General features: G+C 39.1%; 1 protein-coding gene across 2 annotated transcripts; it reads right to left on the bottom strand.

Moving 5' to 3' along the window:
* Nucleotides 1-3,599: 3,599 nt before the first annotated feature.
* Nucleotides 3,600-38,082, bottom strand: chst15 (carbohydrate sulfotransferase 15). Of its 2 annotated transcripts, none has more exons than XM_075457723.1 (8): nt 37,659-38,082; nt 16,372-16,967; nt 14,230-14,569; nt 10,956-11,099; nt 7,828-7,984; nt 6,729-6,885; nt 5,198-5,345; nt 3,600-4,145 (listed from the first exon to the last, which is right to left on the bottom strand). In XM_075457723.1, the coding sequence occupies exons 2-8, from the start codon at nt 16,810-16,812 to the stop codon at nt 3,946-3,948; spliced, it is 1,587 nt and encodes a 528-aa protein (XP_075313838.1). In that variant the 5' UTR covers nt 16,813-16,967; nt 37,659-38,082; the 3' UTR covers nt 3,600-3,945. The 2 variants fall into 2 exon arrangements, with proteins under 2 accessions (XP_075313838.1, XP_075313839.1); XM_075457724.1 differs by having other exon boundaries at nt 16,372-16,964.
* Between the last annotated feature and the right edge of the window lie 14,519 nt (nt 38,083-52,601).

Here is a 52,601-nt window from a genome sequence, read left to right as displayed (position 1 = left end):
CAGAGGAGAAATAGATCTAGAGAGAAAACTTTCTCCCAGCCACCTCCAACATCCTGTTGTAAATCCCACAAATGTGACCTTAAATGGCCTGCCTACATGTTACAGGTTCATGGACTCCATTGTCATGCTGCTGGCATATAGATGGCTTCTCTTTTAAATCAGTGGGATGTATAGGATGATGGAGCTGACTCCTCCGAAAAGGGTAACGTGGCCCATTTCAACTACTTTTCAATAAATTCCATTTAAATCTAAAACTTTATGTAAACTTCCTTTCCAATTATTTTAACCTGCCTGTGGCATTCTAATCATGGACCACTGATACTAGGATCATAAACCTGTAGAAAGCAAATTAACAACATTAAGAGAATCTATGTGAAGTGGGTCTAAATACTGTATCTTTCCATGCAGTGCAGTGCATTAATTTGGGTTGTTCAGATGTAAATTTCTCTGTTCATTCAAATTCTTTTATTTAGTCAACCCTTAAAGTCTGCTAGTACATTTTTTTTTTTTGTCATTTTAGTCAATTTCTGGCTTTTTGAGCAAAAATGCAAAAACAATATGAGCCGACACTTAAAGCAACAGTTTGTGATTCCGAAAAAAACGATGTGCTTCTGACTCATTTTGAAGTACACTGACTTTTGTCATGCACATTGCTGGGCCTGCAACTGCCCTGGAGCCTCTGTGGGCTGAGACACCACAGTTTACGACTCTGGTTTTCAGCCTCACACTACACCGTTGTGCTTTTTGGTTGCTTGTCATTTTTGTAGGCTTTTTGATGGCGTCATTTTGGCTTCTGACAACAAATTCATGTGTGTGGTTATATCTGTGCAAGGCTCACCCAGAGATTTGCTTTTATGAGAGTGGCGTTACATCTCTCAACTGTAGGGAGAGCCAAAGAGCAAGAAATCAACCTAATTTTATCTGGTGTTCGTTTAACATTCCATAGAACTCCCCACCTGGCTGCAAAAGGAGTGCTTTGTAAATTCAATTGCTTTTTAAGAGTCATTTTTAAAGTTTGATTAAGTTTGTCTTTAATTAATTAGTTTGGGAAAGCTATTCGTAAACAAGTCTATATATATGTGTGGGAACATACAGGCTGCTATATGTATATATATATATATAGTAGAACAGCAACCTGTATGTTCCCACATCTGCTGTTTAGGTGACTGGATAATTTGTACTTTGCACAGGATAAAACCGGTATAGAAAAATTATAAATGAGGGTGAATACGATTATTTAAAAAAATATTTTTCTGGTTTAAATATACCTTCCTTGATGTACAACACAAAGGAAGGAAGGGAGGAATTAGGGAGGAAGTAGAAGCTATACTATCATTATCATGTAGAGGGTTACATCCCATCCTGATTATCATCAAATTACAATAAATGAGTAACAGTATATAGGCCAAATCACATTTGAGAAAGCAAGTGTACTTAGATTGTAATTAGTGTTACAAATTAGTTGATTAAATTTTGATTACATCTTTAGCATGCAGAGAAACTTTTTAATGACGATGTGTTTTTTTGAGAATAAATGATTCTAAATGTGTAAACTATTCTACTGTCTATCAGGTTTCCAGCAATGATAATTGTGACATAACAAACCTGACATTCTTTTTTTTTGTTTCTGATGATTAAAAGATGATTTATAATTGATGTAATTCTCATGCCTCTTTACTTGGCTGAGTGTTCCACAAAAGAAACGTCATCTATATTGCTTTTGATAAAAAACACATGCACAACAGTAAAGGCATTTTGCAGGATAAACACAGTGACTCCAGTTTGTGTTATGACTACTTTTTAAAGCTCCTCGTGGATAGGCTGCTTTGAACAAAATGTGCCTTAAATGAATGAAAACGTAAAAAGAAAAACAATTGTGGTGGTCAGAATACGTTTGTAGTGGAAGCTTACTTTTGTTCATTAATTTTTTTGCTGTCATGCTCGTAATTATTATCACAGTTAGTTGCTGAGCTGCTCTTCTACACTGCTGCTTCAACATTTAATTAGCTCAATTATATATATGCTGATGGTTATCTGCTATTAATTCTTCTGTAAACTACTGCTGCTAAAGTTGCAGTATTTCATATCGTAGACTTTTTTATAGTCTATGTTTTCATAACAACATCTGTAGACTAACTTTTCCTGAGTCTAAAATTTGTTATCTTTCCTCTTTCTGGTCTCTTTTGGGTTGAATTTTGTGTATCCCTGTGAGAGATTTGGAGGTCAGAGCTAATATGCCAAATATCATCTCTTTGTTGCCATTATAAATCAGATCCACAAGACATGGTTGACTGAAAGGACAGCCAGCGTCTGAAAAAAAACAGCAATTCCTAAGTTCTTTTTTTAGTCATTTAAAGGCCAAAAATGCAGCACAGTAGCAATAAAGGAAGTGAAATAAAGACATCTTGGATTAAATAGACATTTCGAATAGTCTCTTGGGTTTTCTCTGAGGCCGTAGTTTACCAATTTTCCATCATTCAGTGTATTCTGATCCAGCACATACTGGGATGAAAGAAATTTTGATAATGTTTGCGAATTCCAAGGAAACTGAATTTGCTTGGAGGCTTTGAAGCGGAACCTCCTCAGCCAGACACATTAACCATCCAGCTCTAAAAAAAGCTATGCAAATTATTTGCAGTCACTTATTTTCCAGTCAGATTGTTTTGATTTAAGTGAGAAGGAAAGGCTGCTGGCACCTTGTGGTTGTACAACAACAAGGCTGCACCACTTCTTAAGCAAGAACAACCGGATCTTGTGTAATAAACCTGTATCACTGAGGCTTATCCAGCTGTAACTAGGGTAGTTTGTCTTGGTTGTTAAATCCTTCCTGGGAAGAAAGACAAACAGACATCTGATTTATTTTCTAAAACTCTCAGAAAATAAGCCATCTCAAACGTTGCTGATGTTGCTCATACCAACGCATTGTTCTCGTTGTGCTGTTGCCATTACAAATACAAACTTTTAAAGTTCAATTTCCAGCTATGTAACATTGGGTACCGTCTGCCCTCTGGTGTAAAAAATAAATATGGATATGTATTTGCACGACATGCATACACGTCAGTATGTCAACATGTTGTTTTCATAATTCAAATGATTCATCTGTGGTTTTAAAAATGTTTTTTATATATTGACGGTTCCTTTAATTCCTAAATAGCTATGAATTTTAATGAGCAAATTATTACCATAACATCATGTTTGTAGTACGGTATCTATCTGATGCCTTTCAGCAAGCAGACTTACCCAACATAAAACGAATGTCTTTTTAATAGCATTTGTTTTCATTGAAAAAATTGTAACAGCCTACTCCAGCACACCACTGTCTGAAGTTACTTAGCTGAAAAACAACTTATATTCCATTTTATGTCTTGTTTTTAGCCCTCGAGCTCTTAGCTCTTTGGCCGATTCTATCCTTGCAGTTACATGCATTTCACAGTAGAGGGAGCTGTTGTCTCACTAATTGATGATGTTCTACGAGCAAACTTTAAAAGCACAGAATTTTTCATCTGTTTGATGTATTTCAGCTACAAAGGCAAACACTTTAATATATCCTCTTTTTAGTCCTGAGTGTTGGGATGCCTTTTATAAATCAAACCAAATACTGAAAAAGACAACATCAGACTGTTTTAATATCTTGAATTTCACTACTGAATTTTGTACATCTGGTCACAAGAAAACAACAATCAATACGTTAATACTAGTATCACTTGTATTCCTCACGCTCCTTTTCTCTCACACACTCACACAAAACCACCACATTTGATTGTGCTATTTTCTATCTTCGACTCATTTCTGCTTTTATAACTTAAAAATAATTTAGATAAAAACAAGATTGATTTTTCATGGGCACTTGAGAAAGATGAAAACCAAACAAAGAGGGTTGCTGATCTGTCAGTGGTTCCTTTTTTCTTTTCTTTTTTAAATTGAAGTAAACAAAAGTCATTCTTTTCAGTTTTTTAAATTATTCTCCCAGAGGAAGGAGTCATTCCGCAGCACTTTTGCCAGTTTCTCATTGAATGGCATGTAGAAGTCCCGCAGGATCTCTTTTGTGATGGACAGCATGGGTCCCAAGTTTTTGTCAGCTGGTCTTCTGGTGTTTGATGCTGGACTTCTTGTGATTTCTGATTCTATTTCTTTTGTCAATGGTCCTGTAAAGCACACAGACACAACAAAACACTTTTGACACATCAGTATTCTATGCCCTTTCTAAGATTCTAAACAAATTCAAATGAATGGCTCAAAATTAGAAGAAGAAGAAGAAGATTCTCTCGGAGACAAAATTGCAGTTTAGATCATGCTGGCAGTTCTTTAATAAGCTAAGCTTATTCTTTAATAATCCATTCACACCAGGGCTTCCAGACCACAGCTGTTTTTAACCGACATCCAGGACAGTCTACTGTATTCCCCAAGGAAAGGTTTGCATTTTTGATATTGAATCGTTGGAAGGTATTAAGTAAGTTCTCAATCTGATCTTGTGGAGATCTATATGTATTTCTAAGCTTTTTCTAAACGTTTCAAAATCAACATACTTTGCTGAAGAAATGCCCTGTTCGTGCATATGTGATTGAACTGCACTCAAGTAATGCTGCTGCAACACCACCCAAATTAATAAAGGTCATGGCTTATTGTGTTATTATGGGGTCAGGTGATAATGGGTTTACATGGTTTAAGGAAAAAACGCATCCTCACAGAGTTTCCTCATGTTTTATATTACTACTCAAGCTCTTGTCATTGTCTGTCTGAAATGTTCAATTTTAGTTGCTGTCTCTTATAGCTCCCCATTCCAAAACACCCGGCCTGCTCTGATTGGTCTGCTGACTAGTCGATACTGCATGCAATACAGTCGCTAATTCTTTTTTTGTGGTAAGACAAATTTATCACTCTGCAGGCGTTATCTGAAGATGTTACATGGTGATGTAGATGTAAGTGAAGGAAGAAACAATAGACCAAAATGAAGATCAGATTTTTTTTTTTTTTGTGGAGAAGAATAAGACCTTTGGGTGTTGACTTTGGACTTTGTAAGTCTGTAGTGTATTTATCTTTTATGTGACAAAAAAAAACAAACAGACTAAAAGAAAAGGCATCCTGCTGCTGATTATTGTAGCCATTTCAACAATACAAATACTCGACTGTATTAAAAGAGGTGTTTTTATACAGTATTTTACTGACCAATGTCCCCAGATGGAATCTTTTCACTTACCTAAGCTAAGAAAATCAAATACTTTGTGCATTGTGTATTTCCTGTTCGAAGCATGGTCTTCCAACCTTAGAACCAGAATCTGTTCCTTGCTGAAGACAGTCAGCCAGTCCATTAAGTATACAATGTACAGGCCGACTTGCAATCTCACCTGTGGGCACAAAACAAAGAAATCGATGTGAGATAACCAAGTACTGTCACAGAAATGTCCTTCTTTGCAGAGGGATGGTAGTGTGTGCATGGTCTTCTTAAAGAAGAACAAAAGCATTTTCAACAGCTTTCTTTCATCTTCCCATTGAATGCATCTGGGCATTGCTAGACTCTATGTGGGTGCATATGTGCTGGTATTATGTGCTGTTTTATTATGCTGAGTAGTTGAGGGATGTGAGAAAGATGGAGTTACCTCTAGATTAAGAAAACTGCACGACTACCCGCAAAAGAGCCAGATCAATCTATACATCATGTCACTTATTGTGATCTACTGGTTACAATTTTACAGACAAAAATAAAAAATATATATGGTGGATCTAAAATGAGCTGTTTTTCTCTCCTTTCTTTGGATTTTGAATTGTTGTTGGAATGTTTGTGAGACTACTGTTGATCAAACAAATTATTTTAAGATGTAGGGTTTTTATGAGATGGAAACTGAGCGCATTCGTAGTTAACGTCATTATTATCTGAATTATTTGTTGTAACACATTGCAGAACAGCTGGGATACACTAAATATGTCATGTCCTTTAGCCTTTTTTAACAAAAACTCAAAGGACATTACATTACAATATAATAAAACCCAAACCAGCAACCCAGATTTCTCTCTTACTTCTTTCTGTTCATTGCTAAATAAATTTTGGATTACAGTTAATGTCAGTTGTCTTCTCATGTTTGCATTGATTTCTTTTTATCCCTTGTTTCTAAGCTGAGCTCTAAGTTGTAATGGAAGTACAGGAACTTGAGACCTAAATAAGGACAGCTCTAATGCTTTTCTACATGGGCGAATAACTCTGATATCAGTAGATGGACATTTAGGCCAGCTGCAGAGACTGCGTATGCTCCCACAGGGCCATAACGCTTGTCAGAAGCAGTTGGAGAGCAGGACCTCTGAATACAGGGCAGTCTATGCACAAAGCCAAAAGAGGATTGGCCACTCTCCTTCTTTCCTTCTCATGCTGTCTGCCTCAGGGTACTGTGGGAAAAGCTGGCCAGGGGCCTAACACCAGGGCTCTGCACTGACTGACACTATAAAGCTTGGTCTGCTAGTAAGACGGAAGTTCACAGCGCCACTAAACCAGGTTTTGTTGTGAAAAGAGAGGCTGGAAATGTTCAACTGCTCAGTGGATCAACAACACTGCCAATCTCTTTCAATAAAGTCTGTCCTGCAAGCTTTAACATGTGCTAATGAACCATGGATTTCACTCCATCTGCCTTTTTTCACTCCCTTTCTATTTCTGCCTTCCCACCAGCTAATAAACTGGTCGCTAAATGCCAGTTTCAAACAGGGCTGCAACACAAAAGCAGGAGGGAGGGAACACTCACTGGCATGGCGTTGTTGACAGTAGTGTTGTACACACAGGATCGCATTGTGTACTCTGTAAGGCACCCCTCAAATAGTTGCAGCGACTCGGATACCTTCTCATGGAAATCCTCTGCAGATTTATTAGCAATGCCAAAGTAAAGGTAGTCAGAGTAGAGCCTGCAAGACAAAGGAGGTAAATAAATGTGAATGTCAATTAAGTGCATAGCTCATTATTGTTTCAGGTTATTAAAGATCTAAGATAAAAACCTGTGGTTTTAAATTTACAATAACTTGTATTTTGTCTACATACATCAAAGAGCAAATGCTTCCTGCTGCAACATAGGCACAGATCACAGTAGTTGACAGTAAACAAGGTGTGACTGCCATGTTGGCAGCAGAAAATGCCTCCAGAAGTACAAAGTGTTTCAGAAAAAGCAGCTCATTATGCATCCACTCGAGCAAAAAAAGCACGAGTAAAGGAAGATATATATTGTTGATATTTTTATCACTAAAGTAAACCAAAAATAGTGATTATTTATGTACTGACAATAAACAGATCATAGCAAAGCTTTATGCACTTCACTGCTGTACATAACGTTGCCTCCAATTATGTCAGCAGTGAAGTGAAAAAGAAATGGTGGAGACACAGAGCCATGTAAAAGCTCTAGTGCAATTTAGTTTGTAGTGTTACAAGCTAACTGTACTGTGGAAAGGCCAAGTCTGTAAACAAGTTTCACATGGTTAATATAAATGAGCATGCAAATTATTTCCCTTAGAACTGTTTTAGGGAAACAATTTTAGAGAGCATGAGCCGATGTTCTTTGAAGTAAAAAATAAATATTATAAGCAAAAAATAAATCCACGGTTAAAAAGAATACCTCACAGGCATTGAACAGAAAGCTCACTGCATGTCTAAGAAAGGCGTCATAATGAAACTTATATGAGAGCTTTTTTGAGTAAAAGTCAATACACCTTTCTTGACGGCAGGGCCCTTGTACCAGAAAAGTATCTGTCTGTGTCATCAGGGTATACATCTATGAAAGGGTTTCAGAACCGTATCATTACTGGCACTTTAGAGCACACATGCATTGATGGCAGCAAAACAGAGATTTCCCCCACCTTTCCACTGGGTCCCTGAGCATAATAATGAAGCGGGCGTCAGGCTGCAGGGCGTGGATGAAGTCCTGGATGAGGAAAGGAGGCTCTCCCTCGGTTTTGTTGTCATAGAAATACACCCAGGCGTTGTTATCCCACATTGTGGAAGCACTGGCTTCTCCTATAAATACACTCACAGTTGAAATTAAAACAAATCAAAGTGAGACAAAACAAAACACATGTACAGACACATTGGAACTGCTTTCATTATAATAAATTATTTTCATGGATCGTGTTTTCGTTTTTTTAATAGATTTTTAAAGGTACAGAGAGGTTTATTATCTTCCTTCCTGGAAAACACAAGCAGCACCATTATTCAAAGGTTTAGATGCAGGGCTGCAGAAATCATGACGATTATAAATCTGACATAGAATTTGTGATGTATTACATTTGACCTGCTGTGGAAAACTCTTTAAAAGGAGCAAAATAACGATCGTGATGATGTGATTTTACATTTTTGAAAAGGCAGAAGAGAAAATGTAAATTTTTCATGACTTTTTCCAATCTCACTCTGGTCTGGTGATAAGAATACAGAAATTTGCTGCATTTTAATATTTTCCAACATGCTTCTTATTCAGCTGCAGATTGAATTTGTGGATCTCATTTAGGTTGGTGTTTAAGAAATAGTCATGGTTTAAGAGTGATTAAACCCAATCAACAGTAAGTTTTATTAGCTTCATGTTGCAAATTCATTAACTAACTATCATGAAAAAATGTCATATTCATGTGTTGTTGAGTCAAAAATTATGTTTGTATCAAATAAATATTCTTCTATGACATATACAGTGCATATAAATGAGCTCCCCCAAAGTAATATATTTACTCAAACTTCCTGTTCGTGTTCAAAGGAGCCAAAATAAACAGATTCCCTAAATTCTGTTTCTCTGGAAAACAAAACTTGGCAACTGATACAGAGAAGTTTGTTTCAACTTACTCATACAGTTGCTTCTAAACTGAGGCTGCAACAAACAGACAGAGCAAATCCCTGGCGCTCATGTAACAGGTCGATTTAATAAGAGTTCCCAAGGTGCCGAGGTTCCAAGAGCACAAACAAAAAAGTAACAGTATTTGCATTTCTAGCTGTGAAGAAAAACTGCATAGCGACTTCAGTCCAAACACGGACAGCGCTGCTGCTGATAACACGTCAGAGAGTGTTTCTCAAACAGTTTGAGCCTGAACGTTTATCGTTTATCGAGAAATGATATTCAGGATTCATTAGGGCTGTCTGTGCCTTCATTATCCTCTTATCTGTGAAGTGAAGCTGTGTTGTATTAGGATGAAGCAAAACAAGAGCCTTATCTCCCTCTCTTCCTCAGAGAAATGATGATAGCCAGGACCTATTTTCTGTGATGACAACAGTGGAAGTGAAACAGGATCGCCGCTAATGCTGTTATGCCTGAAATGATACACACTGTGATCAAGTCTATTTAAAGGTCTCCATGTCCATTAAAGGGGCTTTTTTTTGCTCCTTGGGGAGAGGTTGTAACAGAGCAAACAAATGGAGGAGCCAGACCGGCGTGCCTCTGGTGCTCCACAGTGGTTTGCACTTGGCAAGCAGTTGAAGAGAATCAGAGGCCCAAGATCCTGGCCATAGGCCTGCACCTTGCCGCGCTCTCTCGGGACATGGTGTGAATATTGAGTGGGGTTTTGGCATACTCCACCCGGTTACAAGGATTACTTATTTAGAAAGAGAAACAAAACAGGGCAGCATGCTAAGCTGTGCTCAATACACAGACTCAGTCCACTGTGAAAAGACTATTGTTGAGAATTGAAATAGTTTTTTCTTTGCAGCTGAGCAGTTGGTTTTTTTTTTTGTTGATAGAATTTGGAAGATGGAAAAGGACAGAAACAGATACAAGCAGAGATGCAGGAAACAGGATATGCTGATAGAGGAAGGAGGTTTGTAAAACTTCTCCACCCTGCTGTGGATATTATTGCTATCCTGTGAAAAAAAAACAATGATTTCTTTATACAGCACTTTGAAGTGGCAGAAGGAAGTTTAGTATTATCAGGCTCTCTTTTCGGTTGAGTCACCAGCTATCTTAAAAATTACGCTCCCTTGCTGAAATGAAAGTGGCTGCTGCAGAACAGCCATATGCTTATAGGCTACCTATCGCTTTAAAAGTTGCTTTGTAATTTTGGAGACAGGCTTTAAAAGTGGAGTTTCAGGCAAGTATCCGGTCACCCCAAGCTGAAACACTGTTGGTCGCAGCATTTTATCACAGCTCTGATACATGACCTGAGTAACAAACAGCAAAAGCTGCTCTGACACGATGTGATGCTCTGACAAAACAGGAAGGCAGTGATTATGCTGATCAGGAAATGTTCGTGCGGCTAAAACTGCCCACACATCTGATTAGCAAAAATGTCAGACAGTGTTTAACACACAATCGCTTCTATTTCGTTCTCTTAGGTCCCCACTAACAGATTGGTGGTGTTTCATCAGAATAGACATGAGATGATAAGCAACATCCTGTCATAGCTTATCACTCTTCTGCAAGTTTGCAGAGTTCAATCAGAAACTTTACTCCTCTTGCACAGAGCAAAAAGCAAAATGTCGGTACCTGGGCAAGAGTTCATCAAATGTTGTTTGGGTTGATTTAGGACACTAAAACGTGTTTTATGTTTGTTTCATATTGTCCTCTTGTTGATCAATATATGTATTTGAGGGAAAAAAATACAAGTCAAAGGTTATAACAGTCTTCATAGGATACTTCCAAAGAAGGCCTGACATTTAGTTACATTTTTTTCAGTTGTGCGGTAACATACATCTATAGGTTTGCTCAATGCACGAGTGAGTGCATGAGTGTATTTTGATCTAAATGTTCAACCTTTTATGCCCTGAGAGTTGGTAATGATAACACAACAAAACTGTTTCTCTTAAAATTGCTCTAACTGGTTCCCTCTCAGAGGCTTTAAAGTCTGAAATTCTTCTGTACTGACATTTACTTTTACCATTGCAAATGTGAAATACATATATATATGTTTGTTTTTTTCTTTTTGAATATACCTAAAATCAATTAAACAAATTCATATTTACACTTAAACATTATATAGAGTATTTTCTGTGACTAACTGCTTGTGTCACTTACCTATGATGATATTTGGGAGATTGGGGGATCCACTGACATTCGCTGTGAGGTTGCCCTGGATTTGGTAAGCTGCCTGATCAAACAGGTCCAGGTAGTCTTCCACTGGATATCGATCATGGAAGCCTTCACTGAGACGAATTATGCCTAACAGACAGAGAATAGAGGGAAGGTGGGTTCACATTAAAGTTGTATATTGAAGTATGTTTAAGTTTTCTAATATCTCTTTAAAACTGGAACCCTGCTAGGGTGGACATTGTTTGCGGAGGAGATCTTGAGCCAAACATGTGTGCGTATTCATTAAGCTTATTTTCAAATCATGCCTCCCCAATGTTTTTCTGGGTTCACACTACAGGAAATCTATCGAGCTTCCCTGTTGTCCTTCATCACTGTCCTGAGCACAGGGTGACCTAACGACATCCAAGTTCAGATTCAACTAAAAAAAACTGTCTTTTCTCATTTTTTAAATTTTTCCAGTTAAGGGAAATTCCAATGCCAAGTTAAAGTTTTAAAAGCAGGACTTGCAAATGTGTTTTCCATCTGAGCTGTGGTGATACACAGAATAATTATAATTTACTTGTAAACCGTGCAGGTTTGGTGAAGGACTTTGACGTGTCCATGCAGCATAGGGATAATGAGGTAACTCAGGCATCTGTTACTTTCTGTGATTCTTTGATGGTGTCCCAGTAAAAACCCTTCTCAAGTTAGCAGGAAAACACGATGAGAAAACTCCAGTAACGTCTCCGTATAGCCACCCTGCATCATTATTCATCTACAGTCACACTTGTTTGAGCTGTGATGGCTGTGGTGAGTGTTCCTTCAGGGCTTTTTTTCTTTTTTCCCCCCTGTCCTTTGCTTCCTGATAAAAATTAAGCATCAAGCAGTTTTCAAATAGTGCAAGTTTGTTGATGGTAGCTGTAAACAGCAGACACATATGCTTAAGATTCAGCTTGCTCCTCTAAGAAAGTTATGTATCACGGGTCGCATCAAATCACCTTTGCAATGCATCAGCTGAGTGGAGCCTTGAGGGGAGTGAAATAGATAAATATAAACAAGGCCATTTGAATTCACAGTGTTCTCAACTGATGTCTTGAGAGGAAAGTGCTGATTACCAGCACATTACCCAAGGTATAGGTCTGGAAGGCATGAAAAGGAAGTGACAGCAAACATGAAAGCAGGGGGAATGAAGAGTGACAATAACTGAGAGGAACCTATGTCCTTGGGATACAACTGCACCCTCACGAGCTGCAGAAAATATAACAATGATTCAGGCAACTGAAGGCAAACAACTCATCAATGATTATCAACTCGTACAAAACACACATTAAAATAAGTATTGCACGCGCACTGATCAATCCACAAATTAGTATTTTTTCAGGGTCTCTGGAGTATTAGAGGCGTAGGCAGCAACTGGATGGACTTCAAAGGGATTGCTTGGCTGCAGCTGTAAAGTGTCTTTTGATAGCTGGGATGAGAATTTTAGTATTTCTTTTTTTCAAAGTCATCACTGTAGGTAGCACCCCTGACATGAAATATACCAAAAACCTGAGCAAACTTATTAAAATCATTAGTCATTTTTAGGCGAATAACTCCAGGTAAACACTATTCCTGAGAAAACAAATAACTCTGATCCACAGTGAGAAATGACCTTGGCAATTGAGTCCTCATACCCAAATGATGTGATGGTGCAGCTGCCATTCTTATGTGAGATTACTCACACAATGTATATAAGCATGTCAGTATGAAGCAATTCTCTAATCTTTGTTTGATTTTGCAATCAGAATTTACTCTAAACAGAGCCGTTGGTTGAGAGGCTGAACAGTGGCCTACGCCCTCCCTGTTGCTCTTTGCCTTTCCCCTAAAACACATTTTTTCACTAATGCAGACACACCAACAGCCCACACACTCTGACTCACACTACTGAAGCCTGCCTCTTGAGCTGTTGAAGGTTCTCTATTATTCATGAGTCCTAATGAGTGTTTTAGTTATAAATGGAAACAGAAAACCCATGTATTGGTGAAGATGTTTTTTTCTTATTTGGGGACAAAATAAAGCAAACAAGAAAAAAAATAACCTATTTTGAACAATTCCACTTGCCCTTATAACCAGACAAATTTCATAGAACTTTTTGTTTTTATTTGTCAAAGATTTATATTTATATTTCCATATGAAGCCAAAGGAACCATGTTGGGTGAGTGTTGTTTGATACAAAGGGTTTTGTTGTTGTTCATTCTGTGCAAATTCAGTCTCACTACCAGAACTTGCATGGCTGTGGGATGGTGTGGTGGCTCCTTTGACATCACAGATGCCTATGCAGAAAAACCACAATGGCAGCCACACTTAAACGATGGAACTGCCATACAACCAGATGTCTGCTGTGAAGCGGCACTTATTCTTCAACACCCAGTGTTTGTCACTTTGTTTGAGTGAATTACTTGTCTACCACCTGTTCAAACTCCTTGAATGCCAGGCCAGAATTGTGGCAGCCTTTTTTTCCCCCATTTATTTATGTATATGAATTCCACAAAGAAACACAGTGATGATTTACTCATAATGTTTAAGTCTCCAATGGCTAAATGCTGAGGAAGTAACATTCTGATGATTTGCAGAGTAAATTCATAATGTGCTTGCACAATAACCTCTTTAAGTTATGTAGTATGAAATACATGTGTCTGTGGTTTTGACCACAGACATAAATCTATGTCACAGATGTTGGTAAAGTTGGTGTAGATTCTTGTGCATTCAGGAAGGGGAGGTGGGGATTTAGGGCGATTAGCATTGTTGCAAAATCTTGCAAGTAAATACATCATTATGGCTGTAAACTTGGTGCTACGAGCTTTCAGGTAGAATATAAACTGTGTAAGTTTATGTTTATGCACAGCACCAGATGGGTCTTGAACATTATTTTTTTTCCGTTAATTGTATTGGAATCAAACTGGGAGATTGAACGGTGTGTGTCAGAATAATAAAAATGCAATTTTTGATATATTAGCCCTGAAATGTTAAGAATCTGAGGAAAGTAATTATCATATCTTTTACCAATAAAATGTCAGTAAAAATATTGCTGATACATCTAATTATGCTCATGAAAAAGCACCCCTGCACTGAAGTGAGACCTCTTAACAAATTTGTCACTGAGCATTGTTCTGAAGCCCAAGTGATATAGTTCTGCCAGCCACAAACTGTAGAGAGTCACACTTACAATGCTGTCAGTATTTCATTAATGTTAACCAGCATGAGGTCAATAACACAGGAAGCTGAAGTGTACTTCACTCACCAAACCTCTTGCGGGTCCACCAGTGAGGCTCTTTGAAAGTGGTGAACTTGACATCTGGGTGCAACCTCAGTCTATCATACAGGTCTGTTGTGCCACACTTTGGTTGGCCAATAATATAGAAATAAGGAAGGCATCGCATGCGGTAGAGTCTTTTGTTGCGATGAAACAAATGTTCATAGAAGGTGCTCCTCAAATGCTGAAAAACTGTCCGGAAGCGTCGTGAATAGCGTCCATACAAATTTGCCCTGTATGGATCTGAGGTGATATTCCCAGTGTATTCCTCATACCAGCAGGGGTTCTTGATACCAGGCAGGAATTTTCGAGGAACAACAGAAAACATCTGTAAAGGCAAAGAAAACAGGCTGCATCAAGTTCTTCTGTTAGCTTGCTTTCAAAAACATTTCAGATAAAGCCTTCTGTAAACTCAAGATTATCACTGCTAAGACTGAGCATACAAAGACATTGCAGTCACTTCAAATACACAGAATTGTAAGAGGTTTGTTGTGACAAGTTAAGAGCCTTTTTGTATACTGGATTCCATGCAGGAGAAGACAAACACCATGACATGTTTGTGCAGGTGAAAACAGTCTGAAAGGCCAGTTTTGAATAATTTGGCTATTGAGGCATATACAAAGAGTCATGTGAAAAAGATCACGCCCACTTCAAATTCTAAAGCTTTTAATATCAGGACATTAAATATAAATAATCTTATCCTTACCAGGTCTTAAAATTGGGTAAAGACAACCTCAGATGAACAAAAAACATGACAAATTACACCGTGTCAATATTTATCTAACACAGAAATAAGCCTCAATGCTTGTCCACTCTTGCAGCTCCCATGAGAATAAAGAGGGTAAGTAGCGACCAGGTGCTGCTAATCGAATGCACTTGATTAACTGATCATCAGGGAAGTGAAGGCATCTCCATAAAAAACTGAAGTTTTGGCAGTTTGCTGGACATGCAAGACAGTTGCCAATCTTTCCAGGAGTAAACTCCCAGCATGTTCACCCCAAGGTCAGACTTCGCAATGCTCAGAGAAATTGCAGAAAACCTGAGAGCTGCATTTCAAGACTCTACAGGCCTCAGCATGTTAAATGTTAACATTCATGACAGTACAATTAGAAAAAGGAAAGGAAGCAAAACAAGGAGGAAGTTACACGGACATCATATAAATAGAGGTAGAGGATAGGTCAAATTTACAGAGCTGCAGCTCTGCCACATCTTCACTTTTCTTCATCTTCTTTTTTCAGGATATTTATTTATTTTATTTTTTTTGTTCTGTTAAAACTGAAAATTTGTGGCATTAAAAAAAACTCAAACCTGGATCCTTGTCCTTATGTTAATGTGGATTCCATGTCTTTAATTCAGCCAGGGAGAATCTTCAAACTCTAACACTTGAACCTTTATCTGTCCCCATATTTTACGTGAACATCTATGCATTCTGCCCTGAGGGATTTTTTGATCAAACACTGCAGCAGACTGTTTTATTATGACTTGCTCACTCGCCAGTTAGACACAGCAACATTAGGGCCAGTTAATAAAAGATCCAATCGGCTTTACTGCATTGATTGTACCATAACCACACTTTCTTATTCGTGAATAAGATCAATAATAATAATGTTCTATAAGAAATTTACTTTGTTGCAAATAGGCTCGACATAAGCTATTGTAATTAGGACTAATAATTAATTGCACTGGGATTTGACATGAAATGGACACTGAGGGAGCCACAGGGACAGTGTGTTGGAAAACTCTATGGCTCTCTTGGATCTATGGATCACTTCTGAAAAAATAAAAAGACCCCCACAGTCATCTGGTGTAACACGACATGTTTTATGAGATTTTTAAGTGGAGTTTTATCTTTTTAGAAATGAAATTAGACATGGCACTCAGTCTAAATGTATTGGACCCTTACTGAATGAATGAATGAGTACTGATTTGAATCACGTTATCTCCAAGTTTAAATGAGAGATAAAGATCATGTTGGGACATATTTGGTGATTAATATAGGGAGATAACATTAATAATAGCATTATAGTATAAAACATGGAGATATTCTTTACACAAGCTATCCTTAAGATCCATTTGGCTATATATTGAATTAGGACACACAGATGTAGCATATGCTTTGATTTTACTCACATGTTGATCACTCTTAACCAAAGCTTTAAGCTCTGGAAGCTGTCGACTGCTGCGAAACTCCACCTTTGATGTGATGGACTTGACCACTATTTTGATGTGTGCGTAGTCCTTCACTGAAGAGAGGTTAAAGGCAAAAGGTCCCGGGCTGACCAGGCTACTGAAGTGGTAAGGGGACGGGGTGAGGAGGAGGCCCTTTTTGTCCCCTGTCAAAATATATGAAGCCATGATGAGGAACATGACTGCCACGCCAAACAGAAAGCCATAGAGTCGGATCCTGCGGAAACAGCCCAGGCTTGTCCAGCGTTTCGGCAGCTCCCGTTTCACCTCAAGAACTGCAAACAAGTTCATTGGCGTATCGTCCACCTGCAGGACCAGTGGCCTTTTGCGGTAGTCGTCCACAGTGGAGCCCAGCAGGCTGTACTTGTAGTCCATCTGTGTCATGATGTCCACAGCATGCGAGCCCAAGGTGTCACAGCTCAGACACAGGAAGGTAATATGGGCCAAGAGTCATTCAGACTAGGCATTTTGGGATGAGAAAATGCCCAATAGTTGATATCCATGATGGGTTGTGGAGATCAGCACACCTCATCCACCTGCTTACCAAAAGAAAAAGGGAAGTTAGCTAGGAGATACTGATTATCAATAAAACATTGTCCCACTCTTTTCATGTGTAGCTGCACTGTAGGGAGTTTAAATACAACAACAAGTATTCTTTCTTTACCACCTACACCTTCCACTCACAGCTCTGTGTTTCTGTGCAGGGGGAGCAATATACCGATATGACAGAACGAGTAAGAAATTGACCAACTCATTATCATCACTTTATACTCCAGAGGGGGATCATTTTTTTCATGACAAAGTGCTGGGCAAAAATCATGCAAGGCAGGTCTCGCACCAGTTCACTCTGCACATCGGAATCACAATATGGAAGGAGCGATAAGGACGAGGACTGCATTCAGCCTGAGAAGTATAAGGAGGGATTATATTATCAGAAAATAGTATTCCACTCTATGAACTCACAAGGATGAATAGTCACCCACAGATAAAAAGGAGGGCCAGTGTCTAAAAGATGAAAGAATTGGGGATGTTTAACGATAGTGCTCCTGCAGTGGAACACGTCAGTTTTATCCTTGAGGCTTTCTTTGTCAGAAGCAGAGCCAACATGATTGGATGTGAATATAATACAGTACAGTGACAAAAAGCCTACAAAGCTTTGGTCTAAAACAGTCTTCAAAGGATGGATGTTCGAGTATATGGCTGTTTTACACCTTCACACTTAAAACTGCATGAATACAGACATGACACTGGTGTATGACACACCTGCAATCTGCTCCTGCTTGCATATATCATGAGATACCGGTACGGTGGATGTGAGTCATCGCTCCTCCTCACATTTGCCGATGTTGTCTGCTGCCCCCCGCCACCACCTATCGCCCACACCTTCAGCACGACTGATAGAGCTGATAAGAAGACAGCTGGAGTGTTCCTGCCTCCCTGCTCAAGCAGTGTCATTTACCCCCAGCTGGGCCTTCGGCTTCACCCCAGAGCAACAGTCATTGTGGGAGACAGGTGTAGACATAACAGATTCCACTCTGAATAGATTGAGACTCAGACTTCCAGCCCTATTCCAGCTTTAGTTCAAGAAAAAAAAAGGAAAGGAAAATAAAGTGCTCACTGTAGTTTTGACCTGTTTATACTGTTAACTATAAAATGGAATTGTTCAAGCAGAATTATCCTTAGTACAAAAGAAGAATTAATCAGAGCCTGTTCAAACAGACCAGAGAAACAGAGAAATCATTTTGAACAAATTAAACATTCAACAAAAATATACTGGGGGGTTTGCTTTATCCAAATATAATGACTCCATCCCAGATCCATCATAAAGACGGTTACTACAATTTCATATATGCTCAGGTAAAGCAAAGGAAGGATGCCATTTCAAGGATTATACTGTCTACTATTGTGAGCATTTGCACTCCTCTGTATTTTGTCGTGCCTTTAGCAGTTATCGACTGCTGGCCTCCTTCAAAAATGCCTAAGTCATTGTCGTTGATTGTTGTGCTCAAGGGTGTGTAAGAGGGAGGGAAGATGGGGGCATAAGGGTAAAATATGGAAAGAGAGGGAGGGAGAGACAAATGAAAATAGATTGGAGAGATGGAGGGAGTATGGAAAGAGGAAAAGAAGGAACTGTGTCATTGATGAAAGAATGTCATTCTCAAGGGAAGTCACATCTAAATCAATCAGTCTGCTAACTGCAGCAGCATGCGACTGGCAGCTTGACAGATCTGCTCTATTCATAAAGCAAATACATTGCTCCTGTCCATCAAACCTGATGAAATAGCTTAACTCCAAGAAAAATGTCCACAGGGAAGTGGGCAAAGGGAACACAAGGTGCGTAAGCCACCTTTTCCAGCTGACAAACCATCAAATCAATTAAGGTGAAAATGCAAATTTTAACAATTAAAGTTTTCTTATTGGGTGAACCTATAACATTATTACCAAAAAGGCTACTTTACAGTAATACTATTTGAAAATTCAAAAATCCAACAGCAATTATCAGTGGATGGTAATTTCCTATCTGAAGAAATGGTCAACATAAATAGCATGGCAACCAAAAGCCTTAGACCCCCACAGTCTGATCAAGAAGTTAGAATGCTGCATGGACAAATACAGTATTAGGCAGAGCAATTTTCACTGCCCATGTTTTAATCAACATTTTCATCTGCTTTACAGCTTGCTCCTTTAAAAGAGGTCGTTGGGAAAATGCAAATTTGGAAAAAGAAAAATAGACTTAATCGCCTTAATTTCACAAAGGAAAAAGTGTTTTTTCATTTAAACAGCCTTTGTGAATTAGTTCAGGACTTACTCTCATAAGCAATCTTCTGTTTTCATTTCTAAAGAAGAATCATAAAACACACATGCTGACATGAAGAAATAAAAACCCAGTTAAGAAGAATTCCTCTCTTGATTGTGGCTGCTCACAAGAACAGTTTTTTTCATTGTCTTCCTCCTTGGAAGTTTTGTTTCCATTGGAATTACCATCACTCTCTTTTATTACAACCATACTCAGTGTTCCCTCTACAGCTATCAAACCACAAGCTCAGTTTTTCAGTTCAAATGCAAACTTTGTATAAATCAACCTTTGAAAAGTTTTCATAAAACTTTTTTCACAATCTTATGAAAAACACTCGACTGTCAGTACTGGAGATTTTGTATCCAATTCTTATTTTTCCCCAATCATTGTTTTTACATTTGTCATAAAGGGAACAAATATAAAGACATACTATCAAAAATATTAAATTCCAGTATAACTCTGCTTTATTCTTCCCTTACACCAAATAAAGCTTACAGTTTTCTAGGCTCTGACACAAGGCTCCTATACTGAGCTTGATAGTGGAAGATTTCCAGCCCCGTCTCATCAGAAATTGTAATTATGATGTACAGGATGTGGGGAAGTGCAAAGCTATGTGGCTGCCTACCCCGACAAACTGAGTAGTTTCAGAGGAACACTCCACAGTTCATTACAGAATCAACTTGCACTCAACACAAAATTTTATGTAATGTACACATTATGTGTGTAAAACAAAACAGGTGTATACAACATAAACTGAGGCCACTAAAACTGTACAAGGCAACTATTACATGGCCAATTACAACAAAAATGTGCTTGCAGTCTATCATATATACCATACAGTTATCCACCTCAGAATGAAATAGGTAAGTGAAATTTAAAGGGTAGTGTTAAGACTAAGAAATTTGATTTGACCTTAGTCTCGAGTCTTTCACACTTGCTACTTATTCCAGTCTAAATAACTTTGTTTAAAATGTTTTTACGTGCCATAATATCTCAAGTCGGATCAACTACTATGATGTACTTTTTCTCACTTGTATGCACCGAGTCTGTTATTTATGTATGTTTTCAATTTATTAATTATTTTCATATTCTGTATTATAGCACTTTGGGTCTGGGTAAAACTCAGTGTCATCTCACTTTAAAGATCAATCACATTAACTATATAGATAATAAACTTCAAACAGGATCGGCAGGACTGGCCTGACTGCTGCGTTGATGGCTCCATCCCTGTGCAGTGAAAACAGGATTGGACAAGGCTTTAATAACTCATCAGAGGAAGACCTCTCCATACTGCCTACCCTGCCATGCAGGAACATATGAGGGCAATCAGGTAGATTTGTTTAAAGTCTCTCATATACACCCCTCCAAGCTGCTCGTCCCCGCTCTGGAAAATCAACTAATCTCACAAACCAGCAGTTAACTGCCGTTCTTCTTTGTACCTTTTTTTTCTCTGATAAATAATTATTTTCTTCGTGTTTATTACTGTCAATTCAAGATGTTTGTTTGTGTGAAGAGCTGCTGTGCAGATGGAAAGAATACCTTTTTATGTATTTTCCGAAAGCACCAATCTAAATCTATTGTTAAGTACTATTAAGCCATCTTGTTGTAGCAAATCAAAACTGCTTTTATGACAGCTCATGCTGTGAAGAAGAAATGTGTTTTCTTTGGCATTGATTGTGTGTAATAAAATGACCAAGAAACTAAATAATAATTCAGTGGATTCACTTAATCAACACTTCCATGTTGGATTTGATCAAACTATCCCTTTGGACAGGTCATGTTCCACAGGCTTTTAAGGTTGCTGTAATAAAACCCTTACATAAAAAACTACTCTTCATCCAGGACTGTTTATCGATCTATACGCAATCGCCCTTTTATGTCTAAGGTTCTTGAAAAAAACTGATGCAGCTCAACTTTGTGATTATTTCCACATAAGTAATCTGTTTGAAAATTTTCAGTCAGGATTCAGAGCATATCAGATTGCAGAAAAAGCACTGCTCCATCTTATCATGAAGATCTCATGATACAGTATTTTACCAACAGAGCCCTTCACTCTCAAACTGAATGTTTACTTGTTGTTCCTACAGTTGAGTTTCCAAAAGTAGAATAGGAGGCAGGGCCTTCAGTTATGAGGCCACTCTCTTGTGGATCCTGCTGCCAGTTTGGTGACCCTGAAACATCCCATAGTTATGCTGGTCGAGACTGCTGGCTCGCTCTGTTTTCTTTTACTCCCCATGTACATATAACATTATTTTTTCAATAAAGTGTCCCTGGCTTGGTGCTATGGTGCTTGTTGACCCTTCTCTCCTGTCGTTTCAACCCGCAACCGGTGGAAGCAGATGTTCCACCTTTCCCGAGTCTGGGTCTGCTTGAGGTTTCTAACCGTTTAAAGGGAGTTTTCTTTCCCACAGTTGCCTCATGCATACACAGGACTGCGGATTGAATCAAAGAAAAGTTTTCATGTGATCTACTGATTGCCTTGGCGAAGCAACTTTTTTCTTCTTTTTTTCTTCTTTTGAATTGGCATTGTATAAATTTGACTTATTTGAGTTTTAATTAAGTTGATTTTATTTGATTATGATTGGATAATTGGTTTGAATCCAATTCAAGCCAATCATCTTTGAGATGACATTTGTTTTTAATTGAGTTGAATTGAATTGAATTCAGTTGAGTTGAGTTGATTTGAAGTGAACTGAATTGAAACACATACACGATTCTCTATGTTTCAAATATTGGGCATGAGTAGTGGCCTCGTGTTTTTGTTCTCAGACAGCAGAAATGACATGAACACTCCACAGCCCTTTAATCATTTATTCCTCAAACCAAAGCAGGTAATTACCTTCATACCCAGCTGGAGAAGCAGTCTTACCTCCTCAGCTCTCCATGGTGAAAATCAATTACACAGCCTGCTTGATGAGCCCAGCTGATTCAAAGCTAAGTACAAGCTCTTCCTCAGGTTGCATAGAAATCACAGCTCAATATCACAAAAAAAAAATGTTGAAATGTACTTATTATCCTCAAAAATCCCTCCTGCGTTGTTTTCATCTTCAACCACAGGGGAAGATAAAAGGGTCCTCTACTGTATTGGGCATAAAACTAACCAATTTACAAGGGAAGTAATAATAATTTATGATATCAGATATAATAATTAAAATAATAATAGATTATTTAAATATAATAATCTATATTTTAGCTTATGTTCTTTTTAAAAATGGTGCAGGACGCTTTTGAAAAAGCTCTGCAAGGCAGTTTGCTTTAGAATACAGTATGTGTGTATACATGAGAGGACCGACAGAATGTCTTAAATGTTGGACCATCTTTCATTATTCAATGCTGTTTACTTTGCTTAGCATCTAAAACTGCCCTTATCGGCCTGAGCAACAGGCAGATTAGAACTTGCAACGAGACTGGAATGTTGAGGTTTTGCACAGAACCAGTGGATAAGCTTGAGCAAGCAAGATTCATATAATCTTGAGAGGTCAAACCTCAAAGGCAAGTTAATCACTGGACGCCAAATTCATTGTTGCATTTTAAATCAAAGATGTAAATTATGGAGGAAAGTAGAGTAATGTATGCAGTAAAAAACAGAGATTAGTGGAGATCTTCAAACCTTTGTTCAAGGTGCATATACATACAAAACATAAGAAAAACCTGATGGAGAGGACAGAAAAGGAGAGGACAGAGAGACATTGACAACAGGACAATATTCTGTCCAAGAAGTTCTTGTGTGCAGCTGCCTTGAAGTACTCTGAGCCAGTTTGCACGAACCAATTTAAACCACCCACTGTCATTCTGGGGACCATCTTGTAAACAAAACACGCCATTTCCAATTAAGGACCACTTACTCTAAAGCAAACAGGCAAAAATGAAAAACAGAACTGACAGCTAATGACTCAATTCAGACTGTGAGCAGAATGTCCACACTGCCTGACTCATGCAGTTTCCCATTAAAGCTTTTTCCACAAAAATTGCTGATGAGCTGACTGAAAACACAAAGTTTACTGAGGATGTGCTTTTAATTCTGAGAAACTATTTGGTCATCCTCACTGTACAGCCACTATCTTCTTAAAATCTTCAAGAGACGGGAAGTGGATTTTGGTTAGTGTCCACCAACAACACAGGAAGCAAAGTCAGGGCAAGAATGTGGCAGAAGCGGTCAGAATGAGGAACAAAGGGGGTGTCATTGCTGTGTCAGCAGGAAGAAAAAAAAAAGGTTTTCCAACAGACCGCTCACAATAATTAAAGTTGAGCATGAGGCCACTGCAAGGGAGAAAACCATGAAACTCAGTCTGATATGTGACACCAGAGCAGCCTCATGATTGGTCAAAGGGAGCTGATGATAAATAGCTGAGAATGAAACTGAGAATCCCTATTTTATTTAGCTAAGTGCATCTAAAAAGTAGAAAAACTGCATAAGTTATGGACCAACACCTGTTAGATATCTTAATTTACACAAAATGTTTATTCTTAATTTTTAGAGCTGATCATATTCAACTGTTCTAATCAGATGGGGGTAAATCAACGAGGATTGTTTGGCCCCTTTTGCAATCATTGTCTTTACAACAAATTCAGCTTAACTTTTTAAAAGGGTACTCTAACTGGAATACCACAGATGAGGAACTAATAAAAAAGTATAGCCAGAACAATGATCGAAATGTCATGCTGTACACGAATGCTATGTGGAAGCAACAGAAACTACAGTTCATCTAAGGGCCATACAACGATGGCTCCAAAAGTGAGTCAATGTCCACAGGACTCCATTCCAAAATGCCTTAAATTACAACAGTAACTAATCTGTTTGCAGCCTTCTAAACAGTTGTTTTCCTTTTATAGCAAAAGTAGATTCTAATATACTAAAAACAATGAAAATGACTCATGAACAGTCCCAGTCTGCCCTACATGACAAAAGCCACGGTAGTTGAAATCTTTTCTTGTGAAGCAGTTGGCAGCTGCAGGACTTTGATTTGGTTTGTTTTGTATTAGCAGTGATTAATACAGGCTCACTATAGTTTGAAGAAATTGAACAGTGACTGATGCTAAATAGGCTGCTGAGCAATCTTCCACTGCTTTAAAGGTAGGGTAGGAGATCCTGGATTTTGAGTCCAGCGAAGCTGCATTTTCAAAATACACCGGTAAAAAGTCCCAACCCTTTTCTTCACTTTCCCCCCGAAGGCACGCCTCTAGAGTACATGAACGCGCACGAGCACGAAGGTGCACAAGCGCTGTTCTGACAGCAAGCATTGATCGTTGCCGTATTTAGTATTTAGTATTTAGTTTATGCTAACTATACGTTTAATAATGCTAGGTGCTAGCCAAGCTGGCTCTAGTTTAGCTTCCTGCCAAGCTTCTGGACGCGTAATTCGTTCACGGAGCAGGGTACGCGCACGGGGGGGAGCAGATTGCAGTTTGATAGACGGCATCAGAATCCAATCATTGTGAACGGTCCATTCAGTATGATTGGATAGTGTTTTTCCTAGATTGTACGTTCTAGAGGCCACTAAAACTTTTCATATTTGTGTCAAAACTTTTAATTAGTTGGTTGCAATGGGGGTGTGAAGAGTATTTCAAGCAATATGTAAAAAAATGTTCCAGAAAAAGATCCCCTACCCCGCCTTTAAGTAAGTGAGAGTAAAGAGAAAAATGCTAATTATGCCCGTAGACAAACGAAAAACAGTTCAACTCTGGTGTTTTTTTTACATCTTAAAATTTGTAAAATGCTTTGTTAACCATCGAAACAAATAAATGCACACAATTATGTGGGGAAAAAAACAAAATTATGAGCTTTAATTATGGAACATTTATTTAGATAAATGAAAACAATTGGAAAAGGCATCACTGGTGAGTGTAAATAAAGAGAGAACCACAGCAAGCTGTTGAAGCATGAAATTAATCCTTACATTAGCTTGGAAATACAAGAGAGCATCTGGAAATATGATTGTTTGAGAGTACACATCCACAATGTAACACAGAGACCTCTCATACACAACCATCTAACAAAAGCAAAAAAGAGAAGATGAACATTCTTTGTGTGCCTGAGATTGAATCAATCCCTCAAATTACCCAGGGAGAAATCATCCATCACCTTCATCCAGATCACACACAGTTCGCCAAAAGATCACATCTAATTTAAAGGAAGTCGGCCGTGAGACCAGAATACCATCTCCCCCAAGAGACCAGAAGACCTGCCCTCGACCTTACGAAAGAGCCATGGCGTCAAATTATCAACACAGCCCCCGGACAGTCTCTCTGCAGAGGAGGATGGTGAGTAACATGGCCTCTGCCCTAAATTCATAACTGCAGCTCAGCTGGGATCACGGCCCCAGTTCAGCACTTTTCTCCATCTTATCTTATATTCAGTGTATTAATTTCACTGGCAGCCTCCCACAACCAGAGCTTCCCCAGAGGTGGATAAGTGCTTATCATGGTGTCATTAAAAAGTGCAGAAAAAAACCATGGCTACCATTTAAATTATTGATCGTGGTAATGGGTATATTGCAAAGACAATCGGGTGTCATTTTCTCTACACTAAACACACTGTGTACAATGAGAATAAATTGAAGACCGATTAAACAGACGGTTTAAGATCATATTTAATTTCAATGGAAGTTTACTTTATGTCAACTTAAAAATAAAGGACTTTTTTAATTTTTTTATTCTTTTTTAGACTTTTATTCATTTTTTTTAAGGAGCTGTGTCTTTAACAGTATGACAATATGTCATTGAGATTTCTGTTGTAAATGAAGGAGCTGCAAGTTTTCATAGCCATTTTCAATGAATAATTAATCAGGATGAACTTGGAATCAAAAATGGAATGTGTGTCTAACTTACAACCCAGCTTAACAGACTTTATTCCCATAGGAATTTAAAACATTCTGGTTATATTGTGTGTATCTGAGCATATACATATTTTGGGTTTAAGCTTGCTCACATCTAATCTTACAATCACTTGAATACAGTTTCTACGTGTTTCCCCTTGCATAGTGTTTTTTGTCTGTGATGTCATCCTAGACGCTGAGTTGTATTATATCTTTTGTGAAATAATAGTGTTGGTTGAAATAAAATCCTGGAAAAGTTCTATAATTCTGAGTGGCAGAGGAAACATAACTAGGTTATAAGGCAGAGAAAGAAAAAAAAAGTAGAGACAACGTAAAAAAAACTTGATTAATAGATTCTTAAAGCTGTGTAGGAGGACTGGGTGTTTGGAGGATTTCCAAAAGATTGTTTTTTCATCCCCTTCAGTTCCACCCCTGGTATTTTGAATTCTCAGTCATGTGGGTGGAAAATTCAGCCAATAAAATTTACATCGAGCATCGTTCACAATCCACCAACATTCCTGTTCTCTTAGACGCTGGATTTGAAACTTCCAAACAGCACTACTTATAGAAAGGGATATGCATGATCTTGCACAATAATGATAATAAAACAACAAAATAACATGATCAGCTCCAGAAATTGAATGGATTATTCTTGCGCTCAAGTGTAATCAATTTAGCCTGGTAGCACATGCATAACCTTTTTGATATAGAAACAAAAGGTAAGAACGGTCCTGAAAACATACCTAAAAAGACTCAAACAGGACACAACACTGACAATAACTTGTAGTTGCTACAAGTTTAATCTGATCAAACCTCTTGCTTCAGATGACTCCACAACACATAATCCTACTCCTTTTCTCAATCTATCGATAAGACCTGACAGCCAGGATCTCTAGAGTCTAATCTAGAATCCATCTTCCTTTTAGACAGACCCAGAAGATGGGAATGTTAACAATTTTAAGTGGAATGCCTCTCAACCCTCAAAGTATTATAAAGTACTCTGATCCAGTTTGGCTCTTTCGGAGTACAAGAAGAAAAATAACACTTGTATACAAAGGAAGCCAGATGTTGTGGGTAGCACTTCCAAGACTATATTTAACTGTAAACCAATATTGCAATTATAGGGGATTTTTCCACGCAAAATTTTGTTTTCCACTGATGGTCTAGACAAGCAGGGGAAGATCTGTAAACAGTGTTCTGCACTCTGGAATGACCTAAACCTCAGTTTGGTCAACTGCAACTACAATCCATATACAGCCATATATATATAAAAATAAGCCAAGGTATTCAAAACAAGTTCTCTGACAGTGTGCTCCCAACCAAAGGATTTAACAGTGATTAAAAATGTTTACACTGAAACTAAACCGACACATTTTTTGGAAGCCATATGGGTGATGCATTACTGCTGGCCTCCAACCCTGTATCTGAGAAATGCCATGTTTTTGGGCAGGCATTCCTTACTGTATTGGTCCTGAAATAAACAGCTTATATATGTATCTGCAATGTTTTGCATGTCATTCTGTCTCCTATTTTGGTTCAGACTAGAGTATTTTGTTTACAGCATAGTTAGGCAATGTCTGGCGTTTCCGGTAACACCACCAACAGATTGACGACTGTAATTTCTGCAAGGAATCTAGTAGCTGGGTTGAATTTCACAAACAATAAATGGGTTTGCAGTCTTGCAGTTAAAACTGGTACAGTTATTCATATTTCCCTCAGGATAACTTCTATAAACAGATATTTACACATGAATATGCAAAATCTGAGACAGGGAAACAAGATTTTTACACCAGAAACTTCCTGGTTTCCATTCACAGCCTAAATAATGAAACCCAATGATACTTTTGCCAGCTTTGATGACATGTAGAAACATACTGCAGATTGGCTGAAATACAATCCCAAAACCATCTGCGTAATCACCTAAAAATATTTTTTTTATTAGCTCTACAGAATTTACTAGCACTTGGAACAGAAAAGTCTTAGCTATGCTGGAAGCCCTGAAACATTGATTGTTGCACCTAAAAGCTAAGTCATCACATACTATCACCTGGGTTCTCCCATATTTATTGCCACTGTATTCAAATTATTGTATTCCTTGTGTACTTCTGTGCGCTGTTGTTGTTTGAATACGTATTACCTTCACCACAAAGTTAGCTTGACCACAAATCTACAAGATGTGCAATGTGGCTGGTTGAAATACACAAAAGTATCCTTTAATTTATGCAGAATACATTCACAATTGCATTACATGGTATTGGCATTTTTGTTTATATATATCTGCTTAACCTCAGTAGTTTAGCATTATCATTGCGAGTTTGCTCAGAGATGAAATGATAAACACATTGGATTAACTGTGAATGAAAACAACTCTGAACTGCTCAAATGTCAGACTGCATGAGTCAACAGGGTGTGGCCAGTGAGTATTCCTTCTGAAAAGGTTTTGAAACTCAAGTTAAGCTCAAGCTATTTAAAATAGGGGTAAAGGTAAGGGGAAACATTTAGCCCTGGTTATCATAACTACATGGCATGAATTGAGTGTATGAATAAAGCCCATTATGTGGCATGTCATTCATATAAAATGGTACCTACATGGCTGGGTGGACACTGTAGCTGCATAAGGAAACCTGAAATACATAAGACTCCTTTTAGTTTTAATACCCCACAACTCAATAATGGGGTAACTCATTGTTACCAGAATTAGCATAACTTGAGAATGACATCTGCTCTGATGTGGAAACATGGGTCACATTAAAGGATATGAACAACCTACCTTTATGGTTGTTTCGACTGGAGGCTTTGTCATCAAATATACATATCAGACTTTGACTGAAGCTGAAGAGACTTGTGTATCTCCAAAAAGCAAACAACTGCTCTTGTGAGGATTCCAGGAGTAACTCAGCTTAAAGACATTCAGCTTTTTTAAGCATAGTCTCTTGGTTTCCAGCAACAGACCATTTCAGCTCTGGTGGTCTGGAGTCTTTTATTAAAGATTACACTTTTCCATCTGTGACTGTGTGATGATGAAGAGAAGGACAGCAGGCTGTGACGTCTTCAGAACTGCTCCCTATTTCGTGTCTAATTTCCAAGTTTATTAAGGCTCTCCAGGTGACATGTAGTAATCCTCAACAGTAGTTTCACGCCTAGTCATCTCAAACTGTGCTAAGCCTCCTGCCAGTAACAGAAATGTGCATGGATTGAGTGTTTGCCCACGACTGCCAAGAAAGTGTGTGAATTAAGAGAACATAGGCTATTACCAGATCTGCTGGCTTACTGCTCCCTCACTTGGGAGTGGGTCTGATGCAAACAATTTTAGGGAGGCTACTTGAGGGTATCCCAGCAGATCCATAATATTAACTTGGCCTGTGGATTTTCAACTTATAAGATGCTGTGCTTTATCTACTCCCCATTACATTATACACATGACTCCACAATAATGAAACCTTACACAGATTCTTCAGGCTTAACGGACAGGCAGGCAGGCAGGCAGGTTAATTCTCCAAATTAAAGGTGAGAAAAAAGGGGTCTCTTTTTAATACAGAGGAAATATTCCAGTGTATTTTTTATTCTTAGGGTTGCCAATATGTTCCACCTCTACCAGAGGGATTACTTACACTGTAATTTGAGTGCCAGGTAAATCACATATATTAATCTATTCAGTTCTGCTTCCTGTAAGAAGTAGATAAGAGCAAAAAAAAAAGAAGAAGAAGAATTTTCGCTGCTTGGTCCTGATAAAACGTCCTGATAAATGATGATCTTCTACAATACCACATCCATCTTGCAAAGCGTAACAATTTCTTCGCTACACTAATAGTTCAATGGTAGCAGCTGTCTGCACAGATATGAAACTCCAGCTTCCAATGAACTTGGTAGGGATAATCCCACAAAATGATAGCTGCAGTAATGAAAATAACATTTTTACAAATTCATTGTGACCCCTGCCAGGCCGGAGTGTGACTCCTCACTGCCAGATATCGTTGAAAATGTAAAAAAAATAACCCTGTAGGTGTGTCTGACACTTCAACTGGACATTTCAAAGCTGCCTGATAAATGGAACTCAATGTTGACCTCTGACCTCAGCCAGACCTGCAGCCAATAGGCACGTGCATGTTACGACGTCACCTCTTGTTTGGGTTGAACAAGCCCCAGGGCTGCTGCTGTTGGCACTTAATAACCGCATGTTCAGCTGTATCACGAGTAAGGGGGAGAAAGCACAAATTGAGCTGGTCAGTGATGAGACAGATAGGTGTTCTGTTGGGTGAAATTGTTAAGTACAATCTTGGTGGTTTGTAGGTCATTCAAAAAATAAAAAAATGGAAGCATGGGGTGGCTAAGCTATTAAGTGGTTGCTCATTTTAAAGGAATAGCCCGAGGTAATTGGAAAATGAAAACATCTCTGTGGTGCTGTATATTGTTTAGGTCCCCACAGGTTTGCACTGGGGGACAATTAGGCTGACATCTGGGTGACAGATACTGGAGCAGCACCCAAACACAATCACTAATAGTGGTCCTCTATGGTACCCAAAGGGATTCCATGGCAACAAATGAAAGCATCCATAGCCTAGTATTGGAGCATAAACTGTATTTAACGTATTAAAACACAGTAACACCAGATATGAGACTAAAATAGGTCAAAGTCTTAAGTATTTCTACTTAAAAAGACTTTAAAGTCCTAAATGAGTCGTGGTGGGCTCTTCAACAAATTTATAGCTATTACAGCAACAAAGTAATTATCCAAAAATCTAGATCTAGAAATGGCCCCACCATTTTGGGTCAGTTTGCTGGGTATAAAGTTGTATCTTTAAAATAAATAATTCACAGCATCCTTTTAGAAAACCTTCCTTTGTAATATTTGGCCTTGGTGTAAAATATTTTCAAGTATTTCCAAGTCAAAAGGATCGAGCTGAAGTGAAATCTTGACTCAGTGCTATTAAAGTACAGTTCAGCGCTTACCGTTCTCTTTTAATTTTGTCACTAAAGTCTAATTTGATTAAATTTGTTTGTCTGACTTGAGTCCAAGTCATGTGACTTAAGTCTACACTTCTGACATACATGATCCCTTAACAACCAATCCCATAAATCAAGCTACACACAAAAGGAGAGTCTGCTCATTTGTCAAATTCAAACTATATGGCACAACTCGGTACAGATGGTGAAGGGTGTAAAAGCCAGTTTATTTTAGCATGCATCATTAAAACAAGCAATGACCCCCTAGCTTTGGCAGTGGTACATGAGCATTTCAAAGGCAACACACTGTATCGAGATTACACCGTCTTTTGTGTTGTTCCAGAAATTTGTTGTAAAAACCTGTAAATGACTATTTGTACATCCCGCTGTACAGCCCACATGCTTTACAAATAAGGCCAGGGGTTTTCATGTTGTGATTTCGCATCGTGTGTTGCGATTATGAAAGCATGCATCTTGCCACTCTTGCGTAACATAGGAGAAAAAAAAGCTGCTTGCAAGTAACTCACTTGATAAAGTTGATGAATGTCTATTAGTGTGGTAGTTAAATCACTAGAGGCTCATCAGTCACAATGACAAGCAGCATTGGACCGCAACTTCATCCAGACAACATCTTCTGGAGTGGTTGCTCATCCACAACCACATAAATCCTCACCAGTGATCCACTACTCTTCATCAGGAATATATAACATAGCTTCATTGGAGGACCCATCCATCACTGGCTGCACTGCATGCACCATTACTTTTGAAGTCCAACTCCTTTACTTAAACACAGCCAGAATGCAGCATGATCTCCGGAAGAGATTATTCAGTCTGAAACCACTTGGCTTACAAAAACAATGTAACTATGAAAATATAAGCATCAAAAGAGTTACTGTTGACAGGCACAAAGCCAGAGATGGCATCTTTAAGAGCTTTAAATATTGCTCTTTACATCTCATTTTTCTTCTCGATTAAATCATGAGTCAGTACAACCTTGAAAAATAAACTTGAAACAAGTTTCCATAGGCCAGTGAGATGTTACCAAATTCCTTTTTTTGTTCAAACTTTTTACAAAATGGCAAATTAATTCATTTCAAATGATAGAAAAGCCACATGTTTTAGCATCTGCCACCAATGACAGTTTGGCATTTCAGGTTTGTTGACTTGCATCCATCCACCCATTTTGTGCTGTTTACCTGGGACCAGTGTGTGGGGTAGTCAGAGGAGCAGAAATCCAAGGACCTTCCACTCCCCAGCTACCTCTTGTAGACGCTCAAGGGGGACAATCAGGTGTTACCAAATCAGCCAAGAGATATGAGTCTGGGGACTGCCTCACACCAGATGCCGGATTCACCTCGACTGCCTCCTCCGCTCTGAGACTCTGTGCTCCTCACCTTTTCCCTGAGGGTAAGCCCAAACACCCTTCGGGGGAAGCTCATTTTGGACATGTGTAGCTGCAGTGTTACTCTTTCGGTCACTACCCACATCTCGTAACCAAAGGTGAAGGCTGGAAAGTAGGGTGACTAATAAATCAACATCTTCGCCTTTCAGCTTGGCTCTTTTTTTAAATAATTACTATTACCTTTGACAAATTGTTAGTTATTTTGAGTTTTTCAGCACTAACCAATAATCATCAAGCAAAGGATTATGCGGGATGTTTGACCTAAGTCAGATTGATTTTCGAAGGAGATACGGGCAGCAACACTGCAATTAATATTTCCACTGTGGCTTGAAAAAGAATTTATGGAAGCCTGTTGCAGCAAAAAAAACGTATTGAGTTTTTTCCATTGTGGCAAGGTTAGCTGCACTGAGCCTTGCCATGAATGCCTGTGAGCAATCGAGCTGCATTGGGTCAGCGCAAGTGTTTCCACTGCAACACAGAACAAGGTAAAGTTGTGTACCTTGGTGACCTGTACTGTTAGAAGAGTTCCAACAACAGTAAAAACCCATCTAGTGAAGGTTCTCTCAGCTGTTTCAGGCTGTTTGTGTTTGAGATGCTCCACCTTGCAATAAATTAAAACAGGGCAATTGACCAAAGAAAGCAAAATATGTCCATGTCTGTTTGATATTGGAATATAGCACCTCATACAAATCCCATTTCTACTTCCCAATATCAGCATCCTTGCATTAATTTGAAGCAACATGAACAAGAAAGCTTGGCATTTTGTGTGTGCTTTACATCACACACTCACGAGTACTCTGGGGTCTAGGTGATGTAAATATCATCACAAGAGGGTGAACATAAGGCTATATGCCTTTCATTGTTTAAAGAAAAAGTCTTTCTGTAGATGCACATTTATGAAACATGTCTTCCAAGCAGATTTGAAGTGGACAAGCAAGTGTAATTGGATCCAAAGCAGCAACCTAATACAGCTTGAATATATCTAAAAGTGTTCACTAGACAATAAAAAAGAATATCTAAGAGTAAACAGAGAAACACGGGAGCTATAAAAGTATAAAAGAGACATCTATAAAAACAGAGCTTTACCTCTAATCTCCAGAGCCGACACACAAAATGAAGACATAGCTCGGAGGAGGCACCACAGATCATGCTTTGCTACAGGACCACAGCAGTGTGGATGGCTGTTGTTGTGAGGCTGCTGTGGAAACACATGACATTGCAACTTGGCCTGGCACAGTGGAGCTGAAACACACGAACCACAGCTAGCTGAAAAACCATATTAGGAAAGGAGTACATATGGTTTGGAGGTCAAGGGACTACCAGCATACCCTGGCCAGCAGCCCCCATTACATTCTTTACTCTAAGCATCACGCAGCAATGACTGAAATAAAAGACCCCTAACATAGAGGTCAGATGCTTCATTTGAGAAATACAGAGCATTGCTTCAGGCTCTTAGGCTGAAAAGAAAAAAAAGGTGTCAGAGTTATTAGAGCAGGGCAAGATTGTGAAGTCACACAGGATGTCGACAGAGCGGGTCAGATGGACGAGACACAGAGCATCAGCTGACCCGAAATTAGCAAAATGTCCCAGACAAGAATGTGCTCTCACATAAGACAAGGAAATGTGGGGCAAATCAGTTCATCACCAAAGCCTCTGTTTGAAGATTTATAGCCTTCTTCAAATAAAAATTAAAGCAAATGAAATCAGTGCGTCTATAAACAAGAGCATCAGAGTGTTAAATCTATGTGGCAATAACCGCAGGGCGGCAGAATGATTCACAGGAAATTCTTCATTTCAAGTGTCAAAGAAAAATTTGATTCATCTTCTGAGCTTGCACTGTTCAAATGTGCACTTCTACATTTGTCCAAACACAGAGGGACATTTAATTGCAGTCAGGGTCTATTGAGCTTAAAGCCATTAATCTAAAAAGGTCATGGCTCTTTGTATGTCCGCTGCCAAATGCTCTCCAGCTTTCTTGATGAAGCAACCTTAAAAAGGCCATTTAGAATTGAATTACCGAAGATTCCTTCTGCCATTTCACTTGAATGCTCTTCCCATGAGAAATCTCTGACAAACATTTCAATAACAAAGGCAATCTTTCTTTGTCTGTGTCGTGGTAATTAAGTCAGCAGCTGGTCTGTTTTTGAAAAAATGCATTATCACAGAAATCCCTGATGAAAAGTGTCAGAAAGTTCATGTTAAAAGCTGCATTTCCTGCTTTGATCAGTCTGACTAAGTTTTTCCTTTTCAAAATTGACAAAAAGAGTTATGACACACATATTACCCAATCATGGCTCTGTGTCTTTTTGTGAATGGATACTTCATCAGGCCATTACCAAGAGCTAAGTTAACACTACTTTTATGTCAAGACCTATCAGCCAGAAGAATTGCAGCTCAACTTCTGTTGGACACGGTAATGCATCAAAGAGCTCCCGTCACTCCACAGAAATCTGCGGTGAGAGAGATGAACACAAGCAAAAGAGAGTGTGACTGCTGGAGGCCACGCACACTACGCCTAGTCTAAATCATTCTAATCATCCATCCCACTCTCTGTATAATAATATATTGTAGCGAGAAAAAAAGAAACCCCACCACATTTAGAACGCCTACAGCGGGTCTCAGATTCCCACGCAGTCTTTGTCAGCTTGCAAAAAGCTGCACACACTGACATGACACACGCACAGTGCGTATATGTCAAACCACACCATGTAAACAGATTCATTACGAAATGTGTAGCCTGAATTATTGGGCTGATTCTATATAATCAGAATAAAATTTCACACTCTCACACACTGACAAGTGTAGTGGAACCTCACTTGTAATCTGTTCAACTGTAAATGAAACCATATAATCTTAATCTTATTGTCTCTCTGGTTCAAATAAGATGAATATTTCCTCCCACTCTGGATCAGTAAATTCTTTGAGACCAACTCTTTCATTTATCGGTCTTTGTATTTTAGTTTTGTATAAAAGAGCACCAGCATGCAGACATGACTTGTGCTGTTATGGCTGCACTCTGATGTGTGCATAATAACCCCTGCATTATATTAAACCTATGTTTGTTATATAGTTAAAAAGACAAGCCAAAGCAGTTACTCTTCCCAGAAGAAAATCCAATTGCATTCTGGTCACATTCCTCGATCAAATGAATTCATTTCCAGCTGTAGAGTTTAAAAGAAAGACTTATTTCCCTTTTTTTCGGACAGATCAGCGGAACAAGCACTGTCCTTGTGTCAAAATTGTTTCCTTAAGATGGAATGCTTCTTAAATGCCACAGCTAATAATACAAATCAAAGAAATGCAGCAAATCTTCCCATTTAAAAAGCTGCATTTGTGAGGAATAAAAACTGGTCAAATCCAAACGGTACTCTGCTGTGTACTGTCATACACTACCATACTGTGACCAGCGATGTATCCCATTGATACATCACTAACAGAGAATCCAATAATTTACAGTAAAAAAATCTTCTTGGGAGACTTGTTTTTCCAGCTTGGCTTTTATTCTATGCTGTTGGGTTGGCATGACAGTCTTGGGGTGGGAACTGTGAGACCAACGAGTCAGAACCTGCTGGTCACCCACTTGGAGTTTCCATGTGCCTGTGTGGGTTTTCTCCAGGTGCTCCACCCTTCTCCCCACAGTTGAAAGCTGTTAGGTTAATCTGAGAGTCTAATCTGGCCATAGGTGTGAGTGTGCACGGTATGTCTGTCTTTGTGTGCCCAGGTTGTACACTTGCTCTCCCTAAATGTCATCTGATGAAAGCGCAGCCCAAAACAGACCTTTGCAGTATAAAGTATGTATAAACGGTAAATCAGTTGAACCCACGATAGCAGTATCATTGCATTCCTTAATAATTAAACACGGGATACATACTGTAAGGTCAAATACAGTTTAAAGAATGTTAATTAATATATCTACATATATACATGTGGGTAGGGTCATTTTCTGACAAATCAGTCACCATTAAAGCTGTAAATTTACTGTAATGAACTGCAAATTAATTTTCTGACAACTACAGTGACAAACCAGAATTTGAAATACCCTAATGATGAAGTTACTGCCAGTAATCACTGCAAATTTACTTAGGAAATTACAATGTACAGCAGCACCATAGTGATCCTTACAAATTCCTCACCTCGCTGCCATACCGTTTACCTGCCTTCTTTTCATTTAAGCTCACTGTCTTTTAAAACCATTGCAGCAAATCTAGTGGTAAGCAGCAACCACATTGGTACCTAATTGAAACCTCAATGACGGTAATTAAAAAAAAAAAAAAGATATGAGTCATCTCGAGGTGCATTTACCACTCAATAACCAGACCCTCACATTACCTCATACTGCAATACAGCTGGATATTGTGCAAAAGCTTTTATCTATAAACTGTTAGGTTTAGAAAAAAAAATGTTATTGACAGGGTGAAGGATATATCAGCAGGTGCTATAATGGCTCAGATCCTGAAAACAATAGTGCTCGTGACATGTATTGACCAGAAGAACTGTAAGACGAGTCTCTGTATGCAGTTTCACATGAAATCAAGAAATCAAAAGAAAAAGGGCACTTCTATTAGCAGCCATCCCCGCGTTTGCATTTCAGCATGTGGTCTAGTATGTCTTTGGTTGGACAAAGACAAGAGAGGACTACTCCGTCCCTCGAGGCTTCCCCTTCTCTCATTGGTCAGAACAAAATCCTTTTGTTTTGGCTCTTAATGCTGAAAATCCCACATCTCATGAATGGGAGCTAAATCTTCACTTATCAAATAAAGGACCTTTGTCTGAATAGTTTCGAATAGAACCGATCTGTCCAGTATAACTAACTGCGAGGCGATGACATTTTTATTTTTTTTTTCAATAGTTATGACTGGTAATATTTCTCCGGGACAGTATTCGTGCTGTTAAGACCAGCGCTCTTTATCTCTCTTTATATGAAGTAAAAACGAGTGCCGAGTTAGATTAGAATACATAGTGACCCATTCATTCTCTATACGGGCAGCGGGCGCCTCTTCGCTGAAAGGAGTCCGTTATATTAGTGATGTCTCCGGTTGAAGGCTATACAGGGAGCACACACACATAAAGTCAAAATCAGCCAAAAAACTTTTCCATCTCTGCATCCACTCCCTCGGGAGACATGCAGACAGAAAAGCCAGGGCATGAACTTCGCGCACGAGGCGGACACGAGCTTTCGCATTAAAAACGAACAGAAGGAAATAAATGCAGTGACAGGAATCAAAATGCTGATCAGCTCTGACAAAATAACAGAGTGGAATAAAAACCTTACCATGAGTTTCTTGCTTAAAGCCGGCAGCGCTCACACGACCAGCCGGATCACACAACTTCTCATTGCCAGCTTCTGTATTTAATTTTTAAATCACTGGTCACGCGATTAACGGCATTTGTAAATAAATCCGTGTGATTTTGATTTCGTTTCCCTCCGCCGGTGATTAGATGAGAGCAAGTTGTAGAGTCTCTGTTATGTGACAGTCTTTCTCTCAAGATCCCGATGTGAACGGTGTGAGTCTCTCTCTGTATCTCCGTCTTCACTGGTGGGGTGGTGGGGGTGAGGGGTGAGCGGGCGGGCGGGCGGGCGGGGGAGGGAGCAGAGGTCCCCCCCACGAGCGACAACAATAATCTCTCCACAAACACGGTAATCACATCCGCTCCAGTATGATGAGTAGCATCATGAAATAGACACTGAAGGGGCCAATTTATGTCAAATCAAAGAACACCTTTCTCGCTTCTGCAAATACCGAACTCATTCCGACACGCACAGATTATTTTTAGATTTCCAGTTTCAAATTTCTAACTCCACCCCATTTCAATAGGGGTGAATGTTGTGTTGCACGGGTTTATTCAAAGATTCAAACCCTAAATCCGGGAAAAAAAAGTAGGTAGGTTAAAGAAAAAAATGTTTTTTTAATAAATGTAGTGATTCCAATATTTGACTTTGCAGAGGGGTTGTTGAACCCAAGACATGCCATGTTTTCATGTCTCATCGTCTGCATTTAATTTGTCCTCATGCATCCGTGCGTTATGGTCTGTGGGTGTTGCAGTGTTTTGGTTTGGTTCACATCTTTTGGCTTTCTGAGCGAGTTCATTGCTATGGTAAAGCTCTGCTCTGTCTTTGGTTGCTTGGTTTCTGCTTGTTTTTTTATGCTCAGTCCTTTATCAGTATTTCCTCAGGTTTCTGTCAAATTTTGGCAATCATGCCCCCTGTGTGTCATTTGTAGCTTTGCTTATTTTGTCTTCCTGCCTTCGTTGCCTCAACCTTTGCCTTGTGAAGCTCAACTGTACCCCATGATCTGCAAAAGTTTTTTCCTGATTTGTCATTGCCTGGATTTCTTGGATTTATGTTGCTGAACCACCTGAGATGCTGCATATTCAGCATCTTGGTGTGTCAAGTGAGTTTATTTGTTCAACTCATTTGGTTGAACAAATAACTCAGAAGGAGGGGAAATAGAAAAGTAAGAGGACAGTAGAAAATGTTGTGCAAGACAGTCTCAAACTATTCATCTCTTGCATGAATATCCATGAACTAATCCCAGCCACCAAACCCACCCTTCCCCCTTATAGGTGCTTTTGTTGTACACAACCACGTAGACTGTTGTTGGGAGAGTGAACATCAATGCCTTTATCACATCACCTTTATCACAAGTTTGCATGTGATCTCTAGCAATGTGAATATTATATGTTTTGCCATGAGATCGTTTTGCAGGGTGGGTGGAATTCAGGGATAGTAAAAAGGTTAAAAAAGAGATGTAATTTCATGAAAGGGTGAGTGTTTTAAGCACAAAGATGGGAAAGATGCAATTTACTGTATGTCAAAAGATGCATGGAAAAATTGAGAAATTGTTTGAAAGCAATGTACCTAAAAGAAAGATTGGATTGGTATATTTCTCCCTCTGAAGTGCATACAAATTATCAAACTATTTCAGTGCTTAAAAGGCAAGGGTGCACGCCTGAACTGGACACCAAGTGTCTTATATCCCTCAGACAACACTGCATTAAGCACTGTTATTCAGAATCCACTGATATCACCAAATGGGCAAATGATTATTGTCAGAAACCTTTTGCCAAGTACTACAAAACAGAACATCATTCACAAACGTGACTTTAAACTGTCCACAAGTCCTCCAGCTGAAACGTTTCTATCTTTTCTTTGTTCTTACCCTTGAATACAACTCATAATTCCATCCTGTGAAGTACCCCACCCCTCAGACAAAAGTGGCATGAGGGAAATACGACTCATAAGCACTTCCACATTGGAGAATGTCAAGTCTATCGTTTAACAAGCCACAAAGTCTGCTCAAGGAGGAAGGAGGGGTGGTTGGATGAAGGAGCTATTTGCTGTGCTTTTGAGATCTGAGATTGAGATCAACATAAACTCAGCGAGCATTTTTCTGATTTTCTACTAAAATTCTTTTGACGTGACCGAATTATCATGGACAGCGTTTTTTTCTTCCTTGACACTCAGTTGGTTTCATAATTGCATATTCTTTGAGCATATTTATAGTCCGCATCTGCTTCCATGCGCATATGCCACAGAGGCATATCTTTGGGGAAGACAGTCTTAAACTGTTCTGTGCAAAAAAGAAGTCATATGTTAAACCTTGTTCAGAGCCAGTGTTGATGGCGCCTGTGTGGTCTCTGGGATGGACCATCACATAATGGAATTGTGTGTCCTAATCAGATGAATGTGCTATCCAGATTTTTTGTCTACAGTGTGCTTCAGACCAAAGATGAAAAGGTGTATCGAGACTCCTATCAGTAACATGTCCAAAAGCCAGGCTCTGTGATGACGTGGGGTTGTGTCAGTTCCCCATGTAAAGACATTTCACATTTCTATGATGGCATCATTCATGCAGAGAAATATATGTAGATTTTAGAGCAACGTATGCTGCCTTCAAGAAGATGTCTTTCCCAGGGACATCGATGCATTTAACACAACAGCACAAAATCACACTCTGCACACGGTATGAGTAGTGGACCGGACTGTCTTCAATAAAAAAACATGGAGTTTGTTTTAGAAAGCAAAAATGTGACTGACAACCCAGTAGTGTTGCACACCTTAAGATGTGTTTGCAGGACGTATTGGTCCATATAACACCTCAAACACTTCATCACTTGGTATTCTCAACTCCAAAACATCTTATAAGTGTGCGAGGGAATACCAGCATGATAAAGTGGTAAAATCTGAACTGTCACGGCTGTTTTTGGAACGTTGCAGGCCTGATTCTTTTTCCAGATTGCAATCTAAACGACTGTCATTAGTATCCTTTCAATAGCCTACAATCATCTGCTACCAACCAGATGCAACCACAATGTGACAGCATTCTATTATCTAGTTTATTTGCTCCAATCAAATTAATAGACCGTAGCCAGTTTGTATTTTCATATTAGCGACATCTCAAATGTTTGCCCCAAAGTTGCAAGGCAGCTATATTGGAAAAACAGCTACAAAGGAACAAGGGTGTGGTCAAACAGTCAAAAGAAATTACTCTTGGATGTGTTTTCCTCCAACACTGGGGAAAACAGGTGGTAAAAGGTGGAAAATGCTGGCACACGTCTCTGCCTATTGATTGATGGAAAGGATGCACATCTAAAAGAGGCTTCATCAACCTCAACCTGTTCCAACACCCTGAGATGCCAAAACAAACACAAACCTTGCAAATAGGTTAATGCATTTTCCATGTTTTCATCTGTGTATCTTGTTCATGTGTTTCATCATTTCACATCTCTACTTTGATCATTTTGTGTTTTCTATTTACAATGCTTTGTCTCTCTTTCTGGAACACATTCTATATTTCTGGCACAACACCAAGAGTTGTACCATGCTCCATGTTATATTTCTCTTCCTCAAATCAAATGACTAAAGTAAATCCTTATAAATGGAAACGGGTTACAGGGGAAAACGACAAAAGTATCCATTTGTGACTTGTTTCTGAAGAATTAGGCCCTTAGTATGAGCCAGTGGACTTGCAGCCATAGACAATGGAAAGCACAGACAGAGTAACTTCAAACTAGATTAGTAGCCAGAAATAATATATCTGTTTTAAACATAGTAGCTACACTAACAACAATAATGCCCATTGTATTTAATTTGAAGTTCAAATCTCAGAGACAGATTGCTCGGTATGTTGTTGCCAAATGGGAAAAAATCTACTTTTTTTCATTTGGTTGAGTTGACCCACGCAAACCTGCACTCCTGCAGTATAATAACAAAACAAATAAAACAATGCTTTCGACCTGGTATTGTCCAAGGTCTCTATAGAGTTATTGATGGACTACTGTAGTCCATAAACTCACCATATTTTGACAGATATCAGTTTGAACAATAGTATTTTATCTGTTACTGTTTCTACCCTACCTACCCCCATTTTTGCATGAGATAAAAAAAAAAAAAGACGTGGGGTATGACTCATCTTGACGTGTCTGGATGATTCAGAGCTTCAGGAATCAAAGCTTGATTGTGGTGACCATGCAGCATGTGGCAATGATTCTGTCTGCGGACAGAGGTTTCACTTAAGAGCGCACTCAGCTGGGAAATAAGTTGCCTCGCATCATGTTTCCATGATGAGAGCACAATTCTGTTCCTGCTGTTGAGTCAGTAAGTCTGAAACATTTATTCTTGCCGATATGATGTTTTTCTGTTCGTTTGATGCAATGAATAACTAACCCATTAAAGACACCAAGTGCGATTAGGTCAAAAAGGAAAGAGTTTAGAAGTTAGTTAGAAGGAAACTAATTAAAATATTTCTGTGTGTGTTTCAGGTTTAGAAAATTGTATACTTGAATTTTATTTATTTTCTTTTGTTCTTTTTTTTTATTATAGCAGTTGAGACAAATTGAGATTATGTGACTTCATGTGCGAGTACAGCATGTGTGTCGAAGGTCAGTAAACTCACCTTAGAGCCAGTTCCAGAAAAAATGTTTGACCAGCTATGTGAGACCAAAATCTCAACTAATGCAGTTTGTCTGTGTCTTTCAATTTCCTTTTTCATCACTCACGCCCCAGTACTGCTTTCTCAAAAAAATGGCCTTCCACAGATGAAAGAAATTTTTGGCAGTATTACTAGAAATGGTCACTCTCTTTATGAACGTTTTGCACTACTGTATACCTTTAATTCATAAATTTGCAGTATTGGTTGCCAGCACATCCCTCATAGTGTGGCAGTGTTCTGTGGCTAAGTTGTACTTTTAAGCCTCCAAATCTGATCAAAGAACCACACAATTATCCATGAAGTTGAAGTAACACGTTTTATATGTCAAATAAGATTGTAAAGATTTAATTTCGTAAATGGCTTGGTAAAGAAATACACCCACTTTAGATTCTGAGGATTAAACCCAGCAAGCAGGAGACTTCCCACAGCTTTTCCATTAATAGCGCCCCACTATCATATCTTTTTTTTCCCTTTCTTTTGGACCCTTCATAATGGGAACAGTTAATAATGTTGCAATGAACTCAGCAGGACTGTCAGTAAGATTAGAGGTAGCAGCTTTTCCACATGCCTGTTGGTGAGAGTGGGTGGAAAAGATGTCTGAAAGTCATTCTGAGCTCGTGTTTAATAGATCCACACTTTCCCTTGAATACAATGTGTTTAAAATATTTTTGGTCATGAAACCTGAATGAACTGTTTTCATTTTGTGCTCTGTGCAAATGTGTTTGTTGCTAAGTCTGGTTTTAACTCCCTGGAGCTCAGGCAACTGTTGCTGTGCCATTCTTTCAGGTTCATTATTCATCTCTTTCATTTCATGTTGTGTGTGGGGGTCAAGGCTGAGTCTCCATTGTATTCTGACCATAAATTTGTTCTGGCATGAATGTAAGGACTCAACAAATATCGTGGAATACAATTTTTACAGATGAAGTAATTGTTTCGTTTAACTTCAGTTGATCAAATTTCTTCAAATTCAACCAAATATATATATTTTTTACTTAATTATCAATGAAAACAAACACTACACTAGGAAGAACAGGGAAAATGGCTATGGAAAGGTAACAGAAAGTATACAGATACGGAATATTCACAGAACCAGGTTTGACTCCAGTGTGAGACCACTGTCTCACTTTACTTTCTCATGGACTCAAACAGGTTCATTCTGTTGTGTGTCCTGTTTGAGACTATTTTATTGCTACAAACAAAGATAACTCCGTGGTTCTTTTTCATTAGTCTTTTTTTCAGGGAGAGTCCAAAATTGCTTGCTTTGTACCATCTTTTGTAACAGCATTCTGTATTATTTTGTCACTTCTCTACTCTGCGGTGTTTGTGGTGCTACCCCATCTTTTCATATTGAAGACAGTTTATCTGTAAACTTTTTCCTAATCACCCTACATTTTGTTTAATAGCTATTGTTCAGTTTAAAACACTTTGAATCACATAGTTGTTGAATTGTGCCGTATGAAAAAATTGTCTTAGTGCTGTGTATTATTTCAGCCCAATCTCCCTCCAGCACAATAGCTACAATGGTCCACAGCCCATAAACTACTTTATAATGAATGATCACTGTAATGCTTTTACACGACATTGTAATGTAGAGTAGCATTGTAATATAGCATTACAATGAGGCCACTAAATTGATAAAATAGAAACATTCTGTTTGTTAGCTAATATGAAATGATTAGGTTTGAGAACACCCCGTGTTCTAATGTTGATGATCTGTTGAACTCTTACACATCAAGTCTCTTAAAAGTTTTGGATACCATTGCTCCTGTAAGGTTAGAATGGTGAAAAGTAGGCAAAGGGTGCCATGGAGGAAAGAAGAGTCGGCCAGGGCACAGAAAAGGGAGTGCCAGAGAGCACTCGGAAATGGCGCAAGTCAAAGCTCCAGGTTCATTATGAGACTTACAAAGAAAAGCTATGTGTGTTCAACCAGACTTTGCATAGAACAAGGGAGAGTTATTTTTCTGAAATCATCAAAAAATGCAGTAACAACTCTCGTGTCCTGTTTGCTACAGTAAACAGATTAACAAACCCTCCAGTTTCACTGCCTTTAGAACTCATTTCCACATCCAAGTGTAATGAGTTTGCAATATTCTTTAATGACAAAGTTCAAGACATTAAAAATGCAATAATTTCCACAACACAAATAACTACTCTGCAGCCAGCTAGACACCTAGAGCTGACACATTTCACACCTGTTACTGACAAAACAGTCGAAGAGATCATCTGCAGTCTGAGTTCATCAACGTGTTGCCTTGATGAGTTGCCCACTAGATTCCTAAAGTCTGTGCTGAGCAGTTTGTTACCACAACTTGCTCATCTAGTCAACATCTCACTCCAGACTGGAACATTTCCAAAGGCCTTAAAAACCGCTGTCATTAAGCCTCTTCTAAAGAAGAGCAATCTTGATGCCACAGTACTGAACAACTACCGGCCCATATCAAACCTGCCATTCTTAGGCAAAGTCCTAGAAAAAGTTGTATACCAACAGCTTAGTGACTTTCTCCTGTCTAACAATGCTTTTGATACTTTCCAGTCAGGCTTTAGGCCCCACCACAGCACTGAGACAGCTCTGATCAAGGTGACAAATGACATCCGCCTGAACACAGATGCAAGTAAACTTACAGTCTTAGTTCTGCTGGACCTGAGTGCTGCCTTTGACACAGTTGACCATGCGACCTTTTTACAGAGGTTAGAAGACTGGGTGGGAATCTCTGGTCGTGCTTTAAACTGGTTCAAGTCCTATCTGGAGGACAGGAAATATTTTTTTGAAATTGGTAACTGTGTCTCAGACCAAATGTCTATGACCTGTGGGGTTCCCCAGGGGTCAATCCTGGGACCCGTATTGTTCAATCTGTACATGCTTCCATTAGGCCAGCTAATACTCAGCTATAATGTGTCCTAACACAACTATGCAGATGACACTCAGATCTACGTGTCACTGACGGCAGGAGAACATGGGCCTGTAGATACATTGTGTCACTGCATCGAACAGATCAGTGTGTGGATTCAAAACAATTTTCTCCAGCTAAACTCGGACAAAACTGAAATCATTGTCTGTGGCCCACAGAAACAAAGAGAAAGTGTTATCAGTCACCTTGAGACTCTCTCTCTAAAACCTAACTATCAAGTTAGAAATCTCGGGGTAATATTGGACTCAGACCTGAACTTTAACAGCCACATTAAATCAGTAACATCAGCAGCTTTTTACCATCTAAAAAACATTGCCAGAATCAAAGGAATAGTGTCTAAACCAGACTTAGAAAGACTGATCCATACGTTTGTCTCCAGCAGGTTAGACTACTGTAACGGCCTGCTCACTGGGCTCTCTAAACGGGCTGTAAGACAGCTGCAGTACATCCAGAATGCTGCTGCTCGAGTCCTGACTAGAACCAGGAAATACGACCATATTAGTCCAGTGCTCAGGTCTCTGCACTGGCTTCCTGTCGCTCAGAGAATAGACTTTAAAACAGATCTGCTTGTGTACAAGTCTCTTCAGGGCAGGTCAAGCGCCAAAGTACATTTCTGACATGTTAGAGCCATATGAACCAACTCGGGCTCTGAGAACCTCAGGGAGGGGTCTCCTGCTGGTGCCCAGAGTCAGGACTAAACAAGGTGAGGCTGCGTTTCAGTTTTATGCTCCTAAAATCTGGAACAATCTTCCAGAAGATGTGAGACAGGCTTCAACTCTGACAATGTTTAAATCCAGGCTGAAAACAGTTCTATTTAGCTGTGCATATGACACCTGAAAGTATTTTATCTGCACTCTTCACTTTTAAAATAATTAATTAATGATTATTTTTAATGGGTTTTTTCTTTTTTATTTCTTCTTTTTAATGATTTTATTGCCTTCTTGTGATTTTATGTAGCTGTAAAGTACTTTGAATTACCTTGTGTACGAATTGTGCTCTATAAATAAAATTGCCTTGCCTTGCCTTGCCTTGCCTTGCCTTGCCTTGCCTTGCCTTGCCTTGCCTTGCCTTGCCTTGCCTTGCCTTGCCTTGCCTTGCCTTGCCTTGCCTTGCCTTGCCTTATAAACAACATGCTCATCCACATCAAATAAGACAACAAGTGGTGGGCCAAAAACCTAAAAGAAACAATGACAGAAAACCAAATCAGGTTTTTATACAGCAGGTGTCCATTCGTGTGTATTAAATCACTCCAAGGTCAGGTTTTTAAGAAAGACAGCTTTCCATTAGACTGTCATTCATGGTTCTATTTGGCCTGTTTTGAACTGGACAGCTTTCATGTGACGTGATGAACCTTAACCACACATTTGTGATGCCTGAAGTTAACCTTCTGCAAGTTACCCAAAGAAGACAAGTATACTTAATTAAATATAAATCTTAAATCTGTTGCATAAAAGTCTGTAGATTCATGCCACCAGATATCCTCTATTACCTTCCTAGAATTTTGCTTTGTGCATGTTTAGTGTCAAAAGTAAATGTTGTGATATTTTGAGGGAAAAGTACACACGATTTTTGGAGCTTTGAACCTGTCATTTTACTATTCCTGAGTCTTTATTGTCAAACTGCTATGTTTTGTGCTGTGGACCAACATAACTATTACACATTCTAGAGCGAGACTGCAATGTTTATACTGCATTTTTTTATGAACACAGTCCAGGCAGTGATTTACTCAGTGTCCGTTTGGTTAAAAAATGGAGAAGGAATTCTATGTTCCTGTATTTCTTTAGCAGGAAAATGATGTTTGTGCAACTGAACCAGTAAAATGTTGACAATATTCATTATAACAAAATTTATATGTATGCCTTTAATTTAGTTTGAAAGTTTTGGGCAATGATTGAGGTACAGGACACAGAGCAAAATTTTGTAGCATCATTTCTATATCTATGTTTTTAGGGCTTTGGCCACTTATAAGAACTATTTTCATTTCTATCATCTAGTTCCAATTCCCATTCTTTAATTTTCCTTACCCACCTCATCTTATCCAGGGTCTCGGGAGAGCTGGAAAAAATCCCAGCTGTCGTTTGGCAAGTAGAAGGATAAACCCTGGACAGGTCGCTAGTCTTTCAGAGGGAAACCATGCAAACTCAACACAGAAAGGAAGCTTCCAAGAATACAACCTCAACCATTACTCCGCAGCCAATCATTTCACCAGCCAATTTTTCTGACCTGGTCAAACAACTTAATATAACAGAATTTAAAGGTACTTATCTTCCTTTTTCTATTTTCTTTTTTTTTTTTCAATTCTAGTTAAAGGACAAGACCGTTTTTTTGACATTGGGCCCTTGATTTCACATTATAACATGATGTTCTACTCACCCCTGCTTGTTGTTGGTAATTTGGAGCTGTTCCGAAGATATTCGAGAGGCGTCTGGCTGCTCTCTTGAGATATTCGGCCATGAAACGGTTTCCTATGTGCAATGTTATACAGGCACAAACTATGCTGTTTATAATTTATTAATTACTGTACACTAGCACTGATAACGTGGAGGTGCGTCGCTTACTCAAAAAAATCCGGGTTACTGTAATTTTGAATTTTTGTCGTAAAATGGGTGTTACTGACGTCATCATCGTGCTACTACTGTACCACAGACAGCCCACAGACCCACTTTACGAAAAAAATTCAAAATGACAGTAACCCGGATTTTTTTAAGTAAGCGACGCACCTCCACGTTATCAGTGCTAGTGTACAGTAATTAATAAATTATAAACAGCATAGTTTATGCCTGTATAACGTTGCCCATAGGAAACCGTTTCATGGCTGAATATCTCAAGAGAGCAGCCAGACGCCTCTCGAATATCTTCGGAACAGCTCCAAATTACCAACAACAAGCAGGGGTGAGTAGAACATCATGTTATAATGTGAAATCAAGGGCCCAATGTAAAAAAAACGGTCTTGTCCTTTAAGCATATATAAACACTGCAGATAAATAATAAAAAATCCCAGGGGCCCGTTGCACAAAAGTAGGATAAGGGATTAAGCCGGGATATGTTGGCTATCCTGGATCAACTTATCCGTGATCCAGTTGCACAAAAGTGGGATAGAGGGAAGTGGGATATGTTCAGACCTAAGTTACCATGGAGATTTATTCTGTGAAGCTAGCCTGCTCCAGACCAGGCTAAGTTCCAGGATCTATTTAATCTCATTCCTTATCTCAGTCAGCGGTCGCCACAAATGGAAACCAATATTTATTCCACTGCCTAGAACATATTGTTAAAACATTTAACTATACCCACTATCATTATTGAAACATTTGTGATCATTAATTACAATCATTTTAGATAACTGATGATTTTAGATGAACCACTAGATAATTTAGTTTCCCACAGACTACACATAAAGTACATCACCATATGAATATAAATACACATTAGAGAGTACCATGATGTTCCTTTATTGAACAAGGATAAATCAAAGCAAGTAAACCATCAGCTCCTTTCAAAACTGAAGTCACACTGTGCTCTACAAGACAAAATGCACAGAATCAGAGCATGCAGTTTGAGACAAACGGTTTGTAAAAATGGCCTATACAAATAAAATTGCCTTGCCTATACAACACAAAAACCTAACAAAAATTCCTCTGCCATTGCAGGCCCAACTTAAATCAACATGCATATTAATTAAAATAATTTAACACATATTGGTCTCTGACCAGCCGACCACAGTCGTCATCCGGGAAGATGGCAGGAATGTCCCAGTCTATGAGAGCTGGCACTCTGGGGGCCCTCTCCTTTCTCAGGCAGGCCACATTCTGGAGGACAGCACAGGCCACAATGATATCACATGCCCTATCTGGGCTGACTCTCAGGTGGGTCAGACACTGAAAGCGTGCCTTCAGTAGGCCAAATGTCATTTCGATCCGGGCCCTTGTTCTGGCATGGGCATGGTTGTATGCCAGTTGTGCCTCCAGAGGGTCTGCAAATGGAGTGAGCAGAAAAGGCTGGCAGGCATACCCTCTGTCACCCAGCAATACACCCAGGAATTCACCTGTGAATACAAAATGTTACCATCACAACCTCATAAGTAGTGACATTCTTAACACAGCCATGATGTTAAAAGTGGTTATCAATAGAGGTTCTGTGGCTCACCTTGTGATGGGCGCCGATAGATCTCTGAGTTCTGAAACACTCGGGAGTTGTGGACCGAGCCGGGCCACTTTGCCACAGCATTACTGATCAAATAGTTAGCATTGCAGACCATCTGAAATGATAAGATGTTAAACCAATTAATGCACAGTACAGGCAATGTGTGGGCAGGCACATTCTTAATAAAAAGTACACTTGTTAAGTATTTGTCAGGGGACTTACCATTCTGCAGGATGTTCTTATATTTTACTTTGACTTGCTGCCATGTCCGTTTTGGCCCAGTCATGTTAAATCTACACGCACAAAAACACACACACACACACAATGAAGCAGTGGAGGAGCATGGAGTTACATTTAGATAATTTCACTCACATGCAGTCAATTTCAACTTATTCATAATCAAAGTAGGCTACAAATATGATTTCAAATATCGTCACCTTCCTAAAATAATCGCATAAGTCATTTTTTCAGGTTTTTCAGGAAACACAAAAAACTCCCCCCAAAAGTGAAATTATAGCATAAAATAATAATTTCAGTCAGTAAATATATATCAAAGGATGCTTGACATAAGAACACTTATTGTTTTTCATAAAAACTAAGATTAAATAAATGACTTAGGCATTTTTTGGACCACACCTTTGATGCCAAAAAATGACTTGGGCGATTATTTTAGGAAGGTGACGATACGTTAATTAACATTTTATTTGAATTGTAGCCTAATTGTGATAGTTTCAGTGGAGTGGTGAGTGTGATTTGTGCACTACTTACGCATTCAGGCGGTCAGCAATGGTTTGCCACGCTTGCTCCCTTTGTTTTTTAACTGTGGCAGTATTTCCTTTTTGTTTTATTTTCTCCTTCACCTCTTCATAGGTTTCCATTAATAATTCTTGCTCCGCTGGGGAGAAATACGCCGCCCTTGTTGCCATGGTGAATCAGTGAATCTATGATCGATCGTGAGGTCTATTTAAGCAAGCCGTGTGCAGCACTTATCCAGGATCGCTTTCACCTGGCTTAATGAATCCGTGTCTGCTCATCCTGGTTTGGCCTTTGTGCAACCAACTAAGCCTGGGCGCCCATGTTTTGGATTCCTTGAACCTGGCTAAGTAATTCATCCTGGATGTCTTAATCCTACTTTTGTGCAACGGGCCCCTGGATGAGGACAAAACAGGCTAACGCTATACCATAAGTGAATGTCTTTCTTCTGTTGCAGAGGGTTCTCTGATGGCTGAAACTGATGTGTGCCCTCAGCTCAGATCAAAAGGGAAAACAGTATTGAATTTGTTAATACACTTTAATCTCTTCAAGATATGTGAACAATCAAAGGTAGACATCTGTACCTGACGCCACAGTGAACAGTGCTACCTCAGCATTTCAGCAAAGCAGGACTTATAATCGAACCTGCCACACTCTGTTGTCTTTGTTCTTTGCAAGCTTTCCTTTTTCTATCAGTGGAGGAGTGAAAAGATGGAATATTTCTCTTGCAAAACTCAGTGGAATCAATAAACCACATCGCATGTTGACAAAGCTGAACTATAGGAGTCACTGGAGGAGAAACAGAAGGATTTTCTCCTTGAAATACACATTTGATTTATGGGGGCTCTGCTTGTGTTCTTTTGAGGAAAAGGCCTTTTTTTTCTTACATTCTTGAGGAGGTCCTGTCTCTGGAGAAAGACCGTACAGCCGGATTCTGCAAAACTGGGAAGGATGCCATCAGTTTAGCAAGCAGGGTCAGTGACCATTTTTTTTCCCACAGTACAAACATACAGTTACCAGAAACGCATACGCATTGCCGACACCAGCAACAAGTTTGTTAAACAACATGAAGAATACATTTAATGCATGCAAACAACTGAAAAAAGGTATGAATTAGTTCCTCCGCCAAGGCAGCAATCTTCAGGGTGATGTTTTCAGTTCTGTTCTTCTGTCAATATGATTACAAAAAAAAAAAAAGGGGGGGGGGGGGGGTCACAATGAATCTCAAGCCCATTTTGGTTCTCTTAAATCTTTTACTTCAAGATTAAAGGCCAATGCTGTATTGCAAAACGTAGAATTAGTATTGGCTTTGGTGGAGAACTGCACCTCAAGATTCCTTCTAATTACTTACTTACTCTTACTTAAATCCATCCATCCATCCATCCATCCATCCATTATCTATACCGCTGAATCCGTCGATCGGGTCGCGGGTGGGCTGGAGCCTATTCCAGCAGTCAATGGGCGAGAGGCGGGGTACACCCTGGACAGGCCGCCAGTCCATCGCAGGGCCACATAGAGACAAACAACCATGCACGCTCACACTCACTCCTAAGGACAATTTAGAGATGCCAATCAACCTATGATGATTTTTTGGACAGTGGGAGGAAGCCGGAGTACCCGGAGAGAACCCACGCATACACGGGGAGAACATGCAAACTCCACACAGAAAGGCCACAGCTGGGTGTTGAACCTGGAACCTTCTTGCTGTGAGGCGACGGTGCTAACCACCACACCACCGTGCAGCCCCTCTTACTTAAATGAGAAAATAAAATGAATTGGCAATTAGCTGTTTCAGTTATTTTTACAAAACAATTTTTTTCTCACAAGCAGGGATTTGCAGACTTTCACTGACTGTATATACAACCCCAGTCCAAACAAGTTGGGATTCTGTGTAAAATATGAATTAAAACTGAATGCAATGATTTGCCAATATCAAACTAATATTCATCTCTCCGGGTACTCCGGCTTCCTCCCACTGTCCAGAAAACATGCATGTTAGGTTAGGTTAGGTTGGTGTCTCTAAAATTGTCCTTAGGAGTGAGTGTGAGCGTGTGTGTGGTTGTTTGTCTCGTTTGTCTCTGTGTGGCCCTGTGATGGACTGGCGGCCTGTCCAGGGTGTACCCCGCCTCTCGCCCATTTACTGCTGGGATAGGCTCCAGCCCCCCCGCGACCCGACCGACGGATTCAGCGGTATAGAAAATGGATGGATGGATGGATGGAAACTAATATTCAATTCACAACAGAACAGACAGAATGTTTTGATTCATGACCCTCTGCCAGCCTTTACTTCTAAGAGATTGCCTCTGTTAGGGATTCGTTCTTTCACCAATCAAGTTACAGACCTGTTGCCAGGTAACCTAATTAGTTGGAACATGTTCCTCCAGCTTTTTCTGTTTTATACCACTTACCCTTACAGCCTTTTGTTCCCCTTGTCCCAACATCTTTGACATGTTTTGCTACCATCCAATTCAAGATAAGCTT

The sequence above is a fragment of the Odontesthes bonariensis genome, chromosome 23 (assembly GCF_027942865.1).
Source record: "Odontesthes bonariensis isolate fOdoBon6 chromosome 23, fOdoBon6.hap1, whole genome shotgun sequence".
NCBI classification, from domain to species: domain Eukaryota; kingdom Metazoa; phylum Chordata; class Actinopteri; order Atheriniformes; family Atherinopsidae; genus Odontesthes; species Odontesthes bonariensis.
This window is presented reverse-complemented; position numbering and strand designations above follow the sequence as displayed.

Bases quoted from the DNA above. Each gene is read 5' to 3' on its own strand.
- chst15 (XM_075457723.1), bottom strand. From the start codon at position 16,812: ATGACACAGATGGACTACAAGTACAGCCTGCTGGGCTCCACTGTGGAC. The intron at 11,100-14,229 runs GTGAGTGAAGTA...TCTGTCTGTTAG, and splicing joins GTGGACCCGCAAGAGGTTTG to GCATAATTCGTCTCAGTGAA. The intron at 7,985-10,955 runs GTAAGTGACACA...GTGTATTTATAG, and splicing joins TCTCCCAAATATCATCATAG to GAGAAGCCAGTGCTTCCACA.